Here is a 71,293-nt window from a genome sequence, read left to right as displayed (position 1 = left end):
TGAGAGCAACCCCATGGTGTCCTCCCTCCTCAACAAGCTGGCTAACTACACCAACCTCACCCAGGGGGTCACTGAGCATGAGGAGTATGAAAATGAGGAGGGGGTTACAAAGATTAGAGTCAAGGTACGGACCACATTACCATTGTGCATTATTAAGAATTTCTCCTGGTGGGTACTTTGTGAGACCTCGCTAAAGAGGTACAGTAGTAGACAGACATTGTATTAACTGTCAATCCACTTGACAATGACGTTGTTGTTGGATCACAATAACATCTATATTATTGTGCAAACCAACATGAGTTGACTAGGTTAGTGTGGTAGCTATGCAACAGCACTTCTGAGAGCAGAGCGCATGTGAGAATATAAAGCAGCATTCTTCTGACCAACCAACCAAAAAAATACTCCTACTGTTGCTATTCAGCGTCACAGCACCAACACGAGGCCGCAGAAACTAACCATGCCTCTGTCCCCTGACAATTACCCCAGTACCTCTCCCTGCTGGAGATCTGATTGGCTCAGGGGGGGGGAGGTTGTGGAGACAGAGTGGATAGTGAGGATGCCACTCCAGGTTGTGAACGGTCTATGAACAAGGGCCACATTGACCCTGGTAAAAAGGCGAATAGGAGAACCAACAGCAGTATTGAGAGAGGGCTGTGTTGTGTTATGGGATATATGGTATGTACTGTATTCATGCAGTGTCTTTGTGTGCGAGTGGGGGGGGGCTGTCGATATGACGTGTGTGTGTGGGGGGGGGGGGTCTCTGATCTTGAAAGAGTGGGGGCCATTGCACCTTTGGAGTATAACAGGGGGTGCTTATGTCATCAGGCGGTGGATGACACATTAGAGTTGTTCATTTATCCTGTGGTGATCGGGGCATGGATTGTATGGCTGTAATGAAGTTCAGCAGATCATTGTTAAGGTAGCCTGTTACTGTACACTGTGTAGCATTATGTTTGACTGTTATATTTGGCTATTCATGCTTTCCAAACTGTAAAAGCACACAGAGTAAATACAGTATAATTTCACTGAATAGTTCTGTTGTTTATTTCTCTGGAGAACTGCAAAGGACTTCAAATACTTTACTGTTATGACATATGAGCATGAGTTGGGCATGTGGAAAATAGGCTGGGCACTGTGGAAGGATTCTCTACTGATGCTTTGTTACTGACGTCTTGTTACTGATGTCTTGTTTCTGATGTCTTGTTTCTGATGCTTTGTTACTGATGTCTTGTTACTGACGTCTTGTTACTGATGTCTTGCTTCTGATGTCTTGTTACAGATGATTTGTTACTGACGTCTTGTTACTGACGTCTTGTTACTGATGTCTTGTTACTGATGTCTTGTTACTGATGTCTTGTTTCTGATGTCTTGTTTCTGATGTCTTGTTTCTGATGTCTTGTTACTGATGTCTTGTTTCTGATGTTTTGTTACTGACGCCTTGTTACTGACGCCTTGTTACTGACGCCTTGTTACTGACGCCTTGTTACTGACGTCTTGTTTCTGATGTCTTGTTACTGACGTCTTGTTTCTGATGTCTTGTTTCTGATGCTTTGTTACTGATGTCTTGTTTCTGATGTCTTGTTACTGATGTCTTGTTTCTGATGCTTTGTTACTGATGTCTTGTTTCTGATGTCTTGTTTCTGATGTCTTGTTTCTGATGTCTTGTTACTGATGTCTTGTTTCTGATGTCTTGTTACTGACGCCTTGTTACTGACGCCTTGTTACTGACGCCTTGTTACTGACGCCTTGTTACTGACGTCTTGTTTCTGATGTCTTGTTACTGATGTCTTGTTTCTGATGTCTTGTTTCTGATGCTTTGTTACTGATGTCTTGTTTCTGATGTCTTGTTACTGATGTCTTGTTTCTGATGTCTTAAATTCTAAACTGTGACACACGTTTATACTGCAAACAATTTATCAGTTGTGTTTACATAATTTTATCAGACAATATTTGCCAAACTTCATTTGGCAACACAGGAGGATGGATGTGGGATGGAACAGGCTAAACCAAAACAACGTATGTGATGGAATTGTTTCAGGAGGATTGGGGTGATATGGTTGGCATGTGACAGTGTTGAGTATGTGTAGAGAGAGTAATGAGAGTTTTATGAGAGTAACCCGGCCAAATGATGTTTATAGTCGTGAGAAAATATTTGTAATCGTGTCGCTACAGGGCACAGTTAAGCAGCTGACTTCAGACCATTGACTTCACCATTGTTTTTTATGCTGCCAGTGACCGGATTCTGACTGAAATGGTTTTGATGGTTGCTAATGAGCCAATTGTAAAATAAACATTTTCTAAATAGTGTACGGCTCTGATAAAAGTCTGTCAGCGCAAGTCTTTTTGCCCACAATACAATTGAAGACCAAAAATTATCTCAGTATTTATTGTGGCTGATTTATTTGATTTATTAGGATCCCCACTAGCTAGACTTACTGGGGTCTGACACATTACATGAGAGACATTACAGGCAAAATACTTTAGAGTTTACATACATTTAAAAACATGAACATGTATTGTGCGTGTGTGTGCATCAGTTACACATACATGTCAGTACATACAGTATACTGTATATATAAAAATATGTGAACACCCCTTCACCCCTTTAGCAGATTCAGTTATTTCAGCCACATCCATTGCTGACACGTTTATAAAATCGAGCACACAGCCATGCGATCTTCATAGCGAAACATTGGCAGTAGAACAGACTTACCGAAGAGCTCAGTGACTTTCAACGTGGCATCGTCATAGGATGCCACCTTTCCAACAAGTCAGCTTCTCAAATATTTGCCCTGCTAGAGCTACCACGGTCAACTGTAAGTGCTGTTATTGTGAAGTGGAAACGTCTAGGAGCAATAACGTCTCAGCCGCGAAGTGGTCGGCCACAAAAGCTCACAGAACGGGACCGCCGATTGCTGAACTGGTCATCGGGAGCTTCATGGAATGCGTTTCCATAGCAGAGTAGCCTAAGATCCCAATGCCAAGATTCGGTTGGAGTGGTGTAAAGCTCGCCGCCATTGGACTCTGGAGCAGTGAAAACACGTTCTCTGGAGTCATGAATCATGCTTCACCATCTAGTAGTGCGACTGACAAATCGGGGTTTGGAGGATGCAAGGAGAACGCTACATGCCCCAATGAATAGTGCCAACTGTAAGGTTTGGTGGAGGAGGATTCCTTGCTTCCAACTTTGTGGCAATAGTTTGGGGAAGGCCCTTTCCTGTTTCAGTATGACAATGCCCCCTTGCACAAGGCGAGGTCCATACAGAAATAGTTTGTCAGATCGGAGTGGAAGAACTTGACTGGCCTGCACAGAACCCTGACCTCAACCCCATCGAACACCTTTGGGATGAATTGGAACGCCGATTGCGAGCCAGGCCTAATCGCCCAACATCAGTGCCCGACCTCCCTCTCAGTGCCCGACCTCCCTCTCTTGTGGCTGAATGGAGGCAAGTCCCCACAGCAATGTTCCAGCATCTAGTGGAAAGCCTTCCCAGAAGAGTGGAGGCTCTATTGGCAGCAAAGTGGGGACCAACTCCACATTAATGCCCATGATTTTGGAATGAGATGTTTGACGAGCAGTTGTCCACATACTTTTGGTCATGTAGTGTACACACAACAAGTTGGTCACATGGGGGAGTGGTGTTGTGCCGTGAGGTGTTGCTTTATTTGTTTTTTGAAACCAGGCTTGCTGTACACTTGCCCTATATAAGATGGAAGGAAGTTCCATGGACTAAGTGTGTGTGTGTCAGTGCTGTGTGTAAGTTGACTATGCAAACAATATGGAATTTCCAACACATTAATGCCTCTTTTATAAAAACAAGAAGTGATATAGTCAGTCTTTCCTCAACTTTTAGCCAAGCCAAGAGAGACAGGCATGCATAGTATTAATATCAGCCATCTGATTACAATGAAGAGTAAGACGTGCCGCTCTGTTCTGGGCCAGCTGCAGCTTAACTAGGTCTTTCTTCACAGCACTTGACCATATGACTGGACAATAATCAAGATAAGATAACTAGAGCATGGAGGACTTGCTTTGTGGAGTGTGGTGTCAAAAAAAGCAGAGCATCTCTTTATTACAGACAATTGACCTTGTATTCTCAGCTGTATTTTACAGGATTGTACAATAATGTATTGTATGCTGTATTGTGGCATTACAGTACATCTTATAGGCCCTGCTGTACCATAAGCTGACTCATGGTAATCCTACTGTACCTCTTTTCTTCCCTGGCCCTCTACGTTGGCTCCTCCAGAGTCCTCAGATGGGCACATTCATCGGCGTGTACCTGCCCTGCATGCAGAACATCCTGGGAGTCATCCTCTTCCTGCGTCTCACCTGGATCGTTGGCACCGCCGGCATTTTGGAGTCTTTCGCCATCGTCGTCATGTGTTGCACCTGTGTGAGTACTATGTAGTAATACAAATAGAGTACTAAGGTGTGAGTACTAAGGTGTGAGTACTATTGGGCTTAACTACTTATATACAAACACTTCATTTTGGGGAGTTCAGGTACTAAACTGTGGAATTCTCTGGCAATCTTAGTTCTCTCTGCCATGAATGAAGCGGTCTCATTTTGGTCCCTGAGGACATTGTAACCATACACCCACCAATGCTACTCTTTTGTATTTTTTTTACTCTCTTACAGACCATGCTGACAGCGATATCCATGAGTGCTATTGCAACAAATGGGGTAGTGCCAGGTAATGTCAGTTCAACTTATTTTCCACCTTGAATAAGAAACCTCAACCTCTGCTTTTATGGTTATTTAGCACTCTATCACTATTGCATTGGAGCTATAGTCTGTGGCTGACTTCTTTTCCTTTCCAGTCCTTTTACCCGTATCTGTTCTCTTGCCCCATGCAGCCGGAGGCTCCTACTACATGATCTCCAGGTCTTTGGGACCAGAGTTTGGTGGGGCTGTGGGCTTGTGTTTTTACCTGGGAACCACATTCGCTGGCTCCATGTACATCCTGGGTACCATTGAGATCCTTCTGGTAAGGATAAAACAATGCCTGGTCGTGATATAGGAAATCCACAATGTTTAGAGGCAGGAGTTTTTCATTACCACATGACTCTTCCAGGAGTTGGTACCTTGTAACAGCGTATAACAATGGCTTAGACTTTTTCCTGGACATGTCACATGGGCCGGGAAAACTGTTGGCCCAAACAATGTTTCATGAAGGTAGTGTCCGAGCTTTCTCCTATTCTGGTTCCAGACGTACATCGTGCCGAACGCTGCAGTGTTTGTGGCGGAGAAGAAGGAGGGCGAGGCGGAGGCCATGCTGAATAACATGCGTGTGTACGGGACTTGCTGCCTGGCTCTCATGGCTCTGGTGGTGTTTGTGGGAGTCAAATATGTCAACAAGCTGGCCCTGGTCTTCCTGGCCTGTGTGGTGCTCTCCATCATGGCCATCTACGCCGGAGTCATCAAGACCGTCATAGAACCACCAGACTTCCCGTGAGTTAGATAGTTAATCTATAGGCAAAGGAGATGCTTGTGTCTATGTTTGTCTGGTCAGATTCATATTCACACTTTAAAGGACCATCATCAGTCATCTGATCTACAGGGCTGAATACTAAAGTGATCACACATTGATATCAGTGAGACAGATATTTATAGACGCTTTAGAGTGGTTACAGTGGCCAAAAGGAAAAGATTCTTAGTTCTTTATACAAGAAAATATCCTGATGAATATATGTATATATTTCCCACAGAATCTGTCTCCTGGGGAACCGTTCCTTACAGAACCACAACTTTGAGAAGTGTGTAAAGACAGAGGTGATCAAGAACGTGACGTACACCACTAAGCTGTGGGAGCTGTTCTGTGACAGCCGCCATCTCAACGCCACCTGTGATGAGTACTTCACCCTGAACAACGTCACTGAGATCCAGGGCATCCCAGGCCTGCTCAGTGGGGTCATCAAAGGTCAGTGGAGCAACAAGACAAATTTCTCAAACAATTGTTGCGTGGTAATAAAGTTATCTGATTCTGTGTCAGAGGACACTTATTGGCACTACTACTACTTACTCACTTACCAAATGATTATTGGCATATTTTATCAAAGCCGTATCATCTGGTTTGATCAACCTGGGGCGCAATAAGGAAGTCAAACTAGTCGGGGCATGGACTCTACAAGGCGTCAAAAGTGTTCCTCAGGGATGCTAGCCCATTTTGAGTGCAATGCTTCCCACAGTTGTGTCAAGTTGGTTGGATGTCCTTTGGTTGGTGGACCATTATTGATACAAACTGGTGCACCTGGCACCTACTACCTTACCCCATTGGAAGGGACTGAAATATTTTATCTTGAATGGCATATATACACAATCCATGTCTCAATTCTTTGAAGGCTTAATAATCCTTCTTTAACCTGTCTCCTCCCCTTCATCTACACTGATTGAAGTGGATTTAACAAGTGACATCAATAAAGGATCATAGCTTTCACCTGGATTCACCTGTCATGGAAAGGGCAGGTGTCCTTAATGTTTTGTACACTCAGATTATAGTCTACTATAATGTGTCTCCTCTGTGTCTCCTGTTAGACAACATGTGGGGGGACTACGGGCCCAGTGGGATGCTGGTAGAGAAGAAGAGGCAGTCATCTGTTCCAGCCCAGGATAACTCCAGAGATATCTACATGCCTTACGTCTTCAACGACATCTCCACCTTCTTCACTCTGCTGGTGGGAATCTACTTCCCCTCCGTCACAGGTTGGTATAGTAGCCATATTGTCATATTGTAGCTACCTCCATATGACATAATGTATTGTTTGTCATCCTCACGCTGATTGTAAGGGTGTTACTGTAACTTGTGCTTTGGAAGAGTTACTGTAACTTACGCTTTTGTGTTTTTAGTTTTGGTGTTGTTTTCTGCTGCGGAGATTTAAGTATGTTGGTGATTTCCTGAATTTCAGCTTCTGAAGAATCTATGTGTGTCCCCTCACAGGAATCATGGCGGGCTCCAACAGATCTGGAGACCTCCGAGATGCCCAGAGGTCTATTCCTTTCGGCACCATCCTGGCCATAGCAACCACTTCTTTCATTTGTATCCTTGGAGAAACCATGGAGATGATGACGTGCATGTGTGGAGTGGTGTGCATGCATGCATGGAGTGCTGGCATGTGTGTTTTATTGTGGGAGAGTGTATGTGTTGTGCATTTGTTAACTTTGACAACACTATTTCTTTCTTAACCCCAACTCCCAGACATGACCTGTGTTGTGCTATTTGGGGCCTGTATCGAGGGTGTTGTTTTGAGAGACAAGTAACTACTATTCCACAGTTATTATTTACGACATGGCAATAGCTGTTATGACATTATGTACAGTAGCATTGATGCAGAAGCCATCCCTGCTGTGTATAACTTGTATATTAAAGACCTTTGTGTCATTCAAACAGTGCCTTCAGAAAGTATTTACACCTTTTGACATTTTCCACATTTTGTTGTGATACAGCCACATTTTTGTCACTGATCTACACACGATACCCCATACTCTCAAAGTGGAATTTTGTTTGTAGAAAGTTTTTTAAATCAATGAAAAATGTAAAGCTGAAATGTCTTTAGTCAATAAGTATTCAACCCCTTTGTTATGGCAAGCCTAAATAAGTTCAGGAGTAAAAATGTGCTTAACAAATTGCATAATAAGTTGAATGGACCCTCTCTGTACCACATATATAGAATTATCATGTCTCTCAATCGAGGAGTGGATTTCAAGCCCCGTTTCAACCACAAAGATCAGTATTGACTCATGGGTGTGAATACTTATGTTATTAGATTTCATTTTCAATCAATTTGCAAAACTTTCTAAAAACTTGTTTCCACTTTGTCATTATGGGTTACAGTACCTGTGTTTGTATACCATTCAACTGTGTCTGTTTCCGCTACAGATTTGGGGACTCTGTCAAGAAGAACTTGGTGATTGGAACTCTGGCATGGCCTTCTCCATGGGTGATCGTGATTGGCTCCTTCTTCTCCTGCTGTGGGGCAGGGCTGCAGAGTCTTACTGGTGCCCCTCGTCTGCTGCAGGCCATAGCACGTGACGGGATTGTCCCCTTTCTGCAGGTAAGAAGGTCCTAAAGTCTGTGCTATGCCCCTTGCTATTGCATCTCAATAACATAAACACTTCAGCTAGTTTCTCTATCTCTTTATTTTTCTCTCTCCTTCTCCATCTCTCTCTCTATCCCCTCCTCCAGGTGTTTGGTCATGGTAAAGCCAATGGGGAACCTACCTGGGCCCTCTTGATGACCGCTGGGATCTGTGAGATTGGAATCCTTATTGCATCACTGGATGCTGTTGCCCCCATTCTCTCAATGTGAGTGTGTTCAGTATGTGTGTAGAAGGTGATACTGCAAATGTGAGCTTGTGTCTTTCTCTCTATAGTAATGGGATGTTTTATCCTGTCAGTTGTGTACAGTATTAGCTCATTGTCCTTTTGGAAGCCTATAAGTCACTTCTATTCATCTTCTCCGTGGGGCTGGGTTGCAGGTTCTTCCTGATGTGCTACCTGTTTGTCAACCTGGCCTGTGCCGTCCAGACACTGCTCCGCACTCCCAACTGGAGGCCCAGGTTTAAGTTCTACCATTGGTGAGTTAATATTTCCCATGCCAAAAGTGTCAATTCAGGGATCTTCGACTCTGGACCAATATTAAGTTACAGCCCAGCACTAACACACCGAACACATCCAATCAACTAATCATGAAGCACTTTGTGAAATAGGTCATGTACATATGCTGTCTTAAGAGCAGATATTCAGAAGGAGGCAGAAGGTTCTGGTGCAAAGGTGTCCATATTTCTTAGTGATAGCAGTGATAGCCTGCGATAAATATTTACAAGACAAATGGGTAGACAATGAATTTACTTCTCACACAAAATACCGAACTGCACTAAGCCTAAAACAGGCTCACTCTGTAGCTTCCATAGCTCTTACATGTGTACATGGCTCAAGCAGCCTCCCCTCGATCAACAAACCCAATCTACCTAGAAACCCAAAACAGGCGCTTATACCCTCTAAGCCCCTCTCTGGTACATACCCATGTCCAATGACAAGTAACCACATAATTGGTATACAAATGTAACTGGCTTCCTCATAATTACCTAAATGCATACATTCTGTCTAAAACAGATGTGACCACTTCCATGTGCACTTTAAATTGGGCACACGTTAAACATTAATCATGAATTCTTACATGAATAGAACCTGCGAATGACCGCAACTCAGTACAGTATAGTGGTGCGCAAAGGCGCACAACTCAAATGACACAGACAAGACATGACTCACTGTGCTCCGACACAACGTGGGAAGTATGAACAAAGGAAAGCATTAACAGAATGAAACAGAGTCTCTAACTCGTGAGTGTTGCAATGATTCTGTGCACTGAAACAATGTTCCACTCTCGTAGGCTAGAGACAAGTAAATCACCACATTTATGTTTGGAACCGATTATACGAAAAATACCTTTCCATACAAACATTTTACTACAGAACTGGGAATTAACCTTAAACAGTAGCTTATTGCTAACAAAGGAGCTAAACACTTATATAGTCATGTGCAGTGTTGAGTATAATGCTTCTTGAAATAAATGGCAAAAATGCACATGGGAAATAGAAAGTGCTATTTGGATATAGAGCCGATTAGACAGTGTGCGTGTTCGTGACAAGTGGGCATAAATCCACATCATCACACACTTGATAAGTTAAATCAGGTGTGTCAGTGCTGGGCTAGAACGAAAGCCTGCACTGCTCAAACGTGCCCAAGATCAGGATGTAGTAACTCCTATCCAACCAATAAGCCCATTCAATAAACTGTTGTCCTGTTCTCTGGTCCCTGCAGGACGCTGTCATTCCTGGGGATGAGCCTGTGTGTCTCCCTCATGTTCATCTCCTCCTGGTACTACGCTCTGGTAGCCATGTCCATCGCTGGATGCATCTATAAGTACATTGAGTACAGAGGGTAAGATTTTGGTTTTCCAATAACAGCTCAATAACATTAATTCAACTACTGCAATTGCATTGGTAATGTCCCCACTCAAATCAAATCAAATGTTATTGGTCATGCACACATGGTTAGCAGATGTTAATGTGAGTGTAGAGAAATGCTTGTGCTTCCAGTTCCGACAGTGCTGTAATATTTAACAAGTAATGTAAGGGGATGGAGTAAGGAAATGTACATATAAATATATGGATGCGTGATGGCAGAGCGGCATAGGCAAGATGCAGTAGATGGTATAAAATACAGTATATACATATGAGATTAGTGATGTAGGATATGTAAACATTATTAAAGTGGCATTATTTAAAGTGACTAGTGATACCTTTATTAAATACATTTATTAAAGTGGCCAGTGATTTGAGTCTGTGTGTTGGCGGCAGCCTCTCTATGTTAGTGATGGCTGTTTAACAGTTTGATGATAGAAGCTGTTTTTCAGTCTTTCGGTCCCAGCTTTGATGCGCCTGTACTGACCTCGCCTTCTGGATGATAGCGGGGTGAACAGGCAGTGGCTCAGGTGGTTGATGTCCTTAATGATCTTTTTGGCCTTCCTGTGACATCGGGTGCTGTAGGTGTCCTGGAGGGCAGGCAGTGTGCCCCCGGTGAAGCTTTGTGCAGACCGCACTACCCTCTGGAAAGCCTTGCGGTTGAGGGCGGTGCAGTTGCCGTACCAGGCGGTGATACAGCCTGACAGGATGCTCTCGATTGTGCATCTGTAAAAGTTTGTGAGGGTTTTAGGTGACAAGCCAAATTTCTTCAGCCTCCTGAGGTTGAAGAGGTGCTGTTGCGCTTTCTTCATCACGCTGTCAGTGTGGGTGGACCATTTCAGTTTGTCCGTGATGTGTTCACCGAGGAACTTAAAATGTTCCACCTTCTCCACTACTGTCCCGTCGATGTGGATAGGGGGGTGCTCCCTCTGCTGTTTCCTGAAGTCCACAATCATCTCCTTCATTTTGTTGACGTTGAGTGAGAGGTTATTTTCCTGACACCACACTCTGAGGGACCTCAACCCCTCCCTGTAGGCTGTCTCGTTGTTGTTGGTAGTCAAGCCTACCTTTGTAGTGTCGTCAGAAAACTTGATGATTGAGTTGGAGGCGTGCATGACCACGCAGTCATGGGTGAACAGGAAGTATGGGAGAGGGCTGAGAATGCACCATTGTGGAGCCCCAGTGTTGAGGATCAGCGGCGTGGAGATGTTGTTTCCTCAGGGAGATGTCCCCACGGAATGAAATATAACACAGTATTATATCTCTAGAGTCCATGCCTTTCTTTAACCCATTTTCTGGACAGTGTTTTGTAATTATACAGTTTGGTTACAGTTTGGTGTATTGGCAGTGACATCTAAATGTGTGAGATTTCTGTAATCCTAACAGGTTTTATGTAGTGCTCCTGCCTTTTTTAACCCTCTCTCTGATCTCTTTCCTCTCAGGGCAGAGAAGGAGTGGGGAGACGGGATCAGAGGTCTCTCCCTGAACGCTGCCCGCTACGCTCTGATCCGCCTGGAGGAAGTGCAGCCACACACTAAGAACTGGAGGTGAGAGGCTGAGAGCAGTGTAGAGTGTAGGGTGAGGAGGGTGAGAGGGTGACTCCTGAGGGCCAGAGTCATACTCAGTTATGTAATTTTCCACTTTTCCACTTAGACACATTGTACATTAACTTTTTAAATATGTATTTGACGTTTGAGACCCATAATGTGCGCACATGAATGATATGTCCTTCCTTGGTCTAATGTTTCTGTACTTTAGGTTTGAAATGTAGAGCTGTCACTCTAAAAAACGAAGGATGATGACTGACATTTGGTTGTCTTGCAGTCCTGCCTGATGACCTAGTTAAGTGGCTTGCCTTGATGTCTATTTATCTGAACATACACTGACTGTACTGTATCTCTCCCCCCAGGCCTCAGTTACTGGTGCTACTGAAACTGGATTCAGATTTGGGGGTGAAACACCCTCGTCTGCTGTCCTTTACCACCCAGCTGAAGGCAGGGAAAGGTCTGACCATCGTCAGCTCTGTGTTGGAGGGCACCTACATGACCCTGGGGGCTGAGGCCAAGAGCGCAGAGCAGGTGAGAGACACTAATATCACATGACCAGGGTGGCAGAGAATCAGTGTTCAGACAAGGTAAGATGTGCAGAACAGCCGCAGTTGGAACAGAATCACCCTTGGCTACTGATTCTCAGACCCGTCCAATATGATAAATAGAACTGCATTACTAGTGTTTTGTGCTCGCTGGAAGCAGGTGTAATTTAGCCACCCACTCAAATAGTAAAGAGTAAGTAATATTATCCCTGACTCTGACATTCTTACTCCTGTGCGGTCACCACATTGGGGGCTATGGAGTTCTCAATTCATTATCCCAGAAAAAGGGAATTCTGCCACCTGCTGGGAAGTCAGATGGGTGTGCTAAAATATCATAGAGGCAAACCGTTAGAGATGAATAATATACTCAGTAAGTTACAATATTAATTTACAATCAAACTGGTGAAGAGAAATACATTATTATATCTGTTTACCTCACTCTGTCCTCTTCCTCATCCCAGATTACAATCTGATGAAAGCTGCCTTTCCGTTTTTGCTCTGTCATGCTACCCTCCAGCCATGGTCAATGATACATTCTGACTGGTCTAATTCAAGCACAAAGAGGTCAATAAAACGCTATGCGAGGACAAACGCCAATGGCTCTGTAGAAGTTCCTGTAGTCAGCTATATAGATGTTTCCATTTATTAGCCACACATGTTAAAACATGATTTTGGTCACTCACTCTTGACTTCATGTCCAAGTTTAGAAAGAATTCATAAAGCTTACAACTCCAAAAAAGCCTCCTTCATACTTTCCGCATAATTTCTGTAGTATACTTGCATCAAAATGTTTAATCTACTATGAGCGGCGTGCAAGTGTAAAAATAGCATTCATGGAAACTATTTATATTCACTCTGTCCTCCATTAATCCATTTTCCTCTTTCATTCTCTTTCCTCCTGGCTGTTCCTCTTCACTTGGTGCAGAACGTCAAGTCGGCCATGCACGCAGAACGTACCAAAGGTTTCTGCCACGTGGTGGTGTCCTCTAACCTGAGGGATGGTTTCTCCCACCTGATCCAGTCGGCAGGGCTGGGGGGCATGAAACACAACGCCGTCCTCATGGCCTGGCCAGGGGCCTGGAAACAGGCTGAGGACTCCTACCCCTGGAAGAACTTCATTGGTCAGCAGTAATTTCATACTCTACTATACTTTACTATAATAGTCTACAATATCTTTAAGTAGCATCATCAAGTATTTCTGACTAAAGTAGTTTCTCCAGAAGACATTCACATACATTTGAAAAATTAACCTAGCTAGTTACACAACATGGCCATAAGTATGTGGACACCCCTTCAAATTAGTGGATTCGGCTATTTCAGCCACAACCGTTGCTAACAGGTGTATAAAATCGAGCACACGGCAATGCCATTTTCATAGACAAACATTGGCATTAGAATGGCCCGTACTGAAGAGCTCAGTGACTTTCAACGCTGCATCATCAAGTCACTTCTTCAAATTTCTGCCCTGCTAAAGCTTCCCCGGTCAACTGTAAGTGCTGTTTTTGTGAAGTGGAAACATCTAGGAGCAACAACGGCTCAGCCGCGAAGTGGTAGGCCACACAAGCTCACAGAACAGGACCGCCGATTGCTGAAGCGCGTAGCAATCATCTGTCCTCGGTTGCAACACTCACTACCGAGTTCCAAACTGTCCTTTGGAAGCAACATCATCACAAGAACTATTCGCCGGGAGCTTCATGAAATGGGTTTTCATGGCCGAGCAGCCGCACACAAGCCTAAGATCACCATGCGCAATGCCAAGTGTCGGCTGGAGGGGTGTAAAGCTCATCGCCGTTATACTCTGGAGCAGTGGAAACGCATTCTCTGGAGTGATGAATCATGCTTCACCATCTGGCAGTCCGACGGATGAATCTGGGTTTGGAGGATGCCAGGAGAACGCTACCTGCCCGAATGCATAGTGCCAACTGTAAAGTTTGGTTGAGGAGGAATAATGGTCTGGGGCTGTTTTTCATGGTTCAGGCCACTTTTTTCCACTGAATTGATATCTCAACGCTACAGCATACATTGACATTCTAGATGAGTCTGTGCTTCCAACTTTGTGGCAACAGTTTGGGGAAGGCCCCTTCCTGTTTCAGAATGACAATGCCCCTGTGCACAAAGCGAGGTCCATTCAGAAATGGTTTGTCGAGATTGGTGTGGAAGAACTTAACTGGCCTACACAGAGTCCTGACCTCAACCCCATCAAACACCTTTGCGATGAATTGGAACGCCGACTGCGAGCCAGGCCTAATCGTCCAACATCAGTGCCAGACCTCACTAATGCTCGTGTGGCTGAATGGAAGCAAGTCCCCGCAGCAATGTTCCAAAATCTAGTGGAAAGCCTTTCCAGAAGAGTGGAGGTTGTTATAGAAGCAAAGTGGCAACCAACTCCATATTAATGCCTATGATTTTGGAATGAGATGTTCGATGAGCAGGTGTCCACAAAACTCCACATACTTTTGGCCATATATTATACCTTGAGTGAGATTTGGTTTTGGGTTCCGAGAATGTCAAGCAAGTGAATGTCTTATGGTCGAGTCAAGTGTTTTTCCTGACCAAATGACCTGACCAGAGTCTGTCAAAACTGTGGGACCTAATTATATGGGTTTCTTGTTATGTGGGTCCTTATCCCACAGAGACGGTGAGAGAGACAACGTCAGCCCATCAGGCCCTGCTGGTTGCTAAGAACATTGACAAGTTCCCCAGCTCTGAGGACCGTCTGGGGGAGGGCACCATAGATGTGTGGTGGATCGTCCATGATGGAGGCCTTCTCATGCTGCTGCCTTTCTTACTGCGCCAACACAAGGTACTGTGACAGGGGCACCATATACCCATGGGTACTGTTGCTTTGTAAAAAATATATATATATTTATAAAATAAACTGCTTTCTAATGGAGGCCAGATGTTCACAAAGTGAATTGCAGGGGGCCATTAAACAATTTCCTTCTCCGTGCCAGGTGTGGAGGAAGTGTAAGATGCGTATCTTCACCGTGGCTCAGATGGATGACAACAGTATTCAGATGAAGAAGGACCTGCAGATGTTCCTTTACCACCTTCGTCTCAATGCTGTAGTGGAGGTGGTGGAGATGGTAAGTAGCTGCACTCACTCAATCATATGTGTTAAATAGGATCAATAAGAAACCATTTGTCATTGTTTTGTCCAAAATATTGTGCCAAATTCTTCATATTGCTTTGTATTTCTGTCCTCAGCACGATAGTGACATTGCAGCCTTCACCTATGAGAAGACCCTGGTGATGGAGCAGCGCTCTCAGATGCTGAAACAGATGCAGCTGTCCAGGAACGAGAGGGAGAGAGAGGTAACGTGGTGCTCTACTCTGTCTGGCTCTGTTTAACTCTGTCACAATAACCAGGTAGTTCAATAGTGAATAAAGCATTGTTTATATTGACAGGCAAACACATGATCACTGCTTTCAATGTTAACTGTAGGCCTATGCAAAGTGTTTAAAACAAAGACAGCGATTGCACTTCACGCACGGGACAGATTATATCTGTGTTCCTTCCTGTTACAGTAGTTATTTACTTCCTTGTCGTGTGGGGCTCGTAATATTGGCCAACTGTTGTGACATTTTGGCCTGTCCTGATTTCCTGCTGCTGTGTTGGATGTTCTGGGCTCGCATTGGGTTGGGCTTCAGATTCAGAGCATCACAGACGAGTCACGAATCTCCATCAAGAGGAAGAAGTCATCAGTGGTGGAGACACTAAAGGCCCCAAACACACTACAGGTCCCAAGCCTGTCCATATCCAGGGACATGGATGAGGAGGTAGCCAAGCAGCCATGTGATGTCCCATAAACATCCCATAAGCCTCTCCCTCCCCTCTCCTTCGCCACCCTCTAGCCCGTCCTCATACCTGTATCTGACATGGACAGAGCCACAGCTATTAAATACCCCAAAAATGGCTGTGATTTGTGAATTCTTGAGGAACTCTTAAGGAATGACAGATATGTTCAAGTAGCAGCGTACTCCAATGCTGTATGTGTTTCTGGAAGCAGTGCTGGGAAGCATTGCTCTGAGTGAATATGTCTGTGGCAAAATAATTAACTGGAACTGAATTATAGGATGTCTATTGCTGTGGCCCTCTCCGCGTCATTGTCACCACACTCCTCGATTAACTTACCTGAGAGTTATCGGCTTTGTAGCAGCTATTAGACTTAGATCTTTTTAGAACGTAGAACTTAGAGCGTTTTAGAAAACTGCCAACCGCAACCCTTCAACTAGAAATGTAGTCCCAGTTCTCATCTTTCCAGTATTTACCATTTTCAACTTCACTACAATTTATTTGCATTATGTTTTTATTATTGTTTGCTGTAGTACACTTCATTTTGTTCCTATGTAATGCATTGTTTTTATGTCACTTTGTTATTTTCATGTTGAGGCATTGAAATGTATTTCATTACTTTTCCGTGGAGGAGACCAATTAAGTAATGAGAATATCATCCCTAATACAATGTGGATCTTTTGTTAGGAGTAACATTATCATTCTTGTCGGTAATGCAAAACAAGGATCATCTCCATTCTACAGTTGGGCCGGCCTGCTGATCCTGTCTGATGGGAGGCACCACTTTGTTTAGCGTGCTGCCTGGGTCTGTAGTAAAACCAGTGTTGTTATTCCCCAGGCTCAGCTGATCACTAAACTGGGCACTAAGTCGCACGGCAACCTCAACGACAACGCTCCCGCCACGCCCGACCACCGCGTCCACATGACCTGGACCAAAGACAAGCTGATCACCGAGAGGAACCGTAACCGCAGCGAACCCAACGTGGGCGTGAAGGACCTGTTTAATATGAAACCGTAGGTATCTCCCCCTAGGCTCACACTGCAGCATGCTGTTGGACCAGAAGTATCCCTTTCACACTACTCAGTCTAGCCAAGCCTTGCTGTTCTGTACTGGTCTTGTATTGGTACTGGGAATTCCATAGATGCACCTGTCTACTGCACAGATACTGAATCATAGCGACAATAGCTACTGTTATTTGAATTAGAGAGTGTGTCATGTACCATTACTTGAACTAGTCTTTGTTCTTAGGACGTTACATAGTGAATAACCTGGCATCAGTCTGTAATCCATCATTGACGCCCAGTTGTCCCTATTTGTATATGAAAGAATGTGATTAACCGATATATATGTTTTGTTTCCTTCCTTCTAGCGAGTGGGAGAGTCTGTAAGTCAAGTTTCCCTTTGTCTCAACTGTGTGATGGTGTGTGTGATCCTAACTTTCCATGTCATGACCTTTTTTATTGGAGAAGCGAGGGTTGTGTGAAGTCTTTCTTCTCTCCTCCTCCTCACAGTTGATCTGCATGGAAAGGATAACGTTCTCTCTGCATGCATGACCTTGCCTAACTTGCAGAGACTGTTTGCTATAACCATGAGCATATTATATGTAACATATTTGCCTTGATGTATCAGTTAGTAAGGCGTGATATTATTACTAAAGACAAAGTTCTTTTGTCATGAAATTATCTCTACCTACAATATTCCTTAATTAGATTATTTTAAGCCTACTGATACAATGCTACTGTAACCATGACATGAACCTGATCTCTATGCTTCTGTAGTATCAACATGACATAACTCCTGACAAGGTCAGTCATGAACACTGTCAGAACAATATAATACAGTATATGGTATGTCTATACCGTAGCATGTCTATTGAGGCCTTCAATATACAATGACTTAGGGTAGCTAATTGGTTTACTGTCAATTCTTGGTAAGCGTGTGACTAAATTTGAGTCATGAGCCATGACGCCGTCAGGTCACTTATAATGAATGCATATGACAGGTGTGATATCATGTTTATAATAGCATTCTGTAGTAGGATATAAGGCATAGTCTAAGGTTGTGTCTCTAATGGCAACCAATTCCCTATATAGTCCACTACTTTTGACAGGGCCCATTGGGCTCATACGGCTCTGGCCAACAGTAATGCATTGTAAAATGAATAGGGTGCCATTTGGGACACAGCCCAAGTAGAAAACATGTAAGAATTGTTCCTCCTGAGTTCAACCTGTACTCTCATAGGAACCAGTCTAACGTGCGGAGGATGCACACCGCAGTCAAGTTGAATGAGGTTGTGGTCAACAAGTCCCAAGGTGCTCAGCTGGTGCTGCTGAACATGCCTGGGCCGCCCAAAACCAAGGGAGGAGATGAGAATTGTATCCTTTTTTAAACCACTAGTATACTCTGAACTGGACAACTGAGTGTCCACTTAGTCAGTATCATCTTACAGTAATATCGACCGACATGGATGGAAGCTATATGCTGTTTTGAACACCATAAAGTAGTTTGGGCATCTCCAGCTGTTATTTTTACTTTTGACATTTCAAATGACTGTACCATAGATGCCATTAGTACTCTTCCACATCAATGTTTATATCCAGACTGCAGTTGTTTCTCCTTTACCCCATGGCCTATAGACATGGAGTTCCTGGAGGTTCTTATGGATGGGCTGGACCGGGTGCTGCTGGTGCGTGGCGGAGGCAGGGAGGTGATCACCATCTATTCTTAGCGCCAGCAGACACAGGGCGGGCATGGTGCAGCCTCAGAGCCTCCGGTGTGGCCGGCCAGCCAAGTGGCTGGGCCTCAGCCTCTGCCACAGTGCCAGGAGAGGAGCTGGGCGCCCCCTACAGTATGGGAGGACAGTAGGGGGCTACCTCCACTCTTAGAGCAGGCTGAGCACACACCGCTGCTGACTGGTGGAGGACATCAGAGGGCACTCTGGATCATCCTCCCTTTTTATTTCTTTTCAGGTTTTCCATGTCAGTCGTTATGAATAGGAGTTGTTTCAGTAGAACAAACTGCATGAGTAATGATATTAGATTAGATAGAGACGTCCTCTGATGACATAGCTCAGGGCACTAATGCAGTATGGTCTAGTCCAGTGATTCCCAAATTGTGATGCGAGCGAGGAGTCAGCGGGGGAGGGGGGCGCAGTAAACTACACTGCATTAGTGCCCTGAGCTATGAGCAGAGGATGTCTCTGTTGACATAGCCCCCCACTCTGTCTGGCTTTCAATTTACTCTTGAAAGTTGTAATAGTAGAATGCCCAAATTGCAATTTCATTGGGTAGTAATGCATTGGGTATTTTTCCTCTTGTCATTGCATACCTTAGAGAGCTATTTATAACTTGTCATAAATGTCCAGATCAACTAGCCCATGGCAGCTAATGGTTTTTAGCTTTTGCCCATAGAAATAGACTTGGCACGCGTGCAGGATGTTCCCCAATGCTGGAATGAAAAGGTTTGGGAACCTCTGGTCTAGCCTTTAGCTGATATGGGATGTAGCTTGTAAGTTCAGATGGTAGACAGGTGTTTAAATAGCAGGTTGGGCAGCCTACTGCAGTAGGCCACAATACAAATATGTAGTTTTGTTACACTAAATTAGATTGGTTATGTTTTATTTTACAGTACTATTTAAGGTAATTATTAAGTAACTGTTATGTAACTACATTTTTTCCCATAGAATGTCTGTGTAAATACCTGATCAAACAGCTTTAAAATAAAGCCATAGCCAGGAGATATGGATGTGCTATACACAACAGGTTTGTATTTGAAACAGTTCTCACCAAAGCAAAGCTCTTGAGATTTTTGTGGTCCATTGTGGTGACCAAACTTAATATACTGTACATTAAGATAATCACCAGGCTTCATTTGATCTAATCAAATGACGGGCCTTTATGGTTTGGATTCTGTGTCAGAGATGAGGCAGAACAGAAGTCAAACTGTACATTCTGATCCTCGAATGTCTGTGAGTGCGTCCCAAATGGCACCCTATTCCCTATTTAGTGCACTACTTTTGACCAGAGCCTACAGTTGAGGGATCTTAATTTGAGCCAGTTTGCTACAGCAGGAAAATAGTCCTGCAGCAACAGGAAATGTGAATTATTATGTGGCTTATAATTAATGGACATTTTTGTAGGGGTTGATACATTTTTCAGAATGGAAAATCAGGTCTGAAATTTCAAAGTGTAAATTACAAACTTTAGAAGCCTTTTTAAACCTTAAATACACTTTTACATTTCCTGCATTGTAGGAAAGTTCTCCTGCAACAGAGTCATCAAATGAAGATCCTACATCTGTATCAGCTCTGGTCAAAAGTAAGGCACTATATATGAAATAGAGTGCAATTTGGGAGGCAAGCCTATCATTTAGGTGTTATATGGGGAATGAACTGTACAGTACATCGGGTTATACTGAATAGTGTATAACTGAGTGACATAGTATCCATGTCATGTCACATTTTGCTGCACAGCATGACATGTGTGTGTTGTCTAGTGCAACATTAGACTTACTGCACTGTATGCATTATTGATTCCTTTTTCAATTCACTAAATCAGGTGACTGACTACTTCTGCTGTTTACATATCACAGTGTATTAGGAAACATAGTACCTTATTTAATTGTCTGTGTTGCTGTGTACTGTGCTCACCAACTGTGTAGCAGCAAAACGTCAGATTCCAACAGTACATGTACACTTAAATAGGAAAGCAGCCATTGTGTGTCGATATTGAGATCATTCATGTTTCTTGTATTGATTTATTTAATGTACAGTGACTGTCTGCACTCTTTCAACAGATGTTGGATGTGAATTCATGTGCTTCCTGTGGGATACTGTAAACGTTTATTTATGTCCCCATAGAGTATTGCAGGTAAACATAGGACTATGGGGTCAACATTATTGTACACTCCACCAATGCTTATGCTGTCTACAGTACCTACCTATATGTTTGTTTGAATCCAATCTCGTGAGGTTATACTGTGTTTTGAGGGAGCCTGTATGTGTCTGCGGTCTGCACCATATGATATTATGCAAGACATACTGTATGTTATTTGTCACTAAGATTTAGCTGATGTTGTTTTTAACAATAAGTGTCAGCTGAATATGCAAGAACTATACGACTATGACCTGCTCTATGACATGGTGTCTAAATCCATCATTTAAGACAGATGATAGATGAATGCAAAGATTGTGTTGCACTATTTTGTATTAAACTATAGATTTATTTGACGGTATTATATATTGCTGTCCTATTATATTCTGTAATCCACCTTATAGAAATACAGTGGGAGATAAAGTACAAACATGTCAGCTGATTCTCCTCATATGATATGTACTGATACGAACCCTATAGGTTCAGATGTGCCAAAGATATTTTGAATTAATGAATGACTGAGTTAATGTATTTCAATTTAAAGTTAACAGCATATCATAATAGTATAGAGTATGTAATATCTGATATCTCTAAGTAAACTCTTAAGACTCATTTACTCGTCCATAGTAAGTGTTTATTGAAAACTAAAATGAGAAATGTAAGTATGGTTTTCCCTCTACATCAACAATCGGAAGGCAGCATAATATTTACTGTTTCCTTTCATCTTCTGTAACTCTTTCGATTTTTTGTTCTTCCTTTTTTGTAAATTGTATTGAGAAAATAGACTGTTTGAGAACACTTGACTGTTGGAGTTTGAGAAAATGTATGAATTTGCTGAAACTTGACTGTTGGCGTTTGAGAAAATTGTCCTTGCCATTTCATAACGTGTGATTCCACTGTTTAGGAATAAACAAGCTACAGCCTACATATTTAAGAGACTGTGTGAATAATGTGAATACAATCTGAATAACAACTGGGGCCTGATAGAAGTTGTACCAAGTTCTTGTTTTTATGTTTCAGAGGACATTGCATACAATAGAAAAATGGCTCAAAACATTTTACTGGAGAGGTCTTGTTGGCAATCAGAATCATGTGAAAACTTCCCACTGTCAATAACTTGCAAAGGTTTAGCACTCGTGACAGTGAGAACTAAACTGGGCCAGTCAGTTATCAGTAGCAATTGAAAGGCTTTCATTACATTGGGACTGGAAAACTGTACTGCACTCAAAGTTTGAACTTTTATCCAACATCCACTATCATAGCCTACCATAAAAACAGCATGATATACATTTGAAAACACTTTCCAACATGCTGAAGCATATCCTATGACATTTCCCATGATATTGTCTTATTTGCTGCTTGGCCGCTTTCCACTGGCAAGGATTATTATCATGTGGCTGGGAATCAACGCCTAACAACCTCTGAAACTGTCCCAACAGCCCAGCACAAACAGCTACTGTGTTAAACCAACTTATGTAAGTCCTTCCAGACTAAAGGGTCACAGACACAATGCTAACTAATGTTCTAGAAATAAGTATATTGCCTCTAACAACATGCATTTGTATCCCAAAGCACATGAGAATTTAATTCAAGTGAGCCATGTTTATTGATGTTAATGTTGTTTGTGATTAGTGTTTTCCCATTTAGGACAGTACAGCCACCCATTACTTATCGGAGAAGCCCTCACTAAAACTTTCCTCCCTCACAGACAGTTTTCAAATACAGGTGTGCCGGGATGCGTGAGCAAACCAGACAAATTAGGAAATGAGGATCGGCCAGGAACTTCCAGAAAAACTAACATCTCCATGATGTTTTGTTTCCCTTTATGGGTTAACTATTATCACAGGATGTTATTCAATTATTTTCCACTTACTTGGCCCACTTATAAATGGCATGATGGGGGTGTTGTACCATGCTGTACCATATTAGCCATATTTCCTGGGACAACTAGAGCCTTGCACTGCATGTCTTGTTCTCTTTTTAGAGTCTGACTGGGGAAGGGGAAACCTCTGTTTTTGTTCACAGGCTGCTTTTAGTATCCTTAGAGAAATAATACTATGAGAACTGAACTGAACAAACTGATTTAGTATTGGGGGTACAGAAGGGTGACATGGGTTTTGAGATCATACATTTACATTGGAGAGCTTTATGTCACACTCAAAACAGTAACCCAGATATCAAACTTCTCAGCTTTTGTATGCACTTTGCCAAGATGTAGTTTCACTGTTGTTATCTTGAAACATTTAATGTAGGAAGCCCCCATCCCAAATCCATGCCCCACCTCTCCTCTCCTGGATGTTTGATGGTCCGTGACTAAAGAGAGCAGACTGTGGCCGTTTCAGCTCAGTGTCACCCTGGGTACCCCACAGATATCAATCAATATTCAAAGCCTGACAGAATTCTAAAATAATGGGTCCCATTTTGAACCATTGTACACACCCCAATCCCAGAGCCCAGTCTATAAGAGGTTGCTTCAGAGACATTGGGGTGGAGGAGGCAAACCTCTATGGAAATGGTTTTTCTCACTCACATTATAGACATTTCCCTACAGGCATTATGGTAAGGCATTATTGTATGCAGGAGGACACTTAAGACAGTGTGGAGTAGCTTAGTGGTTAAGAGTGTTTGGCCAGAAACTGCTAGTTCGAATCCCCAGGCCGACTATGACTAGGTGAAAAAGGCCCTTGAGCAAGGCACTTAACCCTAATTGCTCCTCTATGTCACTCTGGATAAGAGTGTCTGCTAAATGACTGAAATGAAAAGAAGTTTAGCTGTTTATCATACAGTACATCACACCTCATAAATTGAAATATGTTTATCACAAACTGTGGTACTACCAGAGATTGTATCAAATACTGGGGGCTAAAGTGTGCTAAAGTGTGTATTTGTGGGGGGCTGTGTGTGTGCAGAATGTTCATGGCAAATGTACATTTTGTGGCTCCATTTTCTACATATTTCAAAGCTTCTTTGAAATCATCTTGTGCTCAATCAGAATTGAACTAATTCAATTGATTAAGATTGGTCATGGCAATTGCTGACCCATGGTTTGAAAGATCAGAATGACATACACTGTCCTGATTTAGCCCTCCTCTGTAAGCTGCTAGCTAACCCAGTCACATCCCACAAATGGCATTCCACACAAGTCACATTTCAATTTTTTTCGAGCACTGTGAATACTAAGGCTGTTCTTGGGGAAAATCCACTTTCAGTACGTAAGCCATTACCGCGGTTACCAAAGCAATCAGTCAACAACCTATAACAACAGTAGGGACACAGCAGGGGATCTGGCCTCCCATCATGTAAAAGAAAGCAAGTCTCACTTCTCAGATCTAAACTCACCATGTAGGCCGACTCAGAAACAAAGCAGGCATTGGGAAAATATTCATCCACTCTCCACTTTTAAGCCTAAAATGACCAATTCAAACTCATTCTACTGAAACGAGTATGATAAAACTGTGTTGAATAGGCTTACAACATAAAAAGGAAAGGCTTTTTTAAAATCTACCTCTGAAAAGGATGATAGTGGTCTCATATACAGATATTGATGCTTTTGATGGCCACGGTTTGTGCCTTCCTTAGCCACAGTTTAATTTAACCACAACATACAGGTTTGTCATCATGGGCAGATTGGCGATTAAGAGTACACTGTGAATGGAATCCTTGGAGATCAAATGAACAGTGAATGAACGGACAGTGTCCTGATTGCCCATTGAAACTCCCATTCCTTTCCACTGCCTCGAACAGTTAGGTTTGGAACCATGTGAATTGTCCAAGAGGATGCAGACCCGCGGCCTGACATCGCACAATCTGACATCGCACAAGAATATCACCTGCCCTTCCCCAGAGCCTCTTTCACCACCAGCCACATGAGCCATGCGTGCCCTAGCCAAATCACTTTAAGTAATTTGCGGGACATTAACATTAAAGTTGATTTGACCCTCGTTCCAAATTTAGCCAATCTAACTAAACTTGTTGAGTGCCTCTTTGTAACATCTCTATTGGTGTCTAGGACAGAATACTGAATCTCAGATCAAGAATGTGAACATTTTGTTTCATGAATAAAGAGAGGTTGTTGTTCGCTAGGTTTCAGTGGAGAACAAAATTACTTAGGCTTTAATAACGTATCAGCTGCATCTTGCTGAGAGTGGAATTCAACTAAGCCCTGGGATGTAAAGTAATGTTCTCAGTGCTTAGTTATCATCAGAATGCTTGTCGAAGGTGCAAGTGATGTGAAGAATGTACACTCAGTGCAGACTGAGGAATGGGTGTTACTTTAGATTCCGTTGTGGTTACTAGATTCAAACTGGGATAGTTTGGAGCAAAAAGATAAAGAAGCATGCTGTGACTGCAATCTTTCTATCAGATTACTCTACTGGCGATAACATTAATTGCCAACAATTCATTCACAATCTGCCAACGGAGTAATGGGTTAACTCTACAGGTCAGGGTTTGTAACTTGTGAGAGACAGCCAATAGCTGACCAAGGGCAATAACACTGCTGGGTCATTAGCTAGCTGTGTCTTGTCTCAACTTAAGGCCCTGGCCGCTACACTTAACCCCAGGGGTCGGAGGTCGGCTGACACCAGACCTTGTTGATAACAAATTATTTCTGTTGAGTGGCTTCGTTAAGAAAAGGCTCAGTGACCTGGCTTGTTAAAGCAGGGTCCAGAACAGCCAAATGATCATTATATTGCAGGGGGGATACAGAGGTTGAGGAGACAGGTGCTCCTGCTAGAAAATAATACCTCATGCAGATGTCACTACTCACAAGCCTTAAAGCCTAATGAGAGGAACCCCCCCCCCCACCCCACCCCACCCCTCCAAAAAACAATGGAGAGGGGTGGTATTTGTGGTTCCAAAAAGAAATAGGCTAAACTAGTAATATCTGTTAATGAATCTAGGCCTTGAATTACTGTAAATACTAGAAATCAGATGAGTTATACATTTTTAAACATATTGTAAGAATTACATGGCACAGAATTATATGATGGAACAATGCCGTCTCTATAGTGAAACAAAAGCTCTTTGCAAGTTCCAGCAGAACATCTTCATTGTCATGACAACAACAAATCAGTTATGTAAGATAGATAGGATCTGACCCTGTACGTATTGTCCTTGGGAGTTTAGAAGAGCATGTAAACTCCAATCATCAGGGAGAAACAATCATGTCTGAATTCTCCACAGTTTAAATGTAGAGTAGGGAACCTTTACCAGAAAACCATTATCATTCTGACACCTACTAACTGTAGGTGTTAACATCCCAACCCAACTATTTTCACTGAAACCAGCCTCTTCTGTGTTCTTGGTGAGGGAAAGATTGATACATGCAGATAGCTGTGAATGCAGCTTTGGGGCAGTATGATTCTTACAATGTTCTTACAATGTTCTTATGTTATAGTGCAATGGTTTGCCATAACACAGCTTACTTTGTCAGTGCGTGACTATGCCACTAGTTCCTTTGTTACAGAATTAAATGGTTTTGGTTTGGGTATGTAATGATTTTGGTTTGGGAATGTAATGGTTTTGGTTTGGTTATGTAATGATTTTGGTTTGGGAATGTAATGATTTTGGTTTGGGTATGTAATGATTTTGGTTTGGGTATGTAATGGTTTTGGTTTGGGAATGTAATCATGTTGGTTTGGGTATGTAATGGTTTTGGTTTGGGTATGTAATCATGTTGGTTTGGGTATGTAATGGTTTTGGTTTGGGTATGTAATGGCTTTGATTTGGGTATGTAATCATGTTGGTTTGGGTATGTAATAATTTTGGTTTGGGAATGTAATGGTTTTGGTTTGGTTATGTAATGATTTTGGTTTGGGAATGTAATGATTTTGGTTTGGGAATGTAATGGTTTTGGTTTGGGAATGTAGTGGTTTTGGTTTGGGAATGTAATGATTTTGGTTTGGGAATGTAATGGTTTTGGTTTGGGAATGTAATAGTTTTGGTTTGGGTATGTAATCATGTTGGTTTGGGTATGTAATAATTTTGGTTTGGGTATGTAATGGCTTTGATTTGGGTAAGTAATGGTTTTGGTTTGGGTATGTAATCATGTTGGTTTGGGTATGTAATGGTTTTGGTTTGGGTATGTAATCATGTTGGTTTGGGTATGTAATGGTTTTGGTTTGGGTATGGAATCATGTTAGTTTGGGTATGTAATCATTTTGGGTTGGGTATGTAATGGTTTTGTCATGATGTGTTTTGTGAGACAGAGGAAAGTGTGGCTGACTGATTAGAGGGCTTCAGCTAAAATAACAATTAGGCAAATTGTCTGAGTAAATTATTTTCAAGTCGGTGCAAGTAAATTAACAACATAAATCTTCATCAGGATTGCTTTCATTAGAGCTTTCTTTCCTTCTCCCAGTTTTCTTGGAAACATCATGTCATAAACTTTGATGTAATAAATCAGTTGATGAACAATTATTAAATCATATTAGATTGACCAATGACCATCCAAGATTGATGTTAACTTCTCCATGATCCTTTAAAGAAACCACATCCAATTTCAAACTCTGTTCTGGAGGAATATGGTGCAGTTGCATATCAACTGATATCAGCTCATAATAGCATATTGTGTCAGGTATTTGTGGGGATGTCTGGCATGGTCAACATGCCAACAGGGTACACCTTGCTAGCGCTAACCTTGTCTCCAGCAGGCCCAGTTCATGAAGTCTGCCACAGATTAGCATCTAGACAGGGTGCTGAGAGTAATGTGATACAGGGTCTATGGAAAGGCCTTAACAGACCCCAGTGGTTGATGACAGCTAAACATCAAACAGACTTGCAAGGTATTCACCTATGACCTTATTGCTAAACTTCACTGTCACAGTGCCACTACTTATTGTTAGGTATCAGCCATGAAAGGATGTTTACCATTCGTTTTGCAATATTTTATAAATATTTATTTCCTTTATTTAATTAGGCGAGTCAGTTAAGAACACATTCTTATTTTTAATGACGACCTAGGAACAGTGGGTTAACTGCCTTGTTCAAGGGGAGAACGAACTTGTCAGCTCAGGGATTTGATCTTGATCTTGCAACCGTTCGGTTACATGTCCAAGGCAGTTAACACACTGATTTTTTTTTTCAATTTTCCCCAACTTGTCTCATTGAGTCAGAACAAAATTAAGGCCAACTCAAAAATGACAATTTATTGCAACACTCTAAATGAAACACTTGTGGAATTGGTTATACAAACTTCTTTTTTTTACAGTATGTAGAGGAGCTATCCCCAGCAAGCTTGATAAAATGATTGCAATATAGCTGACATGCCATCATATTCAGTAGCTCTAATAAAAATAAAAATAAACAGTGCTACTGGAAAAGTCTATGGCAGTTCAGCTAGTCGCCATAAAAATGGCGAGGATAAGAAGTTTAACGCAGCGGTTCAGTGAGGGATTTTAAGGAGTCAGATTTCCATGTCCATGGGCCAGTGACTCACTGAAGAACTGAGAATGTCTTTGTTCGATTGGTGGGTTTACTCCAGGCTGAGAGAGAGAGAGAGAGAGAGAGAGAGAGAGAGAGAGAGAAAGAGAGAGCGCGCGCGCGGGAGAGAGCTTGAGAGTGCACTCAGTCGCAGGAGATGCAAAGGTCCGCAGGAGACAGAGCGCGTGAGAGAGCAGATTCCAGCTCTAAGCACGTTAAGGACCATTTTGAATGATTGGATTTTGCAAATCGAGCCCAAAATGATTATTCGGTAAGGGTGTTTATTTGAATGTTTTGTGCTTAATTTTGAAGACCAAAAAAGTTTCGGGCTAACTCACCTAACATAATTTGCTTATCTCCAGCATGTCCAGGTGGTCTCTGGTTATTCATCTCGTCCTGCTGTATCACTTTTCTACTGCGGTTGAGGTCATTGAAGGTAAGACGTTTTGAAATGTAAGTATTCATAATTAATATAGGTCTATTTGATGTTTTTTTTTCGGGGAGATAGGCTACTTGGAAGTGCTGTATGTGATTCTCAAAGCCTAGGCTATTGACCTGCTACGTGTTCCGCGGTAAAGAATGTCTTGACTCTGACTACTCTTGGAATGAACATGGGCTAATTGAAAGACAAAAGTATCTTCTTTTCAAATAGCCTTCATTATGTGAAATTGGTTACATACAGTATGTCAAATTGATAAAGGCTACATGATCACTTTGCGAGGAAGTTGATTTAAAGCTTGAATCCTTAGCTGCTAAATCGATTTTTGGACCTATAAATGAATGTTATACTCTATACCCATTGATTGTTGAAAAATATAACGTATAAATGCCTCGTGAGCTTAGTTCAACTGTTCTACCCCATCAGAACCAATCATATAAGCTTGTTTTACTCCAATGTTTGTAAACTATGTAAATGTAAACACACACTGTATAGCCTCAAAACATGATTCAAACTCTAATTTGGATGGCCAGTCCTTGCATCCATAGCTCTGTCTATGAAGTTGAGAGTGGTTACGTTTCTCCAGGCCATCCCTCGGCTTTTTACTAAAACAGAGGCTGGGCAACTGCTTTGTTATTGTTTCAATTAAAGCCACAGTGCCGGTCATAATTACGTTATTCCTGTGTTTTATATCATATTGTACAACAGGTGATGAAACTAACTGCAAAAGTGTGAAAAAATGTAATCAGTGTTATTTCCTTATACATGCTTTCCGAAAGTATTCACACCCCTTGATTTTTCCACATGTTGTTGTGTTACAGCCTGTATTAAATGTGGATACAATTTAGATTTTTTTTCACTGGCCTACACACAATGCCCCATAATGTCAAAGTGGACTATGTTCATCCAAATTAATTAAAAATGAAAAGCTGAAATGTCTTGAGTCAATAAGTACTCAGCCCCTTTGTTGTGTCAAGCTTAAATAAGTGCTTAACAAGTCTATGTGAGTCTGGGTAATTATGGGTAATTGATTGCAGACTGGTGAGAAAATAAATCAGTTTAATAATTTTTCAATTCAGTTTTAGCTTTGAATGGTGACATCACCATGCTGTAAATTGGTTAATAGACCAATAACAAAGAGAGTACCAAATCTCGATACCAATAACAGTGATTTTTTTGTTTTTCCCTCCCCACTCAGACCACTCCCAGACATTTGCTAAAAACCTACTTTTGCCCATTTTAATGGAATTATATTACAGTACTGTACTTAATTGTTACCCAGAAATGAAATGATTTGATGTTGAATATAAAAACGTCTGCATTGGGCCTTTAAGGACTCTGGCATTAAGGTGTGAGATGTAAGCCTATTTAGTTTTATTTTAGTGTACATTACATTGGACCACCCAGGCTTCAGATGCTTTTCAAATGACCCGTCAGCTGAAAATGTTACCTCCACACTGAAAGTTGAATGCAACTATTTTATTGTATGAATAGCTGAAGGCAACTATTTGATAAACAGATTCAGAGCTAGTCTGAGTTATATGATCATATGACGTCCTTATGTGGACCTGCATTTTTTGCATATGTATTCAAAATAATATGTGAGTCACATACAGTACAATACGTATAAATGAACACTTTTTAGAGTGTATAGATATCCCCCCCCTTCCAATTTAGCATGTCTAATTGATTGAATTTGTTTCAATAGGTCCTCATATACTGTGCTATAGGATGTGGTTCTATTGCTTGTTTGATGGGACATGGTCTCCTCCCCATCCTCATGTGTGCACAGTGGACCTGGAAGCAGTGGTCTGGTTAAACACAGCACCTGGGTGTGAACTGGTGTGGTCACTTCTTATGTAAATTAGGTCTTCCCTCTTGTCCACATGCTTGTAATGCTGACCATGCCCGTGTGGAAAAGTGACTTTGAAGTGGGAGAGGAGGAAAACACTCCCAGCCCATTCTCTCGATGGGTTTTAGACAGGGACGTGAGAGGGAGGGATGATATTGGGGTGTTTCTCCAACCCTGTGTGACAGGGTTTAAATACGGTTTCTGTGTTTACAGAGCTGCACATTCACTGGGTTTAAGTCAAACCAAGAAAGCCAAAAACATCCCCTCTGGCTACAGACTAATGTTGATTGAGTTGGTGAGCAGATATTATCCATTTATGCTTCAGCTTGCCATCTCAGACAAGTGCACTATTGTGGAACCTTATGAAGTAAGGTTCACTAGGACATTGTTATTACCATAGAGATATAACTGTGCTGTTATCTAAGGTTGTTACTTTATCATCAACCTGACTCTGCACAGTACCATCTGTTGAACACAGACTTAAGTTAATCGCTGAAGGGCTATTCAGAAATACATATTTCATTTTCAATCTGCTGTCTAATGGAGTGGCTCTGGAGAATATCATGTTAACTATGCCTCGAGTCAAATTAGAATAAAGAATACCAAAAGCCTGTATAATAACATCATTCTGATTCGCAATGTGCAGTTTTGAGATGTCTGCGTTAAAACATGGGAATGTGTGTATGTGTAGGAATGTCGTAATTCTAAAAATAATCATCACTCGATTGCCAAAACATCTGGTAATTAAGATGTGAAAGGCAACAGGGATTGTGTCGTCTTCCCACAAAACACACTGCTAACTGAAGTATAAAAAAAAATATGACTGAGGACTTCATCATTTTACAGTCAAGTCTATTTCACAGATTTTTAAATGTTTTATTGGGGCCGAATATTACTGCCTTTCACATTTGATATTAGTTTAGTGCAGTTCCTCACGAAGGAACTCATGTTTAGTCAATAAAGTACAGTGAAGTGACCCCCAGTGGGAGTTTTCTTTCGAAGCCCAGTTAATATGTTGAACAATTCACAGTATTAACCTTATTCAAAGATTTATGGGCTAAGAAATTCCCTCCACTTCTTGGAAAGGGTCCCAGTAAGCTCCATTTACAGTATATTGCCATGAAGAACAGAATTGTGTTTAAAGACCAACTGTAAAAGTTGTCAATGAGCTATAATGTAACGGTTAGCTTTAGTTTTGAGGAGAAAAGCCACTCAATGGAAAGTTATTTTCCTTTTTGGGACGTTGACGTGAATACAATATTTTCCATGTGCTCAAAATGTGTTATTTTGTAGACGTGAGGTTTCCTCCTTGGTTACATCTGTTGAAAAGGCTAGTAAGTACACTCCTCATCTAAAGATGATCCACATTTGAATGTGAAGGCAATCTTGTGTCTGCCTTAGAAAACTGTAAGTGACATGAGTTCATACGAGAATCTTATCTGATTACAATCATAGAGCAATCTTAGAGGGAAATGTGTTTTTAGACAAACAACACATGAAGCTTTAAATTCACTAGAATTCATTAAAATCAGGGGTCAAATGAAGGGGAACATAAAGTATAGTGTTCCTGGAGGCTCCATGGGGGGCACTCAGCACTCTCCCTCTCTCTCTCTCTCTGTCTGCTGCTGCTCCGTCCTGTAAAGTTGTGGAAACACGCCCAGTGAAAGGGAACCCTGGCCATTATGCAGCTGTGTTGGGGACGACCTGACACAGATTCATAGAGAGATTACACTGGCATGGAGAATGAATGACTAGATGTACCTCCTGTCAACACCTCACATTTAGGCTGCAACATCCCAAATGGAATAGGGTGCCATTCCCTTTATAGTGCACTACTTTTGACTAGGAGAGTGTTATTCCTGCTGGGTGGTGTCTTCTCTCTCATCTGTGAACTCTTGCTCTGATTGGTCTGCTTGTGTTTGTGTTTGTGCTGCATAGATCACCTATTGTTAGATTATAGCAGCATCTCACCACCTCATCAAAGTGCTGTCTCATGAGAACCATTGAATGAACTAGACCAGGTGACACATTTAACATCCCAGGTGTGTTTAAACTCTACACTGTTCTCGATGTTAGGTAGAGGTTAACCAAACGTAGTATGTGTAAAATAAATTAAAACCTGTCAGGGGAGGTTCTCTTCTGCACAGTTCAACCAATCCAGGAGCAGGAGTTAAGATGTCACCTGGTTAATGTTAAAAAGCAGAAGTCGTGTCAGAGGCTCTCTTTCCATTTCCCCTGAAAACTTGAACATTCGGTTGTTGGGGACTCTACAGAGGCTAGTTAGAGGTGAACATGAGCTCAAAATGAACTTGTAAGATCATACATTCTGCTGGCATATGGGTATATTTACACCAAATGACTCCAGTCTTCTCCTGTGAGACCATAATTAGAGGAGAGTGTGACTGTGGGGCTACAAATCATTGAGATACCAGTCGACACTAGACAGTGATGATCACAGTGACAGTTCATAGTTTGAGGGCACGTTACTAAGTTATCTCACTTGTACATTTGACCTCTTTCACTCCTGTACATTTGACCCTTTTCACTCCCTACAAAGGGAGATTTATGAATGAACTCTGCTGGTGCTGAATCACTGCTCAGTCACTGTAACAAATCTGTCTCAGTCTGAACAATAATCTAAAGAGGTTTGTTTTACTGGACTGTTTTCCTGTGTGGACATAATGTTGCCACATTCTGTTGTGACGTGATGCCACCAGTGCTGTATGATTTCCGATTGGTTGAGTGAGTCAGTGAAATGGCTAGATAGTCTTTATAGAGCGGACTGAAAGACAAAACCAGACCCAGAGGCATTGTGTTCTTTTTACCTGCCAAAGTATGTGTGTGTGTGTCTGTGTGTGTGCGCATGCATTTGTGTACTTCTTGTTTTTGGAAAGGGCTTGCTTGTCTGAACCCTGATACACTGCTAACTCTTCTGTCCTGTTGTGTTGTGAAGGGACCCTTGGCAGACCCAGAGAGACGGCGCAGGCCCTCCTTTGTCTGACCCAAATAAGCATGAGTGGCAGACCACACAATGCATCTCAACAGGTCTCTCTGCCCAGCCATTCCTACTAATTGTGGGAACAGCGTTGCAGCAGAAACGTCCCTAGTGAACTGTACTGTACTCCCAGATGTTATTAGGAATCTAGTTATTAAACAATTTATTGCATTAATGGTAATGTAGTACTTTAGCTGGCCTGACCTCCCACTCACCTTTACCCCAGGTTAGAAGGTATTCATTTAGAATTAGATAAATAAACTAATCTGATGCTCATTACCCAGCAAGACAGGTGATGTTTCAGAAAATGTTCATGTTAATTACATTGATCTTTAAAGGTGTGCCCTTAAGGCTGACCCTGAGCTCTGTTTGTTATTGCTTCCAATGAGGGCACGAAATGAAATATGGCCGTGTTAGCCCTTGTAGTGCTACTGTACTGTAGACCTGTGTTCAGGTCAGCCCAGCCTCTCTATACAGCCTGTGATAGCCCAAATGTAAATAGTTACACCCAGGCACAGGAAGACATGGCCATGAATGAACTATTCTCAACTGAAACATGATGTAGAGGTGTTTAAGAGATGAATAGGACTGGGGGGCATTTAAATGCAATCACTTAGATTGTAGACAGGAAATCAGAAAATGAGAGGGTGGTCTCATAAAAGTTGTGGTCTAATGTGTCATGTTTCAGGCTGAGAAGTTGTGTTTAGGTAGTGGCTTACAGCTGGGCCAACAAGAGGACTGGCCACAGAAGTGTCTCCTAGCCAACCTTCACAAATGTCCATAGACAAGAAACCTCATGATATTCATATAATACAATGTGTTGATTGGAGATTCAATAGAATTCTCCCATTCAAACTCGTGTAAAATCCCACATATTTGGGGCGTTTGAGCTAGTTCAAACAATTACACAATTGACAATGGGAGTGAACCTACAAGGCCACCACGGACCAAATGAGCTCATAAAGGGTAGATCAACCATGAGAGACCACTTGTCTATAGGACTTACCACATTGACTCGCCTATTCAGCTCTCCCAATTATCTGGGGCACGCATTACCCAATGGAAAAAACACATCAATGAGCACATGGCCCTCCTCTGTCCCCTACTACGCTTGTCTTCAGGCGATGGTGGGCTTGGGGTGCGGGTGGGGATAAGGGTGGGGGTTAGGGTAAGGTCGGGGGACACTTGAAACAATACAAAACTAAGTGTACTGTATTTCAGTGGGCCAGATGTCAAGATTGACCAAGGCTTAGCCCGCATGCCAGGCTTAGTATTGTCAGAGGACACACAGCTGTTGAAAGAGACTTTGACATTCAAGAGTTAATTGAAGTTAATACTAAAACGTTGCTGGAATGTTTCATGCCTTGTATTATTCAATCTGTGGACATTAGTGTACACATCGTACAACTGAAGGATTCCTGATCAATATCACATTTTATTGGTCACATACACATGGTTAGCAGATGTTAATGCGAGTGTAGCGAAATGCTTGTGCTTCTAGTTCCGACCGTGCAGTAATATCTAACAAGTAATGTAACAATTTCACAACAACTACCTTATACACACAAGTGTAAAGGAATGAATAAGAATATGTACATGTAAATATATGGATAAGCGATGGCCATGCGGCATAGACAAGATACAGTAGATGGTATAGAGTACAGTATATACATATGAGAAGAGTAATGTAGAATATGTAAAAATGATATAAAGTGGCATTGTTTAAAGTGACCAGTGAAACATTTATTACATCTAATTTTTTATTATTAAAGTGGCTAGAGATTTGAGTCAGTATGTTGGCAGCAGCCAGTCAATGTTAGTGATGGCTGTTTAACAGTCTGATGGTCTTGAGATATAAGCTGTTTTTTAGACTCTCAGTCCCAGCTTTGATGCACCTGTACTGACCTCACCTTCTGGATGATATCGGGGTGAACAGGCAGTGGCTCGGGTGGTTGTTGTCCTTGATGATCTTTTTGGCCTTCCTGTGACATCGGGTGATGTAGGTGTCCTGGAGGGCAGGTAGTTTGCCCCCGGTGATGCGTTGTGCAGACCGAACTACCCTCTGGAGAGCCTTATGGTTGTGGGCGGAGCAGTTGCCGTACCAGGCGGTGATACAGCAGGACAGGATGCTCTCGATTGTGCATCTGTAAAGGTTTGTGAGTGTTTTCGGTGACAAGCCACATTTCTTCAGCCTCCTGAGGTTGAAGAGGCGCTGTTGCACCTTCTTCACCACGCTGTCTGTGTGGGTGGACCATTTCAGTTTCTCCGTGAGGTGTATGCAGAGGAACTTAAAACGTTCCACCTTCTCCACTACTGTCCCGTCGATGTGGATAGGGGGGGTGCTCCCTCTGCTGTTTCCTGAAGTCCACGATCATCTCCTTCATTTTGTTGACGTTGAGTGAGAGGTTATTTTCCTTGACACCACACTCTGAGGGCCCTCACCTCCTCCCCGTAGGCTGTCTCGTCGTTGTTGGTAATCAAGCCTACCACTGTAGTGTTATCTGCAAACTTGACGATCGAGTTGGAGGTGTTCATGTGTTATGTGCTCTGATAACTTCCAAAATAACTTGCATTTAACATAGGTTTATATTATTGACCTCACTGTAATGCATTTAATACAAGTCATTCCACTCAATCAGCCAATGCCAGACACTGTGTATCTTCTTTACTCAATTACCAATGGCTGCAGGCAACTGCTGTCCACCATCCCTACATGGCTGTCACAGCACACAGCCACACGCTTTAGGCCACTGTCTGTATCTGAGGAGAGGAGAATGTCTGAGGTTGGGTAATTCTCCTCTCATGACTTTCTTTAAAGCTAATAGAATTGGCTGGACGACCTGCCCTGAACATCACAACCACTTTGGTCAAAAGAGACCCTCTCTGTACTCACTCTGTGGAGAGCTGTGTCGCTTTATCCACTAAGTTCACTCAAGGTTATCTAGAGCCAATGCCAAACTCTGGATTCATGGCATAGAGGCATATCCTCAAATACAAGGCGCCTTTGGGATATTTCAATTTGCTGCTGAGCCACGTTACTGCTCTTCACGGTTGTGACAGTCGGTAAGACGAAGTTCAAAGTACTTTTCTGTATACGTTACCCACTGTCAACTGAAGACCTGTAAGTAAGCCGTTCGATTAGTGAACATACTCACTCAAGGACATTGATTGTCTATCAGTAACATCAACATCAGGTTTAGTCTATTGCTACACTCAATCTGCACTCTGTGGTTTACACAAAATGGCAGGGTCACCACCCAGGCTTAGTATTTTGGAAATACAGTTTTGTATCTCAACCGCATAGGTTGATGTCTCACAAGGGTCAGATATAGCTGTGCCTTAATAATCCTTTGTTGGCTTTTTGGCTTTTCATTCTTTCTCTGAGGACATTCTAGAACAGGCATTCTTATTGTGAGGTCAGCTTTCTGGCCACCCCCAGGTTAGGTAACAACACACCCACTCATAGGCTCTATCTTCTCTCTGTTTTGGGGCTTTTCCCACCATACTTAGTCTGTCTCCTGGGACCCCTCTTCCCAGCCCAGGTTAACTGTGATTGATCCCTGAGTGACAATAGAGGAGCTCCCTAGTTCTAAAATAATTGATTGAAGAAAATGCATTCACTCTCTCCCCCCCCCCCTTTTCAGCTCTGACCTGCAGGTGGTCACTGTGTCTTTAGCTGGGTGTTGGGGAGACAGGAGGTGTCTTCAGCTCTAGCATTCTTTACATTCTCTGGATTTCACCTTCCCTGAGGGAGGCAGTCTGCATCACAATAAGGATGGGCAGGTCTTAGTCCTACCTAATCACAAACAAAGCATATGTCAAAACCCCCTAGGACTGGTTTACACACATGGGCTGGCAGGTAGCCTAGTGCGAAAGAGCATTGGGCCAGTAACTGAAAGGTTGCTGGTTCGAATCCCTGAGCCGACTGGGGGAAAAATCTGCCAATGTACCCTTGAGCAAGGCAGTTAACCATGTAAATCGCTCTACTTCCACTTTTAATCCAATACATAGGTTTTGGCGAGGTGAACTGCCACACTAGGAGTTGTTGTAGGGGTTAAGCGCCTTGCTCAAGGGCAGGACTTTGGCATCTAGGATTTGGGGATTTTTTCCTATTGCTGTTTTCCTAGCAATAGGAAAACAGACCTGCAATCGAGGCTGCATTGAGTTGGATCGCTAGGAGGGAGAGGGAACTTATGTATCTATGTGTGGAGGGAGAGTTTAAAGGTGACATGTTCTATTATTACCTGTCCGAGAGTGGAGAACAGTCACACACTGTCTACCTCTCCACTGGTCTCCATACCTAGCTCTTATATCTAGACAGGGATTGGGATTTTATGTTCCTCTGACACAATAAATACATTGGCTACCGTATGGACATCCTACATACTCTGTCCTCAAAGTGGATTGGTCCAACTGTAAATTCAAAGGAATGTTTTATGCTTTTTATGTCAAGTTGGCATTTTGTCCATAGTAACGCCCTTTTATTTGAATGTCATGTGGCAGTTTTATGCCGTTGAGATTTGATGTAGTTTTATTAAAGACATTGGCCAGCCCTCAGATAAAATTTAGGCTGAACTGAATGTATACAGTGCATTCAGAAAGTATTCAGACCCATTGACCTTTTCCACATTTTGTTACTTTATTCAGCTTCCCTTTGTAGTCTGTAATAGTTTGCAAACCCTGCCACATCCGACGAGTGTAGTACGATTCAATCTTGTCCCGAAGCCACTCATGCGTTGTCTTGGCTGTGTGCTTAGGGTCGTTGTCCTGATGGAAGGTGAACCTTTGCCCCAGTCTGAGGTCTTGAGTGCTCTGGAGCAGGTTTTCATCAAGGATCTCTCTGTACTTTCATCTTTCCCTCCATCCTGACTAGTCTCCCAGTCCCTGCTGCTGGAAAACATTCCCAACAGCATGATGCTGCCACCACCATGCTTCACTGTAGGGATGGTGCTAGGTTTCCTCTGGACTTGACGCTTGGCATTCAGGCCAAAGAGTTTAATCTTGGTTTCATCAGACCAAATAATCTTGTTTCTCATGGTACGAGAGTCCTTTAGGTGCCTTTTGGCAAACTTCAAGCGGGCTGTCCAGCCTTACTGAGGAGTGGCTACCTTAGTATTTAAAAAAGGGATTTCTGTTTTTTATTTGTGATACATTTGCAAAATATTCTAAAGACCTGTTTTCACTTTAAATTTTTCAATTGTGTGTAGATTGACGTGGAAATGTTTTTATTAAATCCATTTTAGGATAAGGCTGTAACGTAACAAAATGTGGGAAAAGTCAAGGGGTCTGAATACTTTCCTTACTGTAAACAACTGGTGAGGATAGTTACTGGAGAAGGGATCTCCTGAATATCCTAACGTCTGGTGGTATACTAAAAATTGATTATTTATCAAGGAAAATAATATTCAAAGAAGAATAGAACATCAGAATGTTGGTCTTGCTACATGATGGGACAAATCTATTTTTGAGAAAGAGACTGAGATCATACTGAACTAGAGGCCGGTGGGCCCACGTGTCTGACTAAATCACCCCAATAAATCCAGACTGAACTAGAGGCCGGTGGGCCCACGTGTCTGACTAAATCACTTCAATAAATCCAGACTGAACTAGAGGCAAAGTGGGCCCACGTGTCTGACTAAATCACCCCAATAAATCCGGACTGAACTAGAGGCCGGTGGGCCCACGTGTCTGACTAAATCACTTCAATAAATCCAGACTGAATTAGAGGCAAAGTGGGCCCACGTGTCTGACTAAATCACCCCAATAAATCCAGACTGAACTAGAGGCCGGTGGGCCCACGTGTCTGACTAAATCACCCCAATAAATCCGGACTGAACTAGAGGCCGGTGGGCCCACGTGTCTGACTAAATCACTTCAATAAATCCAGACTGAACTAGAGGCAAAGTGGGCCCACGTGTCTGACTAAATCACCCCAATAAATCCAGACTGAACTAGAGGCCGGTGGGCCCACGTGTCTGACTAAATCACCCCAATAAATCCGGACTGAACTAGAGGTCGGTGGGCCCACGTGTCTGACTAAATCACCCCAATAAATCCAGACTGAACTAGAGGCCAGTGGGCCCACGTGTCTGACTAAATCACCCCAATAAATCCAGACTGAACTAGAGGCCGGTGGGCCCACGTGTCTGACTAAATCACCCCAATAAATCCAGACTGAACTAGAGGCCGGTGGGCCCACATGTCTGACTAAATCACCCCAATAAATCCAGACTGAACTAGAGGCCGGTGGGCCCACGTGTCTGACTAAATCACCCCAATAAATCCAGACTGAACTAGAGGCCGGTGGGCCCACGTGTCTGACTAAATCACCCCAATTAAACCAGACTGCTTTTGATCTGCTGCCCATAATAATGATACAATATTTGAGGAGCTCTTGATGAGAGAGCTTCCCAGTGATGGTGATTTAATGTGGCGAAGCTCTGTTTTTCTTCACCCGTGAAGCCTCCTTTGCTTTGCTAAATGATTAGTGAGAACTGACCTCTTGTCAAGGTTGGCTGTCAGGTTGGCTCTTCTCTTTAGTGAGACCTGAACCCTACTGACATCACATTGGTCAATCTAAAGTGGCAGAGACTGCTGTGATTAGCTGTGGGTTGTATGAATTTACGACTGTGCTGTAAGCTATAGGCAGTCCCAGTTGGTGTTCATGTAATATTAAGGAATTCCCCTTGACCACGCCCACAAATTGGGGAAAACCATCATTCTTTCCTATTGACCACCACTGTAAAAGAGGCAACATCGTCGTTGCTTTTTTTGTTATAGAGAAATAACAAAACGTAGAAAACACAGCTATGGTGTTGTTCAATGTACATGTAGACAGGTCAAAAATCCTGACCTACGGTTCGAAATGCTCCAACGTAGAGAAATAGAGCCTGCAAGAAGAGCCCTGTGGCTTCAGGCTATTTGGTGTTGGAGAGGAAAAGGGGCATAAGGGAAGCCAAACAGTATAACTGTTCTATAAGTAGTGAGAACGTTAGGGAGCAGGCAATGTTGAGCAGGCAATACATCAGTCCTCATTGTTCATTGCAATGGGCATTTAAATCACTTTGGGCCAAAGCTCTTCTATACATGTGATGAAGTTGCAGGTGTTACTATATTACTATATCGTCAAAGGTCTTGTGTGCTGTTTCCCTTTGGAAAATTACAGTCTCATCTCTGTGTGAATAGATTCACAACATGCTTCAGCTGATGGCTCGTGACAATAAACCAATTAATGGATGTTGTGGGGGCATTTAAGTGAGACTGAGGTTAGTGGTTACCTTCCCTGGCCTCCTAGCCCCCTGCCCCCTAGTCCCCCTGGGTAAGACTGGAATTAGAGAGGGGTGCAACATGGATCCCCAGAACAGCCTTACAAAAAATACTACCACCAGGGGGCAGGCAAACCAGGGCTTCCTTTCTTCCTCTCTGCTTTTCTCCAGATTACAGTAAATCCATCATCTGGTCCATTTAGCAAACTTCTAGTCCCTCATTAGGACCACGGTAGCCCCAGTGTCCAGTCTCTTTAGTATGGAGTCCATCCATAGCACCTCTGTGGATTGCTGTGAAATGATAATGCACTGTCTATTCCAAGTCCTGGTTGAAATATCCAAACATGCACATCACAGTAACAGTTAGTGTTCAATGGATGATTGTGTATAGGTAATCTTACTGTGCATTTTAATGGGTACCGTTACTGTTAATGACGCAATATCTGAACAGTGTGTTCCTCTGTTACATATAAATGATTGGTCCGGAGTGGGCTCATCCTCTTCTGTGTGTGTGTGTGTGTGTGTGTGTGTGTGTGTGTGTGTGTGTGTGTGTGTGTGTGTGTGTGTGTGTGTGTGTGTGTGTGCGCGTGCGTGCGTGCGCTGCTGGCAGGGCTGTCAGGACCTGTCCCTAGGCCCCATCCTCATCCCCTCAACACACAACACCAGAGCCATGAGTACTGAGTAGCGGAAGAGGCTTCTCTTTGTCACTATGCCTGCCTGCCTGTCTGCCCAGCCCCTCTGATCACTGAACTGTGCAGGCTTGGCACAAACCCATCTCCTCTCCTCCTCTCCTCCGTGCCTTGTTTCTCCTCCCCTCTTTTGTCACAGTTCAGCTTTACACTCTCCCATGTCAAATCAGTGCCCATGGCCCCTCAAAGTCAGACAGCCACTGATTGGCAGATTCCTGGCCCTGTACTATTTGCCCTAGTTGAGCATTTCTGTCAATCATTTAAAAAACTGTGGAGATGTACCTATACACCTGTACTTCTATTGAGTTTATTAATGGACATGAATGCAACTGACTGAGGATAGGTAATATGTTAAATGCCAAATGTTGTAGAAACCGTTAATGTTCAATTTAATTATTTGTTCGTTTGTGGTGCCTTTTTTACAGAATACTTTTGAGATCTTGTAGTCCTGATTTCTGTCCCTGGGGGATTGAAAAATATGTGCAGTGCTCACCATGTCCTTATAAGCACGAAATATCTCTTCCAGGAGCCTAGCCAATGTCGCAGTGCCCATTATTGAACATTCTTCCAACTGACCACCATTTGTTTTGTAAGCAAAGACCAGTGATAGACAGTTCCTTCATGTTCAGTAAGCTGTAGTAGAGTTGGTGATAGTGGTATACGGAGGGGGATAGCATTACTCAAGAGGGCTGTGACTTACATGCTCTTAACACACCCACTGTGATGCGAGCCGGACATAGTGTAGAGATACTGCTGTGCTGGATGTATAGTAGAGCTGCTGCTGCTGTGCCGCCTGTGAAATACCTAAGTCTGCATGGTGCTGAGGAGCAGGGGTCACTGCTAGACACTGAGCAGAGCAGAGGAGGACCAGGAAGGGAGAGCGAGAGGAGAGAGAGAGCGAGAGGAGAGAGTGGCTCACAAACAAAGAGAAAGAGAGAGAGAGAGCGAGAGAGAGCATAAAGTGAGAGAGTTAACATAGATAGAAGCAGGGAAGAGAGGGGAGGCTAAGAGCTGAACTGTTCTGCTGAGAACATACATCTTGTTGAAGTTTTGAGTCAGTACTTGGAGCATCAGGACAGGATGGCTCTCCTGCGTCTTTACAGTCTGCTGCTGCTCATGGCTCCTGTTCATGGCCAGTGGTGGAGTGCTTTCCTGGGGAAAGCACAGGAGATGACCACACAGCCCCTCAACACCGTCCCCACAACCACCCAGGTATTGTGGACCACAGAAGGGACAGAGGTGGGCCAGGTGGGGACTCAGACGGAGGTCTTCACCACTGCACCTGTTCAGAGTACCCCGCTACAGAGCATACAGGAGCCTGCTGGTGATGGAACCACAGAGATCAAGCCCAAGGCTAAGAAAATATCTCTGAAAATGTGGAAGAGTCGTGGTGAGTTAGTCTGGAGTATGCTGGGTGATGTAGTTGTTTCAGTTTTATTTCCGTGGTGGGATTCTGTCCAAAAAGTTGTCTTTATGTTGTGGTTAAATAACAATCAGTTCTGTTACTGGTTCTGTACATTAGTGTTTGCAATTTCAATGAAAGAGAACCAATGCAGTAACGATTTAGCATAATGCTCTGAAAACTCTTTCCTGAAGGAATCTGAAGACACTGACACGTGGCAGCTGTGGATCTGTGGACTCATGGTGGTTCATTATTTTTGTTAAAGTAGTCTCAAACTGATACTTGTAGTGGGATCATGACAGGGATTAGTTAGTGTGTTCCCCCACAGCTTGAGTGCGGCTACGCTTTTTTAGCTTGTCTAATTGAGGCTGTGCGTTGTCGAGGGGAGTAGGCTTGTGGTTTCCTGCTAGCCCCTTGGTTTCCAATGTTAATCCCTATCACATGATATTATAATAATAGGATTAGGGCCAGGGGCCTTCCTGGAACCTGGAGAAATTGGGGTCTGAGCGTGAGCATTGTTTCAGAGCCTCCCGCTGGGCTGGGCTGAATTGTGGGGTGAGAGAAAGAGGGAAGTGGGGGACAGACGGTTGAGGGATGGGAGGGCTGGGATACGGGGTCCGGAGTTATGTGTACCACAGGATGATGGTTCCGCTGGGTTGTGGGGTGAGAGAGAGAGGGGGAATCAGGGACGAATGGGTGAGGGATGGGAGGGAGGAGATACAACATGTTTATCATTGAGATAGATGGTGCACCAGTTATAGTGTAAATCAGTTACCAACATACTAAACAAAGCAGAAGAATAAACGTCCTCTCACAATAAACTGCGTTTATTTTCAGCAAACTTAACATGTGTAAATATTTATATGAACATAACAAAATTCAACAACTAAGACATGAACTGAACAAGTTCCACAGACATGTGACTAACAGAAATTGAATAATGTGTCCCTGAACAAAGGGAGGGTCAAAATGAAAAGTAACAGTCAGTATCTGGTGTGGCCACCAGCTGCATTAAGTACTGCAGTGCATCTCCTCCTCATGGACTGCACCAGATTAGCCAGTTCTTGCTGTAAGATGTTACCCCGCTTTTCCCCCAAGGCACCTGCAAGTTCCCAGACATTTCTGGGGGGAATGGCCCTAGCCTCACCCTCTGATACAACAGGTCCCAGGCGCGCTCAATAGGATTGAGATCCGGGCTCTTCGCTGGCCATGGCAGAACACTGACATTCTTGTCTTGCAGGAAATCATTCACAGAACGAGCAGTATGGCTGGTGGCATTGACATGCTGGAGGGTCATGTCAGGATGAGCCTGCAAGAAGGGTACCACATGAGGGAGGAGGATGACAACAAGCTCAGTCAGATGATGTTGTGAAACACCGTCCCAGACCACGACGGACACTCCACCTCCAAATCGCTCCCGCTCCAGAGTACAGGCCTCGATGTAACGCTCATTCCTTTGACGATAAACGCGAATCCGACCATCACCCCTGGTGAGACAAAACTGCAACTCGTCAGTGAAGAGCATTTTTTGCCAGTACTGTCTGGTCCAGCGACAGTGGTTTTGTGCCCATAGGCAACATTGTTGCCGGTGATGTCTGGTGAGGACCTGGCTAACAACAGGCCTACAAGCCCTCAGTCCAGCCTCTCTCAGCCTATTGCGGACAGTCTGAGCAATGATGGAGAGATTGTGCGTTCCTGGTGTAACTCGGGCAGTTGTTGTTGCCATCCTGTACTTGTCCCGCAGGTGTGATGTTCCGATGTACCGATCCTGTGCAGGTGTTGTTACACGTGGTCTGCCACTGCGAGGATGATCAGCTGTCCGTCCTGTATCCCTGTAGCGCTGTCTTATGCGTCTCACATTGCAATGTATTGCCCTGGCCACATCTGCAGTCCTCATACCTCCTTGCAGCATGTCTAAGGCACGTTCACGCAGATGAGCAGGGACCCTGGGCATCTTTATTTTGGTGTTTTTCAGAGTCAGTAGAAAGGCCTCTTTCGTGTCCTAAGTTTTCATAACTGTGACCTTAATTGCCTACTGTCTGTAAGCTGTTAGTGTCTTAACGACCATTCCACAGGTGCATGTTCATTCATTGTTCATGGTTCATTGAAGCATGGGAAATAGTGTTTAAACCCTTTACAATGAAGATCTATGAAGTTATTTGGATTTCTTACGAATTATCTTTGAAAGACAGGGTCCTGAAAAAGGGACATTTGTTTTTTTTGCTGAGTTTATATGTCTGATGTCTTAACTGACTAGAAGAATTGGGTGCTAAATGATCGTCCAGTAGACTCTTAAGTAAATCACAAGTCAAAGAGGACAAGCTCTCTCAGAACAAAATGTGTTGTTCGCATTTATAGTAAAAACATGAGCTTCATGATGAAGGCTCTCATGTCTATTCTTCTGTCTGAGCTTTATCCACCATGGTAATGTACAACAGCTGTCTGTCGCTCCAGCCTCCATAAACAGTAGCTCTGCTCCCAGATATCCGCTCACTCAGTATGACAAGCTACTTAAAGAACTTTACACAGGTTCACACCCTTCACCTGTATGTTATTAGCATTACTATGTTGATATACTAAGGCAGGTTCCTCATTGAGGACATTGGATGTGCATGTTTCGACCAAATGTTATACATGAAATTCTAATGGATCTCTCTCTGATCCCACTTATAGATTGGCTTGTCTGTGGCAGTCTGGGTTGTGTGACTCAGTCAGTGTTTGTGTGAGGCTGCATATTGTGGGAGGCATTCATTCCGAGTAGAGGATGTTCAAACACTACGACCCTCCTCCCTAATTGTCATGTCTTTTTCCACTTCGCTAATTTGATGAATTACAGACCCAATCAGAGACCCTGTCTAGCCTAGTGGCAGAGATCCGAGGTCCACTGATGTGTAGAGGAGGGTTAATACTTGACTAGACTGAGGTGAAACTAACGGCCAAGAGGTTACCTCAGTGGAATGTTGGGGTGAGAGTGGTCGTCACGGGAGACGAGCTCCATGTGGGAGAGAATGGAGAGAATGTGATCGATCTTTCTCCACTAAGCACTCTCCCTACGCCACGATGATAAGCCCACCAACGCCAATGAAAGGCTTTTCACCTAGTGTCTGGAGTTATTTGGGGGGAATTAGGGTCTGAAGAGGGGAAGGGGAAGAAGAGGGAGAGCAATGATCCATATGTGAATGTCTAACTCATTAGGGTTTTGTTACTGTCAGTGATAGGGATAGATTAATTTGTGAAAGAACTATAGACCATGGACACATCAGTTACCGCAAGATGAGATATTCTCTACATCTGTGCTTATGCTTTGTGTGTTCTCATGCAAACAATGATGTAATAGTGATTGTGATGATAGTCAGGTGATAGCACAGAAGTACATCTGCTAATGGATTAGATACATTGGAGGAGATCCATAAATGTTCAGTGGTGAAATGGCATATCTTTATGACGTATGGTGACATATCTTGACGAGAGCATTGGATGTTATCGTTGTACAGTTATGCAATGCTGAAATTAGAAATGTTGCTGATATCTATAATAGTACCGTACCCTTCTGTCATGACGTTGGCCTGGGGGAAGGTTTATAACAGTCATAAATACCTCTTCCCCCTTTTTTCCTCTCTCTACACTTAGCATCAGGTAGCTTGGTCACAAAAATCAGAAAAGCAATCAAATTAATCGTTTACCTTTGATGATCTTCAGATGTTTTCACTCACGAGACTCCCAGTTACACAACAAATGTTCCTTTTGTTCCATAAAGATTATTTTTATATCCAAAATACCTCTGTTTGTTTGTCGCGTTATGTTCAGAAATCCACAGGAAAGAGCGGTCACGACAACGCAGACGAAAATTCCAAATAATATCCGTAATGTCCACAGAAACATGTCAAATGTTTTTTATAATCAATCCTCAGGTTGTTTTTAAAATATATAATCAATAATATATCAACCGCAACGGTCTTGTTCAGTAGGAGAGGGAAAGGAAATGGCTGTCCGAACTCTGTTGCACGAGCAAAACCCATGTGACCACCCGACGAGATGTTATCTTTCTGGCTCATTTTTCAAAATAAAAGCCTGAAACTATGTCTGAAGACTATTGACACCTTGGGGAAGCGATAGGAAAATGAATCTGGTTGATATCCCTTTAAATGGAGCAATGGGAGGCTATGGAACATGGAGTTTTCAAAATAGAAGCCACTTCCTGGTTTGATTTTTCTAAGGGTTTCGCCTGCAATATCAGTTCTGTTCTACTCACAGACAATATTTTGACAGTTTTGGAAACTTTAGAGTGTTTTCTATCCTAATCTGTCAATTATATGCATATTGTAGCATCTGGTCCTGAGAAATAGGCCGTTTACTTTTTTTTCTCCAAACATAAAAATAGTGCCCCCTAGCTTCAAGAGGTTAAATTAACACCCCGGCCATCCTACAATCTAAGCTTGATGCCCTCAATCTCACACAAATGATCAATGAACCTGCAAGGTACAACCCCAAATCCATAAACACAGACACCCTCATAAATATCATCCTAACTAACTCTCCCTCCAAATACACCTCTGCTGTTTTCAACCAAGATCTCAGCGATCACTGCCTCATTGCCTGCGTCCGTAATGGGTCTGGGGGTCAAACGACCACCCCTCATCACTGTCAACCGCTTCCTAAAACACATCTGTGAACAGGCCTTTCTAATTGACCTGGCCGGGGTACCCTGGAATGACATTGACCTCATCCCGTCAGTAGAGGATGTCTGGTTATTCTTTAAAAGTGCCTTCCTCACCATCTTAAATGAGCATGCTCCATTCAAAACATTTAGAACTAGGAATAGATATAGCCCTTGGTTCACTCCAGACCTGCCTGCCCTTGACCAGCACAAAAACATCCTGTGGCGTTCTGCATTAGCATCGAATAGCCCCCGTGATATGCAGCTTTTTAGGGAAGTTAGGAACCAATATACACAGCCAGTTAGGAAAGCTAAGGCTAGCATTTTCAAACAGAAATTTGCATCCTGTAGTACAAACTCAAAAAAGTTCTGGGACACTGTAAAGTCCATGGAAAATAAGAGCACCTCCTCCCAGCTGCCCACTGCACTGAGGCTAGGAAACACTGCCACTACCGGTAAATCCAAAATAATTGAGAATTTCAATAAGCATTTTTCTACGGCAGGCCATGCTTTCCACCTGGCTACCCCTACCCCGATCAACAGCTCTGCGCTCCCCACAGCAACTCGCCCAAACCTCCCCAGCTTCTCCTTCACCCAAATCCAGATAGCTGATGATCTGAAAGAGCTGCAAAATCTGGACCCCTACAAATCAGCCGGGCTAGACAATCTGGACCCTCTTTTTCTAAAATTATCTGCCAAAATTATTGCATCCCCTATTACTAGCCTGTTCAACCTCTCTTTCGTATCGTCTGAGATTCCCATAGATTGGAAAGCTGCCGCGGTCATCCCCCTATTCAAAGGGGGAGACACTCTAGACCCAACTGCTACAGACCTATATCTATTATACCCTGCCTTTCTAAGGTCTTTGAAAGCTAAGTTAACAAACAGATTGCCGACCATTTTGAATCTCACCGTACCTTCTCCGCTATGCAATCTGGCTTCAGAGCTGGTCATGGGTGCACCTCAGCCACGCTCAAGGTCCTAAATTATATCATAACCGCCATCGATAAAAGGCAATGCTGTAAAGCCGTATTCATCGACCTGGCTAAGGCTTTCGACTCTGTCAATTACAACACTCTTATTGGCAGACTCAACAGCCTTGGTTTCTCAAATGATTGCCTCGCTTGGTTCACCAACTACTTCTCCTATAGAGTTCAGTATGTCAAATCGGAGGGCCTGTTGTCCGGACCTTTGGCAGTCTCTATGGGGGTGCCACAGGGTTCAATTCTCGGGCCGACTCGCTTCTCTTTATACATCAATGATGTCGCTCTCGCTGCTGGTGATTCTTTGATCCACCTCTATGCAGACGACACCATTTTGTATACCTCTGGCCCTTTGTTGGACACTGTTAACTAACCTCCAGATGAGCTTCAATGCCATACAACTCTCCTTCCGTGGCATCCAACTGCTCATAAATGCAGGTAAAACTAAATGCATGCTCTTCAACCGATCGCTGCCCGCACCTGCCCGCCCGTCCAGCATCACTACTCTGGACGGTTCGGACTTAGAATATGTGGACAACTACAAATACCTAGGTGTCTGGTTAGACTGTAAACTCTCCTTCCAGACTCACATTAAACATCTCCAATCCAAAATTAAATCTAGAATCGGCTTCCTATTTCGCAACAAAGCATCCTTCACTCATGCTGCCAAACATACCCTCGTAAAACTGACTATCCTACCGATCCCCGACTTTGGCAATGTCATTTACAAAATAGCCTCCAACACTCTACTCAACAAATTGGATGCAATCTATCACAGTGCCATCCGTTTTGTCACCAAAGCCCCATATACTACCCACCACTGCGACCTGTATGATCTCGTTGGCTGGCCCTCGCATCATACTCGTCGCCAAACCCACTGGCTCCAGGTCATCTATAAGTCTTTGCTTGGTAAAGCCCCGCCTCATCTTAGCTCACTGGTCACCATAGCAGCATCCACCCGTAGCACGCGCACCAGCAGGTATATCTCACTGGTCACCCCCAAAGCCAATTCTTCCTTTGGCTGCCTCTCCCTCCAGTTCTCTGCTGCCAATGACTGGAACTAACTGCAAAAATCTCTGAAGCTGGAGACTCTTACCTCCCTCACTAGCTTTAAGCACCAGTTGTCAGAGCAGCTCACAGATCACTGCACCTGTACATAGCTCATCTGTAAATAGCCCATCCAATCTACCTCATCACAATACTGTATTTATATGTTGTATTATATGCTGTATTTATGTTGGCCAGGTCGCAGTTGCAAATGAGAACTTTTTCTCAACTAGCCTACCTGGTTAAATAAAGGTGAAATAAAATTAAATAAATTAATATAGAGTTTGAAATATTTAAATATAGAGTTTTCTATACAGCTTTAGGCTCACACTGTCACGTTCGCTGGAATAAATATCAGACCAAGGCGCAGCGGATGTTGAGTTTCACTTTATTATTAAATCATGAGGAACTTAGCAAAGACAAAAACAAATAAACTAACAACGAACCGTGACTACTGAGATGCTACGTGCACTAACTCAAAACAATATCCCATACACACAGGTGGGACACAGGTGGGAAAATCAGCTGCCTCTAATTGGGAATCATACAAATCACCAACGTAGAAAATAAACTAGAACACTACATAGAAATAAATAAACTAGATCACCCCCAGTCACACCCTGACCCACTTCACCATAGTGAAACAATGGCTCTCTATGGTCAGGGCATGACACATACATATGATTCTGTTCATTTTGTTTAGATCTCATGAATATGTTGTTTCCTCCTCCTTACAGACCGTGGCTCTACGGGACACCTAGACCTGACCGAGTTGATCGGAGTGCCACTCCCTCCCTCTGTCTCCTTCATCACCGGCTATGAGGGCTTCCCGGCCTACGGCTTCGGGCCTGACGCCAACATCGGACGTCTCACCAAGACCTTCATGCCCGATCCTTTCTTCAGGGACTTTGCCATCATTGTCACCATCAGGCCCAGCAGCAAACAGGGAGGGGTGCTGTTCGCCATCACTGATGCCCAGCAGAAGGTGGTGCAGCTGGGGTTGGCACTGACGCCCGTGGAGGACGAGACCCAGAGGATTCAGCTGTACTACACCGAGGGGGGCGAGGAGTCCTCACACAGCCAACAGGTGGCGTCCTTCAAGTTGCCTGATATGAGGAATAAGTGGACGCGCTTCACTCTGTCGGTGCAGGACCAGGAGGTACGCCTCTATATGGACTGTGATGACTTCCAAGCAGAGACCTTCCACAGGAGCAGCCGCCAGCTCAGCTTTGAACCCAGCTCAGGCATCTTCGTGGGCAATGCTGGAGGAACTGGCCTGGAGAAGTTTGTGGTAAGTAATCTACCACTTATTGGTCTTCTGTTTCATTTGACCATGTTGCATAGTGTGTCTGTGTGTGTGTGTGTGTCTGTGTGTGTGTGTGTGTGTGTGTCTCTGCGCTGTGTAGTGAGAGTCCTACTGTTTTCCCAGTCTGTGTTAGCATGAACATTACTCCAATAACAAGATCGTCTGTGTAGAATTATTCTTAACAACTGTACTAAAAGCTCCACAGCTGGGTATTCTTCCACCTGGCTGTGCACCACTTGTTTAGCATACAATATCCTATTCTAACAAGAATGTTTAGCTATATCATGTATAGTGATTACTGTATGAATGTGCTCAGTCATGGATTATAGTCAGTTGATCACAGTTTTTCAGAATCAGCTCATATATGGTTGTATAACTCAGCTCCAAACATTCTGGTATTTGACAGCCATCGATAGGACACAGACCTGATTCAAGGCTAACGGGAGGTCTTGGCGGTCTCTCAGAGAGGAAGGGAGAGATATCAGTAAGCCTTGTTTAATAAACAGAACCACCTCTGCATGGTCAACTCAGCTCAGCTCAAGGCCTCACGTTAATGTATCCTGTGATCTCTGTTCCAGTCTTTCCTGACAGGAGAGACTGAGGTTCACTCAAATCAAATCAAATTTGATTGGTTATATACACATGCTTAGCAGGTGTTATTGCGAGTGTAGGGAAATGCTTGTGCTTCTAGTTCCGACAGTGCAGTAATATCTAACAAGTAATCTAACAATTCCACAACAACTCCCTAATGCACACAAATATAAGTAAAGGGATGGAATAAGAATATATACATATAAATATATGGAAGAGCAATGGCAGAGCGGCATAGGCAAGATGCAATAGATGGTATAAAATACAGTATATACATATGAGATGAGTAATTTAAGATATGTAAACATTATTAAAGTGACTAGTGATACATTTATTAAACGGTGTCTTCCCCTTCTACCCCCACATTGACTGTCTTCCAGTGACGTTGCAGAGAGTGAGACCATTGAGATATTTCATCTAGATTATCTATGGAGACAACTGTACGGCTGTTTCAATATAGTCAATGAAAATATTAATATCATACTTCAAGCCCAATAAGAGCAAAAGTTCCCTTAAAGCCTGGCCACTTCAATATGGTCCAACAAACACTGATGATGGAGTGAATGTGAATGGGACTTTATTCTCCAAATGAACCGTCCTGCAATGTTCTTTATTAACATGCGGCTGTGCTTTAAGAGTGGTGCTGACGGTGGTGGTAGTGGTGTGTGTTTGGGAAAGTAGTTTCCATGGCGATGGCAGCAAAGTGGGTAGCTTTTCCTTTTGTTGTTGTGAGGCACTTTGGTGCCGGCCAGGGGCCTGAGAGGTCCAGGAGGGGTAAAGACAGTGTCAGTCAATCAGAGCAGAGGGGCCAGAGAGGGAGGGAGGAGAGGGGGAAATAAGGGGGAGAGAGAGGGAAGAGGAGAGGAGTGGAAGCAGAGAGGTGGAGGGGGGTGAGAGGAGGTGGGAGAAGGAAGAGGAGAGAGGCAGAGAGAGGAGGGGGGAGATGGGTAGAGGGGTGAGTGAAAGGGGGAGAATCAGGGGGAAAGAGATCCCACAGCCAACAGAACACTGTCTTGCTGGGAGATACAATACTGATGGGCCAAATGCCTTGCCAAGAGATGGCTCTCACCCTTCAAAACCAGCCTGGACAAAGCTCTGGGTTTTGTTCTGATGCAGCCTTCATTAGTTTCACTCGCTCCCTCTGTCTTTGTGTCTTTGGCCTTGTGTTCTGCCTCTGTTTCTCTCTATCTCCTATGGTATGATTTTATGATTTCACAGTAACTGTGTTTCAGTCAGCAGTTTGCTGTGTTCTGTACTCTGTATTTTACTGATCATAATCTGCTACTGTACGTGATGTTAATCTACTCATCCTGTCGGCTTCTAGTCCATGGGCCTTAGCCAATGTTTTTGTTGCCACACTCTTTCATGATCACTGGTATTCACTATAATGTCCTCCAATGACGTCATCGTGTTGCACATTACACGCTTTAGGTTAATAACGCGGAAGGTGGAAGGAATGCTTGTGACAATGACAGTTAATGAGTGGGTGCCCAGCCCTGTCAAATACTGCTCACAGATTAAAATGTGTGTAACCATGTGTTGCTTGTAGAAAGGGCCTCTTGCCTCTAAATGTAAGCATTTTCTACCTGTATAGGAAAGCCTTCAGAATAAACGTTCCTGCTGTGTGACTCTTTTTGCTTCTCTCTCTCTCGTCTCAATTTAGCCAATTCAATTAGCTATATAAGCACAATAACTCCCTATTATACATCATCAAAGCATTATTACATCTCTCTTTCCCTCTGTACAGGGCTCTATCCAGCAGCTGGTGATCAAGCCGGACCCCAGGGCTGCAGTGGAGCAGTGTGAAGAGGATGATCCCTATGTGAGTGTCTACACCACAGCCTGTTCCATAGATATGTATTCATCCATAGCCTTGAGCTCCTGATATTCTAAAGACCTTGCCAGTACAGATTATTTAATACGTGTTAAGCTTCTGGCTCTCAAAACGAATTTATACATGACTTGACTCTGCATAGAGCATACTGGTGGCTCCCTCTTGTGTTTAAAATGTGAAGTACTGTTTCTGGTTGATTGCTTCACTGGCTCTCACTCATATCACTCACTATGTAACAACATTTGCCTGTACAAAGCTGCCACTACTCTGGCCTTCTGTGCCTAAATGATGGAATGAAGAGTTAGTTTCCTCTAGTGGTTATTGAGAGAAATGCTACTTCTAGGCCACTGGTGTCAATCTCTTCTTTTTTATTTTATTTTTATTTCACCTTTATTTAACCAGGTAAGCTAGTTGAGAACAAGTTCTCATTTAAAACTGCGACCTGGCCAAGAAAAAGCACAGCAGTTCGACACATACAACAACACAGAGTTACACATGGAATAAACAAACATAGTCAATAATACCGTAGACAAAAATAAAAATCTATATACAGTGAGTGCAAATGAGGTAAGATAAGGGAGGTAAGGCAATAAATAGGCCATGGTGGCAAAATAATTACAATTAGACACTGGAATGGTAGATGTGCAGAAGATGCATGTGCAAGTAGAGATACTGGGGTGCAAAGGAGCAAGATAAATAAATAACAGTATGGGAATGAGGTAGTTGGATGGGCTATGTACAGGTGCAGTGATCTGTGAGCTGCTCTGACAGCTGTTGCTTAAAGCTAGTGAGGGAGAAATGGGTCTCCAGCTTCAGTGATTTTTTCAGTTCGTTCCAGTCATTGGCAGCAGAGAACTGGAAGAAGAGGCGGCCAAAGTAGGAATTGGCTTTGGGGGGTGACCAGTGAGATATACCTGCTTCTTTGAATAGAGATGTGTGGTAATGTCTCCTGTATTCCAGGCTTCTGGGGATGGGAGTGGGGATGACACGTTGCATGACCGTGAAACAGATGACAAGTTGATGAACATGGAACGAAAAAAGGAAACAGCACAGGTGAGTAAAAGTGGGAGGTGTGAGCACGGGGTGTAAGAGAGGAATGTGTTCGGTGAAACAGAATGTCAGCAGACGCTGGGTGAGCGTTGGTGAGACAAGGAACGGTCCGCACAGCTAAGATTGGCTTGGGCACAAGGCACATTGTTGTCTGAGCAACACTCCCTGATAGACTTCATTGGACGTCTCTTACATGTAGCAGAACAGCTTTTCTGTATCATCAGTTGAAATTTGTCCTGGTACAAAACACAAGTATGTAAAAGTGAACACTGGGGGATATATTCAAGTTCAAGTAGGAAGATTCAGTACCTCCATCTCTACCCAGAGATAAGTCTCTACACTGGCCTTTCATGTGTGTTATGGCTATGGGTAGCAGTGGTTGTTTATGTACCTAGTGAACACCCCTTGGTTGTTGTCCGTTTCTCTTCCTTTGCTGGATTGCTCCAGATTCTGGCTGTGTGTTTGCTACATTCACTTTCATCCTCCTATCACTAGCCGTGTAACATACTGTACTTGTCATCTCACTCTGCCCCTAAATAAACGCACAATCTGCCCTGACCCCAATTCCTACAAATAAATATATTACATAAGCTGCCTGTTCTTATTTGAATCTTGTCCAGATGTTTTAATTAGCTAGATATTTCATTTCATTGGACAATTGGACAATTATAATTTATTTCAAATAAATTGGACATTGTTTTATCAGTTTACTTACTGTTCATTCCTGCTTCCCTCCCTCTTTTTACAATATCTCCCTCCCTGATTTTCTTTCCCTCCAGCCAGAGGACATGCTAAGCTTGCCAGTGCGAGCTCCACCCACAGAGTCTCCAGAGTTGGAGCTAGATGAGTACACTGTTCACCTGACCCCCACAAACAAAGCACATCAGGAGATGCTGCTCGAAGGTGGGGAAGGCAGGTTCACCATACTCTGATCTTAACCAATCATGTCATGGCATTACAGGGCACTTTCAAATTACTTGATTGGCAAGCTTGATTTAACTCACCTGGTGACTGTAAATTATTAGATTTTCCCTTTGCATTGATCAATCTTATTTGTCTCTCATTGGCTATTCTAGTTTTTTTTAAAGGTTACATTTATTTAACTAGACAAGTCAGTTAAGACAATTTTTTTTTTTTCAATGACAGCCTAGGAACAGTGGGTTAACTGTGGCACAATAACAGATTATTACCTTGTCAGCTCAGGATTCGATCTTGCAACCTTTCAGTTACTAGTCCAACGCTCTAACCACTAGGCTACCTGCCACCCCAGGTAGTCTAGTGGCTAGAGCGTTTGTTGTTTGAAAATATCAAATATCCCTCAATGGTTAGCATTAATTGAAGCCTCATTGGTGAATCCTATTGGTGTCGCTTTTTCCTCTCAGGACCCCACCAAACAGAGGAGCCAGGGGAGAGGTCAGGGGATGTAAGTAATAGCTAAGATTATTACAAGTAACGTGCCTCAAACCCTGATCTGCTTTAAATGCTTAAGTTATTCAGCTTAAGTTATTCAGTATTTAATAGATTCTACACAATGTTCTCCTGCTGATCCTCAGGGCAGGCCTCTTAGCTACGGACAGAAAGGAGAGCGAGGAGAGCCTGGGCCTATGGGTCCTGCTGGCCCCCGTGGCCCTCCCACTCCCTCTGAGGATAGGTCTGGACACGGCCAGCCAGGACCAAGGGGCCCTCAGGGGCCTTCAGGGGCCCCTGGGGTGCCAGGGAAGGACGGACAGCCTGTAAGCTTTACCTCATTATAATCTCTAATTACTCTGTGATACTAGTACATGTTTGATTATGTTTTCTATTATCTTCACTTGATAAGATTGAACAGATACATCTAAGGACTGTTCTCATTTCAGGGAAGCAAGGGTGAAGATGGAGACCCAGTGAGTACATCTGGTCTTGTGTCAAATGTGTATGGTTTTGTTATGTTATTATAGAAATATACTGTATGTCTTTAAATATGACCTATGTTAATCCCCACAGGGACAAAGAGGACCGTATGGATTCCCAGGGTTAGCAGGAGAGGTTGGAGTCAAAGGAGATAAGGTACAATAATTACAACTAAATAATCATATATATTTGTGTATGAGATAGGCAGTTAGTCTTACCATGTTCTCTTCTGTACAGGGGGACACAGGAGTAGGCTTACCGGGGCCTCCAGGCCCTCCCGGACCACTCAAATCTCACAGTGTACCGGTGGGTGTCAGTGTAACATCCTGGAAACATTGGATTAAACTGGGGATTTGTTTAATTGCTTGTTTTCCTTTGAATTACAGTATGGAGAAGATGCACTCGGCTCTGGCTTTGGGGACCTTGACGATACAGAATTTATCAGAGTAAGAACATTCTTCTAATCTGTCATTCTGCTGTCAGTCTATCTTGTGAGCGGACCAAGTCATTTGGTGTCACTCTAAAGCGGAAAGGTGGAATAAACGAGTCAGGAGTAGGTTTTCTTGATTGAACACAGTTCTCTATTGAGAGATTTCTGTCAATACAAACACTCCAACACAATCAATGAGAGTCTCCCAAGGAACAACATACACATTCTTTTTTAGATGACACAGGAACACAAGAGACGATTATCTTTCAACTATAACAACAATCACAGATTTGTCACCGTCTTAATGGCTCTTCTTGGATAGCTCCCCTCTCTTGGTAGCCATTCTAGATAGTTTATCTTCTTCCCCTTTCCTGCTGGTTCCCTCCTCTCTCTTATAGGGGAAAGAGAATATGTCATTAGTACTGTCAGCTGTGCTTAATTGCTTCTGGTTACCTTGTCTCACATGCCTTGTTGGGCTACTATCAGTGAGCTCAGCCTGCCCTCTGGTGGTCCTTCCACAATCTGTTATGTTTTTTCTCTCTAATAAAACGTCTCTAGGATGAGTATTTGAGCCTCGTATTACCAGCCTGATCTCGCAAGCTCTCATAAATATGTTTCACTACATGGAATCACATATTTATATAAACTTGTGATATCAGGCTGGTAGTAAGAGGCTAAGCATATTCACCTCTCTGTGTTAAATGTGTGCTATGGCATCCCATATCCAGCAGGTAGGGGTGTTTCATCTGATCACATAGAGTTGAGACCACTCCACTATAGTGATGTGGTGATTTTAGTGAGGTGTCCTCTCTCTCCTAGGGTTCCCCTGGTCCTCCCGGCCCTCCAGGTCAACCTGGCCCGCCTGGTCCCACCCGTTTCTTCGAAGCCTCCGAGGGCTCATTCCCTGGACAACCAGGTTCTCCAGGGCCACCTGGCAGAGACGGCCTTGTTGGGAAACCTGGACCACCGGTGAGATCTCTCTCTGTCCCACGTTATCCTTATTAAGATCCATTATGGATGGTTCCCCGTTTCCACCGGTTACCAACTGTTGATGTTCCCACTTTTGTTTTGTATTGTAAATGTTATTTTATAGTCTATATGTGTATGCATGCATTGTAGCTGACAGTGGTTTCCTCTCTACTCTCTGTTGTTATTGACCTGGCTGTCCCTGGCCTTTATTGTTTCAGGTGATTGAGGATTGGTTTAGTGGTTCTGGGTCGGGCTCTGCATTTGGCTCTGAGTTTGGCTCAGGGTTGTTCGGCTCTGGGCTTGGGTCTGGCGAGGTATTGCCCTGGTTCCGTTACTGAACCAGTAGGCTTGAAAAGGAAGACTGTACTCTCCAACCATGTTTTCTAACAGCCTGGCCCATTTAACTTACTGTGTGTGTGTGTGTGTGTGTGTGTGTGTGTGTGTGTGTGTGTGTGTGTGTGTGTGTGTGTGTGTGTGCGCGCGCTTATTGGCTTCTGCTTATAGTTGTTTACCCATCTATGAAACCATCAAGGCTCTATGCTCATCCCCCATCCTCTCATTAAATGAGAAACTACCCAGGTTTGACTTTAACTGCCTTGATGGACATTGAGCTTGAGCTACAGTATGTGTTTCATACATCAAACATGGTCCAGCTACATTGGAGAGAACCTTCCTTTTTATATAAGTCTGTTGCGTGCGTGCTTTCACTAACTGCATTGATGGAGCTTGCACTTTTATTTTTTACAGTCGATGAGCCATGTTGTTCCTTCAGGAATGGCAAAGGGAAAATGGTGGCACCGGCTGGCTAAGATGTATTAAAAATTTTGTCAACCCTATTGAGAAAGTAGAATATCATATTTTATGATGAAAAGTAACTAATTCTGTTGGATTAAAGTAATTGAAAAAATAATCTCATCATGAATAATTATGAGAAACCTTTTAAATGACTTGGAAGTTATCTTTGCAATGGTACATATGGTAGCTACTATGACACTAAGAAAAGCAAGACAGTCTTGGTCATGGTTGACTAGTCACTTGTGTGACCTTTATGTGTAGGAGATTCAGAGAGCGACGGTTGTGACATCACATCTCTCTGCTGTTGATTTCAGGGTCCTACTGGTCTGGATGGGGATGCTGGGTTGACAGGGCCTACAGGTCTGAAGGTAAGATGACAGTAGGCTATTGTTTGTATTTTACAAGGGAAATTAGCTGGCTAGATCCCATATTACCATGTCCATTGCAAATGCTTACTCATATCTATCTATTTTCCTCACATAGGGTGAACAAGGACTAGCTGGACCAAATGGACCAATGGTATTTTAACCATCTGACAACTCAGTTATCAATTATAAAATGCATAAATCAACCAATGAGAGCTTTGTTCCTAATCATGCTGTTGACATGCAGAAGCATCTACTTTAGGTGTTGTCATTTTAAGTCAAAACTATACTTTGTTCTTCATAGTCAGTTAAATGGGTCTGTTCTTCCTCGCAGGGTGTATCAGGTGACCCAGGGCTGACAGGAGCTACAGGACCGAGGGGACCAGAGGGGAAGACGGGCGACCCTGGACCTCGAGGGCTGCCTGGCCCCCCCGGACCCCCAGGAGGAGGATTTTTTGTTGAGGTGCTGTTTTGTTGATTTTACTGTTGAGTCAGTTTCCCATCATACTGTTGTCTTGTTTTGTCTCTATTGATTCTGAATGCAATAATGTTGTGTGTTGGTGCTTGCAGGATGTGGAGGGGTCTGGGAAGAATGACATGGTCCTTGGCACAGAACTCAAAGGCCCTCAGGTGATTGAGATTGGTATATGTGTGTGTCTCCTGTAGTTTTGAAGTCCTTTTACATTGTATTTCACCTTGAGATCCATGGGAATAACTGTTGTTATCTACTCTCTTCTGTAGGGACCTCCTGGTCTCCCTGGCCCTGCAGGACCAAAGGTAGGATTACAAACGAGGAAAATAACTAGGCTGTGGAAAAAACTAGGTTCACATGGAAATCTGATCAGTTGTATATCCTGTTTGTTTTCTACAGGGTGAAGATGGGAAGGATGGGGCTCCTGGGTTGTCAGTGAAGGTTGGTTGCATCTCTCTTACACCACCTTCTACAATATTATTAGTGGACATTGGTGGATGTGTCTTCACCTTTGTTCTGTCTCTTTTCAGGGTGAGCCTGGTGCTTCTGGACCTGAGGGACTTCAAGGGCTAGCTGGGTTACCAGGCGCCAGGGTCAGTATTGAACCAGAAAGTATAGCATCATCTGCAGTAACCATGAATTTAAAGTTTGTAGCTAGCTAAACCTCAACTACTACCTGGCTAATATTTTTAACTGTGTTGTGTGTGCTTGTCTCTGCAGGGATTGAAAGGAGACAAAGGTGATCCAGGACCAAAGGTATGTTAGTGTTAGACAGCAGAACGACTCCAAACTAACCCTGATGTGGGCTGTTCTTCTGTTCATCATATGTTCATCATATAATACTTGTGGTTGTATCAAAGCCTGTTACAACATTATAGACCTACTTTGGTTGTGTCGTTCAAATGGCTTGTTGAGTTCATGGGGGTTCTTTGTCCTAACTCTCCTGTGTGTGGTGTCTTACAGGGGGAGTGTGGTCCTGATGGACACAATGTACCTGGTCCTCCTGGTCCTCCCGGCTCTCCAGGACCAATTATCAATCTGCAGGATGTACGTCCACCCCACACCTCTCATCCCCTGTCTGAGTGCTGTTTCACAAATCACACACACACATTGAACAGGAATAGAGCTGTTGTCGTTTATTAAGGGTTATTAACTTCATGAGCATTCATAACAGGAAGTAACTTGAGTTGTCTGTCACCATCCACATGGTTTTAATATATTCATAGTTTGTACAGTATGTAAAGCTTACAGCTAGTATAGCTACATTAGATTTGCTACTGTAATCAATATGTCATATGTTTATCCTCAGCTCCTCCTGAACAATACAGAGGGCATGTTTAACATCACTGAGATACGTGGGCCCCCTGGCCCAATGGTAAGTAGCACAATGTTAATTTGATGTATTTCTGAAACTCGCCCATTATATTTAAATGGCAATATCCATTATGCTTTACATTAAATAGTCTGGATGCTGGAGCATGGCACATATCAATATGCCTCAGGGCAGTTTGCATTTATTGCTATTTCATGCATGGGCAATGATGCTAATTATTCATTCACATCTGTCATGTATGAAGCCAGAATGGCCTGTTTTCAATTGCCATGCCTATTTACTAGAGATACTCAGCTAAGGGTCAACCTAACCACCCAAACAACCATAATGCATACTTGATCCATAACACAGGCTACTTATACAATGCATACGCTTCGCCTACTTACATAATGCATACACATACACTTAACTATGATGTTATCAGTTTTAAAAGCTTGTTCTTACATTACAGCCTTGGAAATGTTTCTGCTGTATTTTGTGAGATGGATGCTATCATGCATAGTAGTATATTCTGCAAAGACGCTGCATGCTACTTTATTATTGCATGTGATTGACAGCTATGCTGACCCAGTCCTGCTACCTGCCTGTGTGTGTTTTGTTGCATGTCACAGGGCCCTGAAGGCGAGCCTGGCAGAGCAGGATTCCCTGTAAGAGCAACTCCATACTTAATATGTGATTACTGGGTTGTTCCACGAAAAGAGTGCCCTGTCTTTGATATTTTAAGTAGAAATTGTGCACTAATATTGCATTTTAAAAGTCTGTGCTGTTTAATATAGACCACATGGAGAATTCAATAAATCAGTTTTTTTTAATATGAATAAAGTCTTGCTGAAGTGCCAATATTCAGCATTTTGACATGTCCCTCCATCAACCCTGTCACTTCTAGGAAAATTATAACCCACTTAATCCCAAAATGTCTCCAAGTTTCACCTGCATTGTAAAACCCTAGTTATTTTGTTGCTTTGACAAAGTAATTTCTGATGATTATTATTTATTTGATGTGACAAGTGATTCATTTACAGTACGTCTGTCCCTCAAGGTCAAAGCTGTTACGTGAACTGAACTCGTAATATGGTGAAACTGTTTTTTTTTTTTCAAAAGAAACATTGAACATCTAATATTCAAATCATAGAGTAAAAGCAGGTGAGCTGGTTCTACTATTTTTGGCAATTTTCTGGTGTTTTGTGGTGGAAAACTGAGTGGGTCGAGCATAACATGTCAACCCTGTTACCCATAGATAGACAGGCCAGAAATTATTTAACAAATAGATTTTTGGGGTGAAGCTTGAATTCAATTGCCAATCCCTGCTGCACACAACAAGCTTCCATTCCCCCTGTCACAACGCGATTTATGGCTGATTTAAGAAGAAATCGTCAACGGTCAACCCTGTTACTTTATTTTTTATTAACCTCTTAAGATGGGAAAACATGTTTTTTATGAAGTTAGACATGTGGTCTTTATGACAGAATGTTCAAATTAGGTGAAATCAAAAAAAGAATTTGACCAAGGTACACTTCTCAAAAGGCACCGAATTAGTGGAACAACCCAACCCCATATATAACATTCAGGATGGATTGTATATTTATGTACTACTGTAAATACCATGCTGATTTAATTTTGTCTTTGCTGCCATGGGAAGGAATTGGGTAGGTTCCTTATCATAATGATAAGAGTCTGTAGTTCTGAATATAACATATTTTGACTCACCCACTATAAGTAAATATGCTCTAATATGCTTATCTTCTCTGTCCATAATTATTATTGTGGTCTTTACCCAGGGCCCAAGAGGACCAAAGGGTGACAGTGGGCTTCCTGGTTTTCAAGGTCCACCAGGAATGAAGGTAAGGATCAGAAGCTCTGTTAATGTTTACTGTCCCTCCATGCCAGATAAGTACTACTTCATGGATCTTACATCAGATAGGACTTTAACAACCTAACCAAGACCTGATGATCATGTCTATGTGTCTGCTATGTCTTTCCTCCTCATAGGGTGCGAAAGGGGAAGCTGGTGTCACTATCGCTGCCGATGGAACTGTGTTGACAAGTGTCAGGGGGCCTCGGGGACCAAAAGGAATCAAGGTGACTCCTCTCTCTACCTCTAGGGTTAAAGGTCACTGTATGGTAGTGGTTTTCTGATGATTAGGTGCTCTGACCATGTCGGTGTGCTTTTCACAGGGTGAGCGTGGCTTCCCTGGAGCTTATGGTGTCATGGTAAGTCAATGATGCCTTGTAAAAGCATAAAATAATGCTCTATAGAAATGTACACTTGTATTATACATATTGGTATCTGTAACAACTGTAAACATCTACTGTCTAGTAGTGGGTGAATGTGAAATGATAGAAAAGCATGTTATTTTTCAGGGACCAATTGGACCAACTGGACAAAAGGGAGAATATGGGTTCCCTGGTCGACCGGTCAGTGCTTTTTGTCAACCCTCTGCTGTTTTAATTTGGTTGAGTAAAAGATGAGTCAATGTAACTTTCCCTGTTTAAGTGTTGGCCTTCTTACCTCCGCAGGGGCGACCTGGAATGGCAGGGAAGAAGGGAGACCAGGGAGATGCCATTGGTCAACCAGTAAGAATCGCCATCTTAAAACATGATTTTATGCGAGTACAGTACAAATCAACTAAGTGACAGAAAAGTGAGGTGTCATTGACTGTGATTGATTGATCTGTGTGATTGTTTGTAGGGACTTCCTGGTCCTCCTGGCCCTCCCGGACCCCCAGGACCAGTAACAGGGCTCAACGGAGTAAGTACAGTATGCCTGTATAAGTGCACATTGATGTCATTGCTGTATAAGTACACATTGATGTCATTGCTGTATAAGTACACATTGATGTCATTGCTGTATAAGTACACATTGATGTCATTGCTGTTTCTCTACTATAATTAGTATGCGCTATGGAAGAGATTGGTCCTTTGATTTAGTAGCAATGTTCATATAGAAGCAACAAGACACACCGGAGACAAACAAAACAGAACAACAAAATGGTCGTTTGTCTCCAGTAATGATCTAATGTCAACACATGAAGAACTCGCTTTCATTGGATATCCAGATGTCGTCAATGATGTCAATATCAATGCTGATGTCATAATTTTCCTCTGAATCTTAAAGACAGTTTTTCCGGTCCGTCCCAGACCGTTCTGCAAAACACCAGTAAGTTTGTGTTTGAGCCCCTTTAAGGCTCTTTGGGTGTGGCGGCGCATGTAAGTCCGTGGGCTCTTACCCCTAACAGGCAGCCCCTCCCCTCCTGTCTGCAGCCGTGCTGTCTCCCTCCGTGTTTCCTGGGTTTGTGGTGGTCCTCACGATAGCATAAAGCTGGCTCCTGCTTCTCCGCAGGTCAGAAGGTCATGTGACATCATAGTCACTTTACATATATTTATATATCTCAACCACACTAACTAGCCATATTGACTTCAATACATCAATTTTAGAATCCATGAAGAAGAAAAAAATCTATTTTCTGCCTGCTTTATGCTGACGGTGTAAAGATTCCCCTTGAGTGTTCTTGTTCCTTTAACTCTGAGCCCTGGTTTGGCGGGGTGGAAGGTCTCTACCCCCGGCATGTTGCTGTTGCATGTGGTTTTATCTGTTGTTGTTTTTTAGCTTTACAGTGCTAAAATGTTAAGGCTAACTCCTGTGATTCAAGGTGACCAACCAAAATAAGAACATTAAACCGAGTTCCTTACTACCTCTTGCCATCCTTGTCCTCATTCTATGTTTAACTTTTGTGTGCAAGGCTGGCATGGATGTTTGGATGCCAATTAGGCTGGCATGGATGTTTGGATGCCAATTAGACTGGCATGGATGTTTGGATGCCAATTAGGCTGGCATGGATGTTTGGTGCCAATTAGGCTGGCATGGATGTTTGGTGCCAATTAGGCTGGCATGGATGTTTGGATGTTATTACAAATCTCTCTCCTATAACATGTCTTTTGATTTTCAGACATTTTTGAATGGCCATCTTGACTGAAACAAAACAACTATACCTGTTGTGTATAGGATGTAAAGCTGTTTTATTGTTGATTATTTGGTGGTGGGTATAATTTCATATTTTAACCGTGAAATCCTTCCACAATAACAGCACAATAACCATACCATTTTGACTTGTAGGTTAATGGCAGCAAAGGTTCGTCACAAGGTAAGTCATCAGATATTCCATTGTGCGCAAGACAAACATTATACTCTTGTTAAATGAATCTGAGCATACAGGGTGATCATCATAACCGTATGATCACTAGTCTATGGACAAATATTTTCAACATATACATACAGATGAGCTCAGTGGTCTCATACACCTGTACTGTATTTCTGTGAAGGTGGCAGGAGAAGAAACGGAGGTGCTAAAGGGGAAAAGGGAGAGGTTGGACTTCCTGGAATGCCTGGAGAACCAGGTATGCATGTGCAGCCAGGGGTGCAGTTTCTCCTCCATTTAACTTGTTTGTTGGCAATAATCGCACTTGATTAGAACCGAAACTGTTTCCATGAGCGTCCTCAGACGTGTTTGCAACCGACATACAAGATGACATATAAGATGTGTGTTCTCCCTCATCAGATGATATTCTACCAGAAGGCTTTGTAGTGAGTATTTTACCTTAACTTCTTTAAAGAGCATTTACCAGTTCAAAACTCACTGTATAAGTAGTGGAAATGTATGTTATGTAAAACTTATGCATGTGATAATATATTAACAGTCTGATTCAACCAAACTGTTTGTTCCTCAGGGAGAAAAAGGAGACATGGGCTATGAAGGAATGAAAGGAGACCAGGGTGAACCTGGGTTGCCTGGCCCTCCAGGTCTTCCTGGGAGATCAGGCCTTGTGGTGAGTAATTCCAGACTCAAAATACTCAAAAGTACAGTATACATTTTACAAACTATAGTCAATGTTAATACATGATACACCTATTACTTAGATTTTTCAATTTTTCATTTCAGTAATGGTCAGAGACACTGTCAAATGTACATTTTGTATATGCTTATGTAGGGGCCAAAAGGTGAGTCCGTCATTGGCACCGTTGGTCATCCTGGAGCTCCTGGTGAACCAGGGGTTCTTGGCATTGGACGACCAGGCTCTCGGGGGCCCCCTGGCCCTGCCGGACCCCCTGGACCACCCCCTGTCTATGGTTCAGGTAACTGTGCATGGTGTGCTCGCTAAAATACAACATCTTAAACTTAGCGTTGCTGTCAAGTTCCATATGTATGCATTTGAAAAGCACAAATGTATGTTTAGTCGACCTACAGTACACTGCGATACCTTTGTATGACTGTTCTATTTTTCAGCTGTGAGTATTCCCGGCCCACCTGGGCCTCCCGGTCCTCCTGGGATTACTGGCTATGAAAACCCGGTAAGGCAACCAGTAGGGTACTTCCTTATATACTCACCAAGTCAACATAAAGAAATGTGTGTATGTGTTTACCGACTTGTGTGTGTGGGTTTGCGTGTGCACTAGTTCTCACATTGTCACCATGGATTGGCTTGAGCAGCGTTGTCTATGTCCAGAGGATTCAGTGTGAACTTCCTCTCTTCTCGCACCAGGTGTCCACATACAGGAACACCAACAGTTTGATAAGGGAGAGCCACCGTGCTGCAGAGGGCTCGATGGCATATGTCTCAGACAAGGGAGAACTCTACGTTAGAACTAGAGATGGCTGGCGCAAGGTTCAGGTACTGCATGCCTTTACAGTCCCACAGTGATGTCTCCAGTTAATTAGAGCCTTTGATATGGCTAAATGTGGCAAAAAAATATCAAATGTGATGTTGCCTGTGCTTATTCAGTGTGGTGTGTCCTGTCTCCCCAGCTTGGTGAGCTCATCCTCGTCCCAGCAGAGAGCCCATCCTCTGCAGTGTCCCAGGCCCTGAGCAGACCAGGAGATCGCACCAGACCCCACAGCCAGGTACTGTGGTTACACTGCGCATTATATCTGCTCTCTTCAGTTTGTTATGAATGTTTCATTTATGATTTAATTATTCATTCAGTGTCAATCTGCGCTTGTTTTTTTAGGAACTAGTTGGAACTAGCTACGTGCCCAACTATAATGTCCTACCTCATACAGTACACTCAGTACCAGCGGTAAGGTGGAATTTATACCTCTCAGTTGCACATTTATACCTCTCAGTTGCAGTCACCGTGGACTAGCTTGAGCTGTGTTGGCAATGGTTACTTCCATTGATTTTTGCCCCCCTCAGCTGCACCTGGTGGCCCTGAATGCTCCGTTCTCTGGAGACATGCGTGGCATCCGGGGAGCAGACTTCCAGTGCTACCAGCAGGCCCGAGCCATGGGTCTCACTGCCACCTACAGAGCCTTCTTGTCCTCACACCTCCAGGACCTGGCCACCATCGTCAAGAAGGGAGACCGCTACAACATGCCCGTCATCAACCTCAAGGTACAGTTGTTGTCTCTTATGACAACTAAAACATAAACAATGGACTGATAGGTCCTGAGTTTTTTTGGTTATGATGCGGTTGTTGAAAATAAAGCGAAGCCAGTTCAGAAAGGGAACCCGAAAACCGGCTAGCTGATGCGTCAGCTGAGATTGTTACTAGCATCTAATTGGTGCAATCACGCTTACCTTATTTGGCGGTCTATTTCATCTGACCGGTTCTGCTCACACATCCTGCTGCCGCTTGCTGCTAGTCTGCATATGCTTCTTTTGCTCCCACCACCCCAGCCTCCACATGTTAGATTTTGTTTTCCTGCTAGGGAATTGGTATAGCCATCCCTGCTTGTAGGTCATTTTAAATATTGATACTTTGCTTGGACAGTGAGCTACCCTGAAGGAGCAGAGCCTATATTACCAAGATTTGCATGATTAATTCTTTAATAAATAGTTAAATATATTTATACGTGGTGTTTCCTTTCTGAACTACAGGAAGTCTGTGACTGTAAATGTGGCTTTAACCACATCTTTTCCACAGGGAGAGGTGATCTATAGCAGCTGGATGAACATATTCTCTGGGAACGGAGGCGTGTTTGACCCATCCATCCCCATCTACTCCTTTGAAGGACGGAACGTCATGACGGACCCTACTTGGTGAGTGACCAGCTTTGGCTGACCCCTTAAAACACACACAGAGAACAATCACAGATTGGGATATTTAGGTGAACACTGATGCAAGTCACTCTGGATAGGAGTGTCTGTAAATGTAAAATGGCATAGGTCTGTGTGTAACTCTCAGTGTGTGTTTTCTGTGAATGCAGGCCTCAGAAGCTGGTGTGGCATGGCTCCAGTACGGTGGGCATCCGTATGACCACTAACTACTGTGAGGCGTGGCGGGCGGGTGACATGGCGGTGACGGGCCAGGCTTCGCTACTCCAGACAGGCAGACTTCTGGGCCAACACACCCGCAGCTGCTCCAACCATTTCATAGTGCTGTGTATCGAGAACAGCTACATTGACCACAGGAGGTCTAATTAACATCAACACACATACATCTAGTATACTCTCTCACAAACACACACACATACGTCTCCTATTAACATAGAGCAGCTATGTGCTGGACAACATGAGGCGCTATCACACACCACAGCACTCACCTCTCTACCACAAAAAGACAGAGCAGCTTCATACTGACCACAGATGAAACTCTCTCTGTTCATTCACCTCTTAATATTAAACTCTCATCAACACAGCATCACTACATTGCACTGGTCACTAATGTATGTTTACTGTTTCTTTAAGAAAGGTGTAAATATAATGTAAATTACTTCCTGTCAAAAGCACTGCATCACTCCAATTCATTGTGTTTCAATTTGACTGAAGGAATGCCAAAGAACTGGTGATCAGCAACCAACCGACTAACCCACATTGTTTCTGCAGGAGTAGCCTTTAACACGGCTTATTTTTGTTGGTTTGCTCATTCGAGTCTTATTCTTAAGTGCCTAGTAGAGTAGTTTGCATAGAGACAGCAACCATTCTAACCTTTTGTGGTTTACTGTATCAGACCCCAAAACAAACAATATGATGAAATTAGGACGACTGATTTTTCTGTTTTCCGTGATAAAAAAAGAATAATGAAATGCCAGGATCTATTCAGACAAGGGAACCATGTGTTGCTCCCTCAAGCCTTGAAGTCATTTAGATGCACTGAGTTTATTTGAATAGTTTGGGGTTTCCATATCCATGAAGGCTTTTTGTCTGTGAAAATTAAGGGTTTTTCTGTTGCGAGCGACTTTGTCTTAGTATTTAAGTTGAATTCTAAGTTTCGTATTTTATTTATACTGTAACAGCACATAATCTTAAAATGTGGCAGCACATAGGTTCACTTTGAAAATTAAATTGAACAAAATATATATATGTATATATATATATATATATGTTGTTCAATCTGCCTGCGCTATCACCATGAAATAGTTGTTTTTGTACGGTATTCCACTAATTTACTTACTGTAGATGTACTTTAAACAAATCTATGATTGAGAACTAGATATTTGAATAGCTGTTACAGTGATTCAGAGAAACTATGTACTCATTGACTGGTGCTCAGTGAATAAATGTTTTTTTTTTAAAGTCTTGGCTATTAATTTAATGTGGAGCTTAATTTAATTTGGGTCAATAAATGCATTTACACCAAATGTGCACTAGATGGTAGCACACCATCTCACTTTACCGATAGTGTTGTTGAAAGTGGGATTGGGACGTGAACCTCAAATAAAACACCTCAGCATAATTTGATATGAGCGCTGATACAGCATTATAAATCTGAGTGGTGACATTTAAAAATATTTCTGGTTTGTGGCTCAGCGGGTTATCAAATCGGTCTTACTGGATGACTGACTAGGTGTTTCTTACATGTGCAATGATACAGTACCACCTCAGTGCAAATGGAAGACTATGTTTCTGTTTTGAATTATTCATTGACCACAGTCATTTTATTATATAGACGTTCTTCTTGTGAACAGTGTTCTCTGAATGTGTCATTGTTTCCCTGAATCTAAAACTGCCACGCACTGATCTGTTTCACCTGTCTTTGTGATTGTCTCCACCCACCTCCAGGTGTCACTTGTTTTCCCCATTAGTCCCTGGGTATTTATTCAGGTGTTCCGTTTGTCTGTTGCCAGTTCGTCTTGTCTGTCAAGTCAACCGGCGTGTTTTTCCGTGCTTCTGCTTTTTCTTATCTCTTTTGCTAGTTCTCCCGGTTTTGACCCTTGCCTGCCTTGACTCTGAAGCAGCCTGCTTGACCATACTGCCTTGCCATGACCTCGAGCCCATTGGGTTATAATAAATATCATAGACTTGAATCATCTGCCTCCCGTGTCTGCATCTGGGTCTCGCCCTGTGCCCTTATAGTATGAACTGGCCATGACAGACCCAGCAGACTTGGACCAGCTCCGCCACGCTGTCTCCCTATAGGGAGCCACCATTGGGAGGCATGAGGAGCTACTGCTAGACCTTTTGGAAGGGCTACGCCACGACAAAGGGTTCAAGGCTATTATGGCGCAAATCAGGGAGTTAGCTCATAGACAGTCTGCCACCTCCGAGACCCCCCCCCCCCCCCCCCCAATCACCCAGTAAGCTTTTCACTATTAGTGGTGGGTTTGTACAGCCTACCTCGGCTCCCCGAGAACCCTGCTTACCTTCTCTGGAGCGATATTCTAGGGATCCCGGAACCCGGGGTTTTCTTTCCTCATTTTTGAGCTGCAGCGATCTTCGTTCCCTTTGGATTGGTTGAAGATAGTGTATATTATTACGCTAATGTCGGGAAGGGCGCTCCCCTGGGCTACAGCAGTTTGGGAGCATCAATCCGCTATTTGTTGTGATTTGGAAGACTTCATGACAGAGGTGAGGAAGGTTTCCAATTCTCCGGTATCCGGGAGAGAGGTGGCCTGAACTACTTGAATTACGGCAAGACTTTCGCACGTTGGCCACCGAGAGTGTCTGGAATCCGGAGTCCCTATTCGATACCTTCCTTCACGGATTATCAGAGGTGATAAAAGATGAGCTAGCTGCTTGGGAGTTTCTGGTGGACCTCGATTCCCTCATCGCCCTCACCATTAGGATTGATGGATGTCTACGGGAACGCAGGAGTGCGAGGTCTGGCCTAGGTCACACTCATCCATTTGCTGCGGCTCGCTCACCTCCGAAGGAATCCGGAAGTCCCCAAAAGCACTTTTTCCGAGAGGATCCGAGGCCACCCGAGCTCTCTTGAGAATCATCGATGACAGGTGAGTAGGATACACCGGAACCTATGCAACTGGGAAGAGATTATCGCCTAGGGAACGTTCACGCAGGCTAAACTCTAATTGTTGTCCGTATTGTGGTGCTGTAGGGCATTACATAGTCACCTGCCCAGTGAAGAGACCTGAATCCTTAGTAGGTACAAGTACACTGGTGAGCCTGACTGGGAACCCTTTAATTCCAATTACCCAAACTCGCTTTTTATGTGATCTTGCTGTGGGGAGACCAGCCTAAGTCTCTCCGGGTGCTCATTGACTCTGGTGCAGATGCGTTTCATGGGCGCTACCCTTGTATCGGAACTAAGTATCCCTACTCAACTCCTCTCCGTTCCCATGGATGCCAGGGCACTGGACGGCCACTCCATTGGAAGAGTTACACACAGCACAGTTCCCATTAATATGCGGATATCTGGAAACCACAGTGAGTCAATACAGCTTCTCATTGAGTCTCCACACATCACTATTGTTTTGGGCTTTTCTTGGCTCCAGAAGCACAACCCGGATATTGACTGGACCACGGGTTGAATCCTGAGTTGGAGCCCATTCTGCCATTCACATTGCCTGAAGGCGGCACAGCCTTCCCCGGAATGTCTGCCTCCAGGA

At 43.2% G+C, this 71,293-nt stretch overlaps 2 protein-coding genes across 11 annotated transcripts in view; both read left to right on the top strand.

Moving 5' to 3' along the window:
- The window catches only part of LOC139386687 (solute carrier family 12 member 7-like), a 46,271-nt gene extending 24,618 nt beyond the window's left edge, over positions 1-21,653 (top strand). For 2 of the 3 annotated variants that reach the window (XM_071132501.1, XM_071132502.1), the window contains exons 3-26: positions 1-124; positions 4,251-4,397; positions 4,643-4,697; positions 4,861-4,991; positions 5,214-5,455; positions 5,713-5,924; positions 6,539-6,706; positions 6,942-7,040; positions 7,200-7,257; positions 7,881-8,055; positions 8,187-8,305; positions 8,479-8,577; positions 9,824-9,943; positions 11,409-11,513; positions 11,876-12,044; positions 12,984-13,179; positions 14,692-14,861; positions 15,013-15,144; positions 15,266-15,373; positions 15,710-15,838; positions 16,693-16,868; positions 17,225-17,239; positions 18,097-18,230; positions 18,492-21,653. The exon at positions 1-124 is cut by the window's left edge and continues 8 nt beyond it. In XM_071132501.1, coding sequence (XP_070988602.1) covers positions 1-124; positions 4,251-4,397; positions 4,643-4,697; positions 4,861-4,991; positions 5,214-5,455; positions 5,713-5,924; positions 6,539-6,706; positions 6,942-7,040; positions 7,200-7,257; positions 7,881-8,055; positions 8,187-8,305; positions 8,479-8,577; positions 9,824-9,943; positions 11,409-11,513; positions 11,876-12,044; positions 12,984-13,179; positions 14,692-14,861; positions 15,013-15,144; positions 15,266-15,373; positions 15,710-15,838; positions 16,693-16,868; positions 17,225-17,239; positions 18,097-18,230; positions 18,492-18,583 — 3,175 coding nt within the window. In that variant the 3' untranslated portion in view covers positions 18,584-21,653. The remainder of the gene's footprint in view (positions 125-4,250; positions 4,398-4,642; positions 4,698-4,860; positions 4,992-5,213; positions 5,456-5,712; positions 5,925-6,538; positions 6,707-6,941; positions 7,041-7,199; positions 7,258-7,880; positions 8,056-8,186; positions 8,306-8,478; positions 8,578-9,823; positions 9,944-11,408; positions 11,514-11,875; positions 12,045-12,983; positions 13,180-14,691; positions 14,862-15,012; positions 15,145-15,265; positions 15,374-15,709; positions 15,839-16,692; positions 16,869-17,224; positions 17,240-18,096; positions 18,231-18,491) is intronic. The other variant, XM_071132503.1, reaches the window with a different exon arrangement.
- Positions 21,654-28,282: 6,629 nt separating this feature from the next.
- On the top strand, positions 28,283-68,148 carry LOC139386613 (collagen alpha-1(XV) chain-like). Of its 8 annotated transcripts, XM_071132329.1 has the most exons (44): positions 28,289-28,419; positions 28,511-28,584; positions 50,215-50,768; positions 53,122-53,196; positions 54,169-54,261; positions 55,038-55,161; positions 55,641-55,681; positions 55,812-55,991; positions 56,115-56,141; positions 56,242-56,304; positions 56,386-56,454; positions 56,535-56,594; positions 57,398-57,547; positions 57,766-57,861; positions 58,657-58,710; positions 58,826-58,861; positions 59,042-59,170; positions 59,278-59,337; positions 59,449-59,484; positions 59,579-59,620; positions 59,710-59,772; positions 59,900-59,935; positions 60,143-60,226; positions 60,489-60,554; positions 61,124-61,159; positions 62,291-62,353; positions 62,502-62,591; positions 62,688-62,723; positions 62,874-62,927; positions 63,030-63,086; positions 63,202-63,261; positions 63,628-63,669; positions 64,627-64,654; positions 64,833-64,907; positions 65,069-65,094; positions 65,238-65,336; positions 65,499-65,643; positions 65,795-65,859; positions 66,051-66,179; positions 66,314-66,409; positions 66,517-66,585; positions 66,702-66,899; positions 67,432-67,547; positions 67,715-68,148. In XM_071132329.1, exons 1-44 carry the CDS (start codon positions 28,409-28,411, stop codon positions 67,929-67,931), a joined length of 3,924 nt encoding a protein of 1,307 aa, XP_070988430.1. In that variant the 5' UTR covers positions 28,289-28,408; the 3' UTR covers positions 67,932-68,148. The 8 variants fall into 8 exon arrangements, with proteins under 8 accessions (XP_070988432.1, XP_070988430.1, XP_070988431.1 ...); XM_071132331.1 differs by lacking the exon at positions 57,766-57,861 and having other exon boundaries at positions 28,283-28,419; XM_071132330.1 differs by lacking the exon at positions 57,766-57,861 and having other exon boundaries at positions 55,038-55,170.
- Positions 68,149-71,293: the final 3,145 nt, after the last annotated feature.

Source organism: Oncorhynchus clarkii, chromosome 28, assembly GCF_045791955.1.
Source record: "Oncorhynchus clarkii lewisi isolate Uvic-CL-2024 chromosome 28, UVic_Ocla_1.0, whole genome shotgun sequence".
Taxonomy (NCBI): domain Eukaryota; kingdom Metazoa; phylum Chordata; class Actinopteri; order Salmoniformes; family Salmonidae; genus Oncorhynchus; species Oncorhynchus clarkii.
The sequence above is the reverse complement of the archived record's forward strand: the minus strand, read 5'-3'. Positions and strand labels throughout refer to the sequence as shown.

What these genes read in the sequence shown, in the direction of transcription:
- LOC139386613 (XM_071132325.1), top strand. Translation starts at nt 42,469, where the DNA reads ATGGCTCTCCTGCGTCTTTACAGTCTGCTGCTGCTCATGGCTCCTGTT. An exon ending in GAGGAGGATTTTTTGTTGAG is followed by an intron (nt 59,171 to 59,277) that starts GTGCTGTTTTGT and finishes TGGTGCTTGCAG; the next exon opens with GATGTGGAGGGGTCTGGGAA. An exon ending in CTGGGTTACCAGGCGCCAGG is followed by an intron (nt 59,773 to 59,899) that starts GTCAGTATTGAA and finishes TTGTCTCTGCAG; the next exon opens with GGATTGAAAGGAGACAAAGG.